The 72089-nt window shown below is 39.3% G+C and overlaps 2 protein-coding genes across 5 annotated transcripts; one reads left to right on the top strand and one right to left on the bottom strand.

The window, feature by feature from the left end:
- The first annotated feature begins 216 nt into the window (after positions 1–216).
- WASF3 (WASP family member 3) lies at positions 217–33009 on the top strand. 4 transcript variants are annotated; one of them, XM_058186032.1, is made up of 9 exons: positions 217–353; positions 14277–14419; positions 14902–15036; positions 15754–15907; positions 16753–16870; positions 19594–19769; positions 22061–22327; positions 24125–24492; positions 28961–33009. In XM_058186032.1, the coding sequence occupies exons 2-9, from the start codon at positions 14287–14289 to the stop codon at positions 29116–29118; spliced, it is 1509 nt and encodes a 502-aa protein (XP_058042015.1). In that variant the 5' UTR covers positions 217–353; positions 14277–14286; the 3' UTR covers positions 29119–33009. The 4 variants fall into 4 exon arrangements, with proteins under 4 accessions (XP_058042015.1, XP_058042018.1, XP_058042017.1 ...); XM_058186035.1 differs by lacking the exon at positions 19594–19769 and adding an exon at positions 21237–21403; XM_058186034.1 differs by lacking the exon at positions 217–353 and adding an exon at positions 442–531.
- A 21811-nt stretch (positions 33010–54820) lies between these two features.
- Positions 54821–55828, bottom strand: GPR12 (G protein-coupled receptor 12). The gene has a single exon (XM_058186019.1). It carries the CDS (start codon positions 55826–55828, stop codon positions 54821–54823), a length of 1008 nt encoding a protein of 335 aa, XP_058042002.1.
- Positions 55829–72089: the final 16261 nt, after the last annotated feature.

Genomic DNA, 72089 nt, shown 5'->3' on the forward strand with positions numbered 1-72089 from the left:
AAGCCAATCAGTTCTGAGGTTCGGACAGAGAGACCCTAATCTCCACCCAAGCTACTCCGGCCGTAGCGTTATTATTATTATTATTATTATTAATGAGGATGGTGATTTTTAATTTGCGGCCGCCTCCTTTTGGGCGGGGCTAAATTCTAGTACACTCGGGAGCCCGAGAGAGTGCTTGCGGGGGGAGGGGGGGGGGTCAGAGGAAGGGATTGCCTGGCTGGCGAGCCCAGCCGAGCGGCTTTCTACTACCCTAATCCTCGCCAAGGACAGGCCGGCTGCAAGCGCGGCTAGCGGGTGCGCGCGATTGTGCATGCGCGCGCTGGACCGACCAAGCAGATGGAATGTGGTGTGAGGTAAGTCCGGGGGTCGGCGGTGTGGGGGAGGGGAGAGAGAGAGAGAGAGAGAGAGAGAAGGAAGGGGGGGGGAAGAGGGAAGAAAGCCCCGAAACCCATTTTGGGAACAAATGTCCAGTCCTCTTCGCTAAAAACAGCGCTATTCCGGAGAGAGAGAGAGAGAGAGGCGAGATGTATGGTAAGGGGCTTTTAATTCGAAGCGGCGAGTGTCTATGCTCCCCCTTCCCGTCCCCCACAGTAATCTCCTTTCTATGAGTTTGGAATTGCGGAGAGTTGAGGCAGACGTGTGTGTGTGTGTGTGTGTGTGTCCTGTTATTTGGTCCCCTCCCTCTCAGAAAGGAAGCGGCGCGGGGGGGGGCGGTGTTTCCTCGGTTCCTATATCCCCCCCCCCACTTCCACTCCCAGCCTTTCGCGAATTGAAACCCGGAGGGATCAATCAAAAGCGCTCGTCGGAGCCCCTTCTCGCGGGCGCAGAGTGAGGCGCTGGCGTCATCGATCTTTTTTTTTTTTTCCTCCGACCGGGGGGGGGGGAAAGGGGGGGCTTGGCTCTTGCCGATCTTGTGATCCCCCGCTTCGGAAAAGGGCGCGTCGCAACTCGTGGAAAAGAGAGTTGCGCTGTGACTCTCCGCGCTTTTCAGACAAAAAGTGCGGCGATGGGACAGCGGGTGGAGGGGAGAGGAGGAACGAGACGGGGAGGCTCCGCCCCCGCGACTAAAGTGGCCTCGGCTTTCCCATGCATTGAAGACTACACTCCCCCCCCCCGCCGCTCCACCCCGAGGGCTTTATGTGACCCGGTCTGCGTGCTGCCTTCCCAGTTCTGCAACTAGGTTGCCGAGGGGGAGGAATTGGCATTTTCTTTATGCAGCCCCAAACCCCATCCTGGAGTTCTTTGCTACAAAACGTTTGCTTTAAACCGGGCAAATAACGGTCGGCTAAACTTCTCCGGCTTTTGTAAATCTCTAGTACTCGGAAGGAGGTAAATCAACGCTTGCTTTTTCAATACGTTTGAGGGGCCCTAAAAAGCAGGGCAGCATTTGACTGGGTGGGTAAGATTAAGTTTTCAAGGGAAGGTAAATTGTATCGGGAAAAGTTTGAGCCTGAATTCTCGAAACTAGTCTTCTCTACCGACCCTAAGCGGTAAACAAAACTACACATACTGTGGATTTTGGTTTCTCTTTAGGTTAGCACCTTGTAATGCTTATTTAATGGATGAAGTGATGGTATCTTTAGTAGGTAGGTTTAACTTGTGTATTGGAATGGGAAAAGTAGCTGCCCGGTGCTAAAATAAATTATAGTAAAGTAACAGAGTTGTCAATGCCTGGAATGCACTACCTGACTGTAGTTTCTTCCCCAAATCCCCGAAACTTTAACCTTACACTGTCTACTGTAGACCTCACCCCATCCCTAAGAGGTCTGTAAGCGCCAACCCGTCCCTCTCCTAATGTTTTCTTTTATTCGTATCCTTTACATGTATTTATAATTATGTTTACACTTGTATCTGTCATAAAATACAGCTTGACAAATAAATAAAAATAAATAAAATAAATTTCATTTTAAAATGTTAGACATAAATTAGGAATGGCTACTGATGAAAAATTAAGTGAGGGGGGGAAGAATATTAGTACAACAGTAATCATTCCTAAATTGCCTAGTAATAGATATTTTACTTTAACAGAACTCTAGTTATTCCAGAACAATGGTACAGTGTCAGCACTTTTAAGTGCTTTTTATATCAGTTATGATTATGAGACTGGACAGACAGTGCATTTTTTCTACCGTTATTACTGAAAACAGAATGTTTTATTTTGATTAACCTTTCTGGTTTAATTTAGACATGCCTAATAAGAATTAGGGAACCTTAACCATAAGTTGTGGTATGGTGTCAGAACCAATAAACTCTGTTTTGTATGAGTTGGCAGGTCACAACTGGAAAGCATAAAGTTGTTTGTAACTCCTTGTTTGTGAAAATTAATTTCAGGTGATGCCCAAATTAACAAGTCAGAATAATAATTACTGTTTTTCATCCAAAGAATTGTAGAAAAGTAGAGAAATATACAGAAAAAGCCATGAATGCAACTGCTGAGTGGCTAGAAAATGAAAAACAAATTGTTTTCACCTTAGTTTGGATTCTGAGCAATGAGCCGCTCAACACATAGTTATGGAATTCGAAGTGAGCTTGCCTGTTGTTCAGCATTGAATCACTAGAATTTCATCAGTTATTTCTATTGGCTACCTCACAGATGTCAGTATTCTAGGGAGAGACACACTCACTCATTCACTCACATATGCACACACTCCTTGATGTTGTTCCTGGAATCTGTTGGAGCCACTCTCCAGCTTAGTCACAGCCCCGAGTGCTCCTACCATCCCTGGGGACTACTTTAGCTTTTACTTTCCACATCATCTCTAGTTCCTCCTTTAGGCCGTGGTACTTCTCCAGCTTTTCATATTCCCTCTTTCTGATGTTGTTGTCATTTGGTATCACTACATCTAGGCATTGCTAAAAGACAACAGGGTGGTGTGGTGGTTTACATTATAAGTGTATATCTACCTGTCTTTGTGTGTACACACATACACACACCTAAAGTAGCTGCCTGTTTCTACAGTTAAAATACAACTAATGGCATAAATACACCTTTGAGACTTTGAGCAGTCCCAGTGTAGATTGTCCATGTCTTCTTTAGTTAGAATTCTGATGACATACTTTTCAATTAACATATAATAAAAAATGCAGAACGGATAGGCTTGCTGATTAGAATCAGAAGCATAAATCATACTTGAAAATGACATTAATAGCTGACCTCACAGAATGATGGATAATGCAGTTCATTAGTGCTATGGATGGATGAGTACATTTTCCAAGGCACTATTACAGATATGTCAACAATATCTTTGTTATAGGGAAATTTTTCAATCAATTGTATTGTGATTTCAAAGAAAAATAGATTCAGGTATGGTAATGAGCATATCAGGAAGGTTCAAGACATCCAGGAAGTGTTACATAGTATTTTCACCTGAATATGATAGAAATTCTTTCTTCTGCGATAGACAGACAGATATTAATATTTTATTTAACTCATAAACATTAATTTAATAGTTAAATTTACATACCGGTAGTTAAACTGAACTATGAAAATCCAGAGCTTTAAAAGAAAATCTGCCTTTTTTTCCACATGGCTTTTACGGCATTAGAAGAATATTTATTTATCACATTTATAGACCATCAATCTCTAAGATTTCTTAGTAGTTTACATGGTAAAAAACACACTAAAATGTCAAACCAAAGAAAACAGAATAAAATTAATAAAACCAAAATTTTTACATCAACCTTTTCTTCACTTCTTTAAATACCTTTCCTGGTCACAGGGCTAACTAGAACCATCTGTTAAGGAAAGAATGGAACCACTGTCACACAGTGCTCCAACTCTTGCAGAGTGTCCAGAAGGATACCCAAATTAATGATACTAAAGAGGCCTCAGAAGTCTAAAACTTCTGGATGGACAAAGGTCAATGCCACTTCTATTCCCTCTCCAGACCTGAACACAATGTGATAGGATCCAGCTAATCCATTTCCTCTAAAGCGCTTGTAGTTGTCTGTATCCCAACAATCAAAAGCAATGGTAGGAGACTAGCCAGTAGTTTTCCAGTACCTCTAGATCAGCGGTTCTCAACCTGTGGGTCGCGACCCCATTGGGGATCGAATGATGATTTGCCAGGGGTCGCCTAAGACCATCGGAAATATGGGAAGTATACTTGCGAGTCGAAGAATCGCGCTCCAATGGTTGACTCCACAAGCCAGCTGCAGGCTCTTCAAATCGCTAGCCGAATTCAGCTTCAGGCGCGATGAATTAAAAAAGAGAGAAATCTTTGCTCTGATGTCTCCCTCTCAAGCCAGCTGCAATCACTCCCAATTGCTAGCCTAATCTGGCTTCAGGCGCGATAAACTTAATAGGGGAGGAATCTCCGCTTTAATGCCTCCGTCCTCAAGGCAATCGCAAGCAGTTCAGATCGCTAGCCAATACGGCTTCAGGCGCGATAAATTCAAAACGAAAATAATTTTACAGTTGGGGTCGCCACATCGTGGGGAATTGTATTAAAGGGGTCGCAGCATTATAAAGGTTGAGAACCACTGCTCTAGATCCAGAGAGAGGCCCCCTTAATGAGGAGGTTGTGAGTACCAAAACTTCCTTTGAGATGTCTGCCACATCCAATCCCATAGTGAGTAATTGATCGTCCTGACTGGGCAGGACTCTTAGTGTGTTTTTCTCTAATAGAAAATTGACCATTTGAAACATGACCACCTGAACAAGTCACCAATACGAGAAACAACTAGTGTTTTCCTCTTATTGCCACAGATTAAGCCTGAACATGGGCCCATACTTATGTTCAGATTACCTTACTGATCCACTGACACTCTAAATATTGTTTCCATTGCTTTATTTCCTAAAGATTCTAGATATCCAGGGTGTCAAACTTGATTTCATTGAGGGTCACATCAGGGTTGTGTTTGACCTCAGGGGGTCAGGCTGGGTGTGGTCAGCTCGACATCACTCATTGCACGCCCCCCAGGCTCCATTTTCACTGGCAGAGATACCGCGGGCCAGTCCTTCCCCTGTTTCCAGGGCGGCCCTGTGGGCTAGGTTTAAGCACCCTGTGGGCTGAATATGGCCTGCGGGCCTTGAATTTGACACCCCTGGCTTATAGAGATGAGCCACTCAGGGGGATGGTTTTGTCACGGGCCCAAATTGTTTCATGGTACCAGCAGCAAGCTAGGCCTTCAGTATATTCACCCACCTATTTGTCAGCAAACTCCCCAGATTATATCAAACCTAAACTAGCTAATGATCTCACCCAGCAGCTCTATGTGTTCTATCTAATCCAAAATATCAAATATTTGTAATTTCATATTATTCAAAGCATTTTGTTTTTATATTTAGCTGAAGCGGGTACTAGGTTGGGCAAAACCATGAAGACGTTTTGTGAAAAAAATGTTCATTTTGTGCATGTGTATTTGTATACTGTTGATATCAGATAAATGAAATTACACCGGTGCCTTCTCTTCATTTGGAGGAAGCTTCTATTCAGAGCTACTTGGGTTAGTGTTTGGTCTTTTACGTAACTAATTTGAAAGTACTTGGACAAATTGTTCACACTGCTGAATAGCCTTTGTGCATATTTGGCTACACATTAGCTTCACAATTTCTCTTAATCATGGGATGCATACAGATAAGCCTTTTTAATATTGCTTTCTGTATGTGTTTCATTATCTGTTCCGTTAATATGAATCACACATATCCCAAGTCTGTCATCAATAGAAGAAAAGGCAACCCAAAGCAAATGTCAATGGAGATTCTCAGTCATCCAGGTCATGATTGTCCTGAAGGTGCTTTTTCAAGAGGCAACTTCACTTTCTGAAAAAAAAGCACCTTTGTGAATCCAAAGTAACTTATTTAATTTTCATAAATTGCCTTCATATTGAACTTATTCACAGAATTATACTACTTTAGTTCTAAAAACATCCTTCCTTAACTCTGGTGTTTTTTCATCATAAAAGAATGAGATCTTTACTGTACATTTATAGTCTGCTGACACAAATGTTCTAATGCTTCCTCAGTCACAACTTATAAATTATCTTAACTTTTGACACTTTAATGCATTTTGTTATTCCCAAATTGACACATTTTAATTCTGCATTATTGATTGTACAGTGTAGTGGTAATTACAGAAGTGAGGCACTTATGAGGAATATGTTGTATAACGTAGTTGTTAACTATTGTTGGTTTCTGCTTAATTGTTTCTCTTTAGTATTAGGAAGCATTGTATTCACAAAAAAAGCTTTCGAGTTTTATTTGTTTATTAAATTTGTTTTTCGCCCATCTTGCCACATGATCCTTGCTTAAAGAAAAAGAACAGAAACAAATTAAAAATTCAAAAATCCAAAAATCCTGTGCTATGCTCAACTCCCCAAATTTGTTAATTTGGTCCTTTAGTCTCAGCCAAAAACAATCCTAAAGACTGTATTTGACAAACCCTCTCTTTGTATGTATGTACTGTACCTGGTAAATTCATACACATGCATGCCCACTCCCTCCAAAGCAGAGGTCTTCAACCTTGGCAGCTTTAAGATTTGTGGACTTCAACTCTCAGAATTCTCCAGCCAGCTATGCTGGCTGGAGAATTCTGGGAGTTGAAGTCCACAAGTCTTAAAGCTGCCAAGGTTGAAGACCTCTGCTCCAAAGGGTAAGAATGACAAAAAATGAATGTGTGTTAATTGAATTAATGATTGAAATAATTATAAATATACCATTTATATATGGGTCTGGATGGGGAGGAAGAGACTCAGACTCAATCCCACCAAGACCGAGTGGCTGTGGATGCCGGCGGCCTGGTACAGTCAGCTAATTCCATCACTGACCATTGGGGGCGAACTATTGTCCCCCACGGAAAGGGCTCGTAATCTGGGCGTCCTCCTGGATGCACGGCTATCTTTAGAAGATCATATGATGGCTGTCACCAGGGGAGCCTTTCATCAGGTTCGCCTGATACGCCAGTTACGCCCCTTTCTGGATTGGGCTTCCTTATGCACGGTCGCTCATGCCCTTGTTACATCCCGCCTGGACTACTGTAATGCTCTCTACATGGGGCTCCCCTTGAAGTGTACCCGGAGACTCCAACTGGTCCAAAATGCGGCTGCGCGGGTGATAGAGGGAGCACCTTTTGGCTCCCATGTAACACCCTTCCTGCATAATCTGCACTGGCTCCCAGTGGTCTTCCGGGTTCACTTCAAGGTACTTGTCATCACCTTTAAAACGCTCCATGGCCTAGGGCCGGGATATTTACGGGACCGCCTACTGCCACCATTAGCCTCTCACCGACCAGTGCGCTCTCACAGAGAGGGCCTCCTCCGGATACCGTCAGCTAAACAATGTCGGCTGGCGGCCTCTAGGGGAGGGCCTTCTGTGGGGCCCCACCCCCCTGGAACGAGCTCCCTCTGGGGCTTCGTCAACTCCCCGATCTCAAGTCCTTCCGCCGCGAGCTGAAGACGTTGCTGTTTCGAAGAGCAGGACTAGCTTGAATGTAGTTTTAAATTGGGATTTTTAAAAAAGGGGTTTAAATGAGGTTTTAAATTTGTATTTAAAAAATACAGCATCAATTGAATTTAACTATTCTTTTAGCTGTTTTTTATGTATTATATGTTTTCTGTTTTTTTTTTTTTTTTTACTGTGAACCGCCCTGAGTCCTTCGGGAGATGGGCGGTATACAAATAGAATAAATAATAATAAATAATAATAATTAATAAAAAATAAGTTACTCATTTACATATATCAGACATTGTCGCAAACCACATTGACAAAAGCATAATCACACATTCTTCTTTCTAGCATAAACATGAAGATGGTTGCATGAGGAAGGAAAGAAAAAGGCTGGGGAAAAACTGGATAAGGAAGAGATAGTAGCAATAGCACTTAAATTTATATATCACTTTACAGCACTTTCTGAGCACTTTACAATGTCAACATATTACTCCCAACAATCTGGATCCTCATTTTACTGACCTCGGAAAAATGGAAGGCTGAATCAAACTTGAGCCCGTCAGGATTGAACTTCAGATGTGGGCAGAATTAGCCTGCAATACTGCATTCTAACCATTGCACTACTTTAGGTAACTGGACAAGAATGGAAAAGGGCATATTCTAATTCCAAAACAATGGATAACTTTTCCCAGTAGTCTGATCCTTGAGGGAGAGGAGGAAGGCCAAGCTCTGGAGTATACCACTTTATGGAGTCCTTGGTGCCGTCTGAACTTGGTTGTTTGCTTGTAGACCAGATAACATCTTCAGGGAGTAGAGTTTGCTCTTTGTTTATATATAGTGGTTTGCCCCGTCATTGCTGATGGGGATGTTTTCGCCTTTGTAGTTCCTTGATTAGGCTGTCATTTACCACCTGATCATTTGAGTTGGCAGTATTTATTTATTGAGTCCTTTTTTGATGCTAATCCTGGTGTTAAAGTATGCCACTTTACAGTGTCCAAAGGCTTATCTCCCCATAACACTGGAAAGAAGTTGAACCAACCTTTTGGCTCCATGGATCAATGGTGGCGGGAAGAACGGATGATTTCGCCTGTGCCCCTGCTGCTCGTACAAATGGAACTTTGCACGCTTACCCACCACTTGCGTGGCCCAGTTCCCAATGGGCCGCAGTCCAGTACTGGCCAATGGACCTTCAATACTTAACTCTTTCTGGTAGCCATTAGGAAACCATAATTGATGATACCAAATGCCACTGAGAAAGTGTGTGCCATTTCTGATCAGTTACTATCACAGATCATCCACATGTGAGTGGTACAATTTCTATTCCATACACGAATCCTGATTGGAAGGGATCCAAATAATCAGTCTCAGTAAAGGAAGTCGGTGGTTAAAGCCCAATCACGTTTTCAACAACTCTGCCTAAAAATGGTTTGATAATTTTCTGACCCAGTTAAATATGATTCTTCCCTACTGATGAAAAATCAAGATATAGTTTTATAAACAACCACTTACAAGCTCTTTTCTTATCAGTAAAGAGACTCACCATTTTGCCAGGTCTAAGGAAAGCAGTAAGAAAATGAGCAAGACTCCTATGTAATTATTGTTGAGGATATATGTCAGGAAATATGTCAGTTAATGGAATTCATGTAACTTGAACCTTTACTTCTTAATAAATTAATAAATTCTTGCCAGTGAGATTCTGGAAGAACCACAGTTGAAAAAAGAATTTCAGACATGTTGGGTATGTATTCTCTATAAGCTTGCTACTTAACTTTCAGTAAACCAGAATATGCCTTGTTTCTCCTGGGAGCTGACAATATTGATTCTGTATCAGGATTTGCAGATTCAGTGCATTAGCAGTTAGGTTATCTTTATTTCACTTGATTGTGGTTATCTCTGCCTCCAAGTCCCATTATATTCTCCAGTGAAGCCATCTTCTGAAAAAAAAAATCCAGTCATGTAGCAAAGTGATTGTCTATGTGTGAGTTCTTTAAACTTTGTGGTTTGACCATCAGATGATAACCAGAGGCAATGTTAAGACTGGCAGAAGTTATATGGCCAAAATTGCTCCATAAACCAATGGTATATATTCTTCTCAACAACTGGTATTTATGAGTATATTCAGGGGTGGGCTTCAAAATTTTTAGCAAGGGGTTCTCTGCCCGGTTGCTGGGTGGGCATGACCATGGTGGGCGTGGCCTAATTGGCCTCCTACATTACAGCGGGGAGGGGAGATTTTTGCCCTCCCCGGGCTCCGGAGGCTTTCCTCGAGCTTCCGCAAGGGTGAAAACAGCCTCCCCAGGCTCTGGATACCCTCTGGTAGGCCTGTTTTTTGCCCTCCCCTAGCCTCCGCATACACCCTGCACTTACCTACATCCAAAATGGGCTGTGTGGGAACTCCTGGGAGGGGAGGGGTGGGGTAGGTGGGGGTTTGGGGGTTTCTCTGAACTGCACAGAATCTTACCTAGAGGCTTCCTGAACCCCTGCAAACCCACAGCAGCCTACCCCTGAGTATTAATATACCCCTGAGTATATTAAAGACCAAACCCCCTTATAGCAAAAGATAGCAGCTTGGACTCTTGAGACTATTATTGTACCTAAAATGAAATAATTTCCACTATTTCTAAAATAAACAAATATTAAAATACAGCAGCCAAATACTTAGCAGTAACTTTTCCGATTTTTCTGATTTTTATCCAATGAATTTGATCAATAAAATTAAATAAATGCCTTAGCAACTGTTGTTAAATTTAAAAAAGGAGATTATATTTCAGGAATACTGAAAATTTTAAGATTCCTCAAAAATCTGGACTGATAAATACTATGCCGACTGGAAAAATTTCAGTCTAGATCCGGGGTCCCCAACTTCAAATAATGCCCAGCATTTTGCAATATCCTTCCCCTGCCACGCCCACTAAGCCACACCCACAGAACCGGTAGTAAAACCATTTGAATTTCACCACTGGGGTGCAACCAAGTCCTTGGTCATAGCCCTAGCTATCTTCCCATATACCCAGATTTCTGGCCTTGGGAGAATTGAATTCAGAATATCAGTTGTGATGACTGATTCCAAGAGTTCTGTTTTTTACAGAACTCTTGGAATTATGAATTGGAGCCATGTTTCCCACTCATTTGCAAATGTTGGCTTTCAGAATTATTAGCGGGGGAATTGCCTGTTTTCGAAGGAGCTGATTAATCTGATTTTGGAGCCGTATGCCATCAGGCCCTACTTCTGATAGGAAGGAGACATACTGATAGCAGTCATTCATACAAGAAACAGCAGGGAGCATCCTCTCAAGAGTTTGTAATTGCGCTACATCTTTCATTGCTCATTATGGTACAAACTATTACAGTTGTGCTAATGAAGAAGTAGCAGAATTACTTGCCATATTATCAGTCCCTGGTGGGTAAGAAGTAATTTTGCTGCAAGGTCAATGCTGTGATTTATTTTTTTCCCCTCAGGTGGATAGTATTTTTTAGAACTCGATAAGTGGAGTTGAGGTATCACTCATCTCACTATTGAAAACCAACACTTGAAATCTTAAAAAGCAAAGGGGAAGAACAAATATGATCAAATGTAATCAACAAAACCTTGCTACATTTGGCAATTAAGATAATGCATAAAAACCCTTAGGGAAAAAAAATCTTGCTAGTTAAGGAATTAAGAGAGATATAGAAATTTGCTTTGCATATAGCTGAGTATCTGGGTAATTTAAATAAGCTATATGAAGATAAGCCAGTATTTGGGCTAATAAATTCTAACTCCACATTTATGGTTAATAAGTATTCACTACAGATGCCTCTTACTTTTGTTTCTTGTGGTCAGTGTTGTGCTGAAAGGAGAGGTTTTCTGAGGACAGCAGCTAGAAATCCTTAGTTGGACAGAATACAGTTAGTCCTTAACTTACAATCATTCATTTAGTGACCATTTGAAGTTAGAACGGCACTGAAAAAAATGACTTATGGCAGTTTTTCACACTACCCCATGGTCACATGATCAAAATTTTGATGCTTGGAAACTGGTTCATATTTATTTGAACAGCTGCAGAGTCTGGGAGTCATGTGGTGACTTTTTGCAATCTCTGATAACAAAGTCAATGGGAAAACCAAATTCATTTAAACTGTGTTACTAACAACAAGTAATGTTGTAAAATGTGGCAAAACTCATTTAACAACTGTCTTACTTAGCAACCGAAATCTTGGACTCAATTTTAGTTATAAATCATGGACTAACTGTATTCTCCATGGTGCTTGAAAGCAGGGAATTAAGTCATAAATTAAGGATTAGCTGTAATACGTCAGGAGGCAAGTTATCAGAATTATTTTTTTTATTGTGGAAATGTTCTGGAATAGTTATTTACTACTATATTCCAAAGATTGTGGTCACTACTGAACTGAATTTAGAATAGAGTATTATAGACGTATAGTATAGTTTGTATACATATATGTGTACGTATGTTATTTCTGGTACTGATTTCTGTAGCTAAGAATCAAAACATGACAATTACTACTACATATGCTACATAACCCTACCCTTCCTCCAGGCTCATTTTGAAACAGAGGTATTTGCATGTAAAAATCCTGTGAGACGTAACAATGCCACATAGGAATTTTCTGTTGGTGAGGTACGGGGATGATAAAATACCTTGGAGATATTAAGTTAGGAACAGAGGTATTTCAACCCGGTTCCCTCTTAACCTTCTTCGTTCAAAATTCCCAAGTGATTGCGCTCATGGGAGCTGTTTCTTGAAGAGTTTCAAGGTTAACATCTGACTTGTAGCATCCAAATCAAAACCAATGATAACATCAAGATGTTTTATCTTAGAGGGGATTATGTTGTTGAACCTATAATTATGCAACCATTTATATTAGCATTATTTATATTTATATCAGAAAATCCAAAGTTAAGAACCTTGAGATAAACATGCTGAGATTAAATTTTACTTGCTACAAAACAAAAAGTTTCTAAATGATGCAGAAATTTGTGGAAACACATTAAGAGCTACATATTTCTGAGAACATAAATTTATAGGACTGGAAGGAACCTTAGAGAACTTCTAGCCCAAAATTCTGCCCAGGGCAGGAATAGTCAGAGCAACCCAAACAAATGATTGTGCAGCCTTTATTTGAAATCTCCAGTAATGGAAAATCTTTCTTTCCAAGAAAGAGGTTGGCTGTTCCATTGCGTAGGAGCTCACAGAATCAGAAATTCCTCCTTACTTCAAATTTAGAGTTCTCTCTAAAGCTTCCACTATTGGTTCTTGTCCTGCTTTCAGGCAACATGGAGAATAAATCTACTGGTAGTCGTTGGTTAATGATCACTTGTTCAGAAACTGAAGTTACAGGGGCTGAATGAATGATGGTTATATGACCAATTCTCAAAGTCCTGACCATCCCAGAACTTTTGGTGAGCATGATTTGGGTGCTTGGCAACTGGTTCACACTGCTGACAGTTGCATCATCCTGAGGTCACATGATCATCATTTGAACCTTTCCTGCTGGCTTCCCATAAGGAAAATTAATGGGGAAGCAGGCAGGGAAGGTCGCAAGTAGCTCCTGTTAAGTCATTCCCATTCCCACTGCTTTTTTTCATGAGGAGCCCGGCTGCCAAGTACAAGATCCTAAGGAGTCATTTCCTGTTCAGCACCGAATATCATCATCTGCTTCTTGTCTTCTTGCTATTTACACTTTTTTCTTAATACAGATGTTGGAAAATTAGAAGCAGGTTGAGCCCCAGTTTTCTAACCCCCTTAAGTTGTTTGCTCACAATGTGGCCTGATCTAAAATGTTGAGCCAGAGATACATTAGGAAGTTTTAATGTTTTTGATGAACACATTTATTCAGCTCTCTTTTTAAAGGCTTCCTATAAAAATGTTTTGTTCCAAGATATCATATTGACTTGCAGATTTACAAATGATCAAAGAAAGAATACAGTTACTTCCTCTTCAATAATATATAGAAAGCTACATAGCAAATTTGATAAGATTTGTTTAATTAAATATACTTATAGGTTTCCTGCCGTGCAGTGCACAGTATTAAAAGTACACTTGAATACAATAAATCGTAATAGTAGTGATGAATCTGCCAGCAATATTTGGGATCTCAAGTGGTAAAGAAGAATAGAAATATTTTTAGGAGATGCCTGAACTAGAGCAAGGTCACTGTGATTATTTGGCGAGAGAAGGTGCCACAACAACAACAAAATGGGTGCCACAATAAAAAAAATGATTTTCCTGAATGATCTTCCTGAGGTAATTAACCAAAACATTCTCTATGAGACATGGTCCATTTCTCCCTCTACACCAGTGGTAGTCAACCTGGTCCCTACCGCCCACTAGTGGGCGTTCCAGCTTTCATGGTGGGCGGTAGGGGTTTTGTCCGATACTGAAACACTTTCCTTTTTTTTAATTTAATTGACTTTTTAAAAAATTTCATAGCATTATTTAAAAACATTTTCATTAGGTTTTCATAAAATTCCCCGTGACAATTTAAATTTCTGAAAATATACTATTTGTATCGCCCACGCATCAGTTTAGTTCACGTTATGTAAGTGAAACTAAATGGCACTATAATGTGACCACAAACAAAAGAGCCTTGTCCCAGAATAGCTCGTGCATCTCCCCCCACACCACCCAGCTGTAACAGACAAGCAGAGCTGGTAGCTGGCACCCCCCCCCAAACCCAAGCCACGATGCGCGAGAGGCATGCGCAGACGACGATACATGGCGCATTACTGTGGAACCGGTGGGCAGTTAGAAAATTTTACTACTAACAGAGATACAAAAGTGGGAAATAGGTATAAAAAGGTTGACTACCCCGCTCTACACTATACTAACTCTTGCTTTTATGTTGGAGGAGGATAAAAATTATGTTTTGTTCTTTCTTTTTACAGACATTGAAACATGCCGTTAATCAAAAGGAACATTGAACCTCGGCACTTATGCCAAGGAGCTTTACCTGAAGGAATTACTAGTGAATTGGAATGTGTAACCAATAGTACTCTTGCTGCTATCATACGTCAGCTAAGCAGCTTAAGTAAGTTCCCTGAGTTGTTTTTAATGCTATTCTTTATGTTTTCTTCCTATTTTATATGGAAAATTGAAGAACATGAGGCATCTTTTAGGGTTATCTTAAGTTTTGGGAGGGGAGCACACCAAGCACATGTGCTATGAAAGGGACAAAGGAAGTGAGATGGATTCTAATCTGCCTAAACTTCATGTATTGGGGTACTGTACCAAATAATTCCATTTTTTAAATATCTAGTTTTTTTACAGTAGATGAAGCTAGGAACACCAGGAAAAATATAAGGATTTTTGCATGGGTATATCTATTCTGGCTTCATAGCTGTTTGCTTAGAATAAAAAACAATATCTTGAAGAATTCTTATAATATTCTTTAAAAAATGACAGAATGCCACAGGGTTGTGTAAATTAGCATTATAAAGTATTTGTCAGTAAATAATAAATAAAAACATTTATTTCTAAGCTGGGGAACATGATCCTGTCTTTTCTCTATAGGCAAACATGCTGAAGACATATTTGGTGAGTTGTTTAATGAAGCCAACAACTTTTACATCAGGGCAAATTCTCTTCAAGATAGGATTGACCGTTTGTCTGTCAAGGTTACTCAACTGGATTCAACTGTGGAAGAAGGTAGGCAATTTCATACGAGTATTATGTCAAAAGTGATATTGACAAAAAGACATAGTTACCTATACAGCACTTATTACTTTTTATGGTGTAATTGATCTCTTAAAATACTATCTGCTTCAGAAAAAGACGCATGTTTGTATGTGGGATAGGAGCAGCAAATTCATCAATGTACTAAAGTCTCTTAATATTTTTTGACAAATAAATTGTCTCCCTGACTCTTTTTGCAATCTGCTTAATATGTTGCTTGAGGAGGATCTGTCCAAGTAGACTTAAGACCATTCCATGGCACAACCGATAAGCATCTCTCACCAGTCCTCATCTAAAAATATTCTATCTGATACACATGTCAAAATCAGTGAGACTAATAAAATTACTATATTGTCTTTTTCTTTTCTTTTTACAAGAATTGACAAAGAGAAAGAGAAAGATAATAACAATAGGAATATACATATAAAAGAATATGGAACGTAAACAATATAAGCAATAAATAAAGAATGATAAGCCACAGATCTGAATAACTTTGTATTTTAGTCTTAATTAGAACATATTGTGTTTGTTCACAATCTTGTCTCAGAAGTGCAGCACACAATTCATGTTGTACATACAAAATGAGATGTAGTCATTCCTTCTTTATTTGCTTTTGTTCAGTCATTTCATTTGCATGTTGTAAGTTATTCTCAGCCTCTTAGGTGGCTATTTCTCCTTTCTTTTTAACAGTTTCATTGCAAGATATTAATATGAAGAAAGCATTCAAAAGTTCTACAATACAGGATCAACAGGTTGTTTCAAAGAGCAGCATTCCCAATCCTATAGCTGATATATACAATCAGAGTGACAAACCACCTCCACTGAATATTCTTACATCATACAGGTATTGTAATTTGAAATGGATAAATGTGATACAGCCGGGTATGAAGTTTTCCTTCTTATTTTCATGTCTTGTATTTTTGCAGGAGAAAAAAGTTTCTCATACACTGTGCAAATACATGTAGTATGTCAATATTTGTACTGAATAATAAATGTCAACATAATGGAACTTCATATACTCAGATAAAGAAATACTCAAAATCTGCTTAAGTTTCCCTGATGAGTAACAGAGAACCTTTGGACTCTTATTAACCACATAGAGCAGGGGTCTCAAACTCAAGGCCCGCGGGGTGCTTAGATCTGGCCTGTGGAGCCACTCTGGAAACATTGAAGGGCCAGCCCACGGTACCTCTGCCAGCAAAAATGGAGCTCGAGGTGTGTGCGCACGTGTGACTCTCCCAAGCTCTGTTTTCACTGGCAGAGGGCTGGAGGAGGCTGTTGCGGCTGAAAATGGATGTTGAGCTGACCACGCCCACCCTGGCCATGGCTCCCCATCCCCCTGAGATCAAACACAACCTGATGCGGCCCTCAGTGAAATTGAGTTTGACAACCCTGATGTAGAGGGACCTTCTCCAGGATGATCTGTCCTCATCCTGGCCCTTCAGACCTCCCAAAGATGTGCCTTTTGCCATAGTTATGGAGTCTCTTCAACTTGCTAGAATTGTCATCTTCCATTTTTGCCAGCATTACGGACTTCTAAAAGGAGCTGGGTCTTCCACCTAGTCATTTGTACTTCAGGTGAAAAGCTGATTCATTTGTTCTATGACTGAACATTGTCAATAGTTCTATTGACTATTGGAGCATGGGCAGTGGCCATTTTAAAAGAAAGTTTGTTCTACTTTTTTACAGAGATGATAAAAAAGATGGATTAAAATTTTATACTGATCCTTCTTACTTCTTTGACCTCTGGAAAGAAAAAATGTTACAAGATACAGAGCATAAGAGAAAAGAGAAGAGACGACAGAAGGTAAATTGAAACAGTTTATATATATATAAATTTGCCAATCATGTTTTAGGATAAATAGCTTATATTGTATTTTAAGAAAGTTCCTGACGCAGGAATGGTTGTAAAAACCAAAGCTGTTCTGTATTTCAAACTATTCCTTTACCTTTCATCTCAAATGTGTGCTTTCTTACCTGTATTTTGAAAATCAAATGAAAATAAAATGAAAATCTGGAGATTTGGTAATGGAATGTTTAAAGAAACTCTCAGTTAGTTTTATAATATAACTACATTTTGGAAGATATTTTGAATTATTAACAAACATTTCATAAAATCCTTTAGTTCAGACATTTCTGTATCATGGAAATTGAAGAATCTTTTCATTATTTGAAGCTTCAACCAGAGATGGGATTCACTTACCTTCCCTACTGGTTCGCAAATGTGAGCATGCGCATAGCCTTCTGCACATGCGCAATAGTCGCATATTATATCCGGGCAGTGGGCGGTGCCTCCTACAGTCGTTGCTACCAGTTCGCACGATCTGGAGAGAACTGGCTGAATCCCACCACTGGCTTCAACTTTGAAAGATTAGCATAGTTCTGTTATAGCTGTGCATAAATAATGGACTAGATTGCGGAATGAAGTTTACTGCTTTGAAATGTGAATGCATATAAATGAGATCATGAAGGAATGTTGCCTGAATTCTCCATTTTCAGATCATAGTTGTAATAAAATTCAGGGATTTGATAGACATTTTTGAAATGAGTGTGTATATATGCTATGTGAGCAATCCCTGGAGCTCTGAAACTAATTAAGTGACTGAAGCTCCTAGGCAATGCATAGGAAGAACAGAATTAAAAGAGTAAGTTGGCTTCTCTCTCTCTCTCTCTCTCTCTCTCTCTCTCTTTCTTTCTCCCTCTCTCTCTCTTTCTCTCTGTCTCCCTCCCTCCCTCCCCCCCTCTTCTGTTCATAAGTATTCCACAAAAACCAGGTTAGTGGATCTAGAGGTTCTGCAGAAAAAGGAATATCACATTACAGTGATTGGGTGACATGGGGCTTACCTGTTGTCAATGTGGTGACACAAACAATAAGCACATAGTAAAGGAGATGTCATAAACTGTGAGAAACAGGGATTTGGTAGGACATTATGGAGACGTGGGTTGCAAAACAAATCTAACAGGTCTGCTATTAGCATTTTTATGGTATTCGTTTTGTGAACTATGAATGACTGAGAATTTCCCCCTCTTAACTACATTTATTGAAAATCCTTGATTTGCAACTGGTTGCTTAATGCCCATTCAAAATTACAGTGGACCCAGAATTGGTGCTTTGTGGTCCATAAGGCACTTTTGGCTATCATAAAATGTGTCTCATACACACACTCCTGCAGTCATGTGACAGAATTTTAGGTGCTTGGCAACTGACTCCCCTTTATGACTAGTTACATAATCCTGTGGTCACATGACTGCAATTTGCAATTTTTATTGCCAATTTCTGTCCAAAAAAAACCCATTTGAAAAAATGGTTTTGCATTTACAATTGTGAATTTGCTAAACAACTGTGATGATTCACTGAAAATGCGCCGCAGAAAATGTCATAAAATGGAGCCTGGTTACGTAGGGCCTTCAACTGAACCAATTTAGAATGAAAAATCCAGTCCCAATTTGGATTGTAAGTCAAGGACCCCCTTTATTAAGAACTAACAAATTTCTCTTGGAGTCAATTGTTTTATCACGATGATCCATATGATTAAGAACCTGTCCTCAGCCCCTCATGAATTCACCTGATTCCGTGTCTGTCTACCTACTATGACAGTAATAAGCAGAAAGTAAGGACTTATTGAAAAGAATCCCTACTCTGTAAATCTGAAAAGGTAGATCTCATCTGGTGACCATTCACAGTTGCCACAGTGATGAAAAAGTAACTTTATAAGTTCCCACATTTATGACCTTCACAGGTCTGTAAAGCAAATGAAAGCTGCAGGATGATTGTAAAGCATACTCTTGGTATTACTTAGTGACTGCTTTGCTTAACAATTCTAAATATGGTCTCTAAACATGGTCTCTAAACATGGACAGCCTATATTGTAAGAAGCTATTTGAAAGTTATAGGCATCCAAACTTTGAAAACACTCATTTGATTTGGCTTACACCACCCAAATCCCTAAACTATTGAACAAATATCTAATCAGTTAACGTGAGAAATGCTTGAAATAAACAAAACCAAACTGCCCTGGCTCAGTCTTAGGAAAAGTGGAAATCAGCTTGCTTCAGAATAAACACATGCTTCATTTGAGGAACAAAATTAAAAGTTGAATAAGCTTAATTTGCAGCTGGAAGACAACCCAACAAAAGGCTATTTGTAGGCACATTTCTACTGACTCACAGCATGTAATGAGAAAATATTTTCAAGTTACTTAATGTGATGTATTGAAAAACTATTGATTCTATTTATTTAGTTAGTTACATTGCTTTGACTAGATCATATAGAGGAAGTTTTGCAAACTATAACATTAAAATCCTTTTATTGGAGGGGGAAAAAATGAATATGGGACTATCAGATGTCTATAGCCTATAAATGTTGAAACATAGCTGAAAGTTTTTATAAATAATCAATGGAATCTAATATATGCTTTGATTATGCTTGGCTCACCTGCACATCTTATTTTCATATTCTTAACAGCATTAAACTTGCTCTTTCCTTGTTTCTCTCTTTTGCATGCTTCATCGCTTTTTATATTATATCAGGATCAAAAACGTATAGATGGCACAACTCGTGAGGTGAAAAAGGTTAGAAAAGCAAGGAACAGGCGCCAAGAGTGGAATATGATGGCGTATGACAAAGAACTTAGACCAGACAACAGGTTGTCTCAGAATATTTACCCTGGAACATCTTCTGAAGGGTCTCTGTCCCCTGAAACTAGGTCTGTTGATAATAAGATTTATATATTCAGAGGTGCTTAGTATCCTTCATCAGTTGCAGATTTATAACTTCCACTTGTACAGGTAGACCTCGACTTACAACAGTTCAATTGCTGATCGTTCAAACTTATAACGGCACTGAAAAAAGTGACTAATGACCATTTTTCACACTTATGATGGTTGTAGCATCCCTATGGTCACCTGATTTATATTTGGATGCTTGACAACTAGTTTATATTTATGATGGTTGCAGTGTCCCGGGGTTAGGTGACTATTTTTCGCGACCTTCTGACAAGCAAAGTCAATGGGAAAGCCAGATTCACTTAACCGCGTTACTAATTTAACAACTGCTGTGATTCACATAACAAATGTGGCAAGTAAAGTCATAAAATGGGACAAAATTCATTTAACTATTTTTTTTCACTTAGCAACATAAATTCTGGCCTCAATTGTGGTCGTAAGTCGAGGACTACCTGTATAAGAGAGGTATATCTTTCTTTTTCAGTTTGGATAATTTTGGCAATTGGGTGTCTGTGTTTTCCTGAATTAGATTAAACGTGAAGACTTATTTTTAAAAGATTTTTTGCAGCCTATTGCAGCAAAAAGAAACAGAAAACTGGGACAGGAAATGGCCCTTTTTGTGTCAGGCACTGTGTGCTTAAAGCCAAGGTGTTAAAAAAAAACTCAGGAGATATCAAATCTCTTTATCTGTTGCCTTTGAGCTAAGCCAGAGGTCTTCTATCTTCAAGTACAGTGTTTAAATTAGATTGGTCAGGCATTATTTCATTTTTGTTCTGCTACTTAGTTTGAAGAAAGGAACAAATATAACAAATAGTGCAGCCCACAAATTTCACTGTTCCATTAACATCTGTTGTGGCTTGCTTATGTCATGTTGTATTCATTTTAAAACTTGGGCATATAAAGGCAGAGGTTTTTGTAACTATTGCATAATCAAGTTTTAAAACAAATGTGTTTTTTTTTGTATTTCCAGAATTTCTAGCCAACATGTTGTTTTGTTTGCATTAAGAAGAGATTTTTTTTTCAGTCTATAATACGTTGTGAGATATTCTGATAACAAGTTCTGATTTCTCCATCTGAATGAGTCTCATTTTTCTACCTTTTTTAAAAATAATCCTACTGATTCTGTTATCTTAGCCAATTCACATCTTTTAAGCCTTTTTGGTCCAATGTCTTTTTCTGCCTGTCTTTATTTATTTGTTACTTGACAAAATAAAAACTTTGCCTTGCTTTGTTGTAAACAGATTGTTATAAGAAACAGTTCCATTAAAGGAAGCACACCTAGGTTCAAAACAGCTTTTTTAAAAAAATCTTGCATGGAAATCAAATGTAACATTGTTCTATGTAACATATGCCCGTCTAATGTAACTCTGGGCATATGAAATTCTCACGTTGCCATCCTGTATGTAATCCTTTTTGTTATGATTTATATTGTGCCCATTATGATTCAGAGAGAGAGGCACAAGCTGAATCCAAGCCGCCATCATCAAGTTAATGTGAGAAAAGTAAGGACCAGGAAAGAAGAGTGGGAGAGAAAGAAAATGGGCATTGAGTTCATAAGTGACATACAGAAACAAGAGCAGGCAGGAGGCACAAAAGAGTCCCAGATGCCCAAAGGGTTTGTCTTTTTTGTTTTATTGAAAGCGCGTTGTTAACTCCCTGGCTTTCCATCTGAATAAGATGATGAGCATCTGTTTCACCTTTTTTTTTTTAACCATATGACAATATGGCATAATTTGTTTTACTAATTTAGCTTGTCTGCAGCATAGGGATGCAAGGACAATGTTGCTTGGTCTTAACTGCTAAGTACTAAAAGGTTTGCTGTTTTCCAAGCTTTGTGACCAGCTAACAGTTCTCTCTCTCTCATCAGATAAAGTTACTTTTATGCAAAAAAAAAAAAAAATACTAAGAAAAAATTCCATATTAAAAAAAATGTTAAAATTTTGGATTGGGTTTGATTCTGATAAAATGCAATAATCTGCCTGGATCTATAGTTTTACTTTCATCTTTTGATTTTTCTTGGTAATGTTGCTTGTTCTTTGATCTATGTTGGAATACATATGTCCTATAATTTGAAAATTAGAGAAAAGTTGTTTTTGTGGATGTGGCTTACGTTTAATATTGCATTAACATTTAACATTGCATTAACATTTAATGTTGCATTAATCTCATCTACTAACAAACTGTAAAATGTTAAATAGATAATCTTTTACATTGAATGAGCTTAACTATATTTGGTTAATTTTGTTCCCCTTATTCTTGTTTCTAATTTCAGATTCCATGCTTCGGATGTTACCAGTTATTCATATCCTGCTACACCAAATCATTCACTCCATCATCAGCTTTGCTATGTGCCTTCATGTGGAACAGGAGATGGATCTCAGTTTATGTTGGCAAAACAGGGCCTTGAACATGAATATAGGTTATCTTCTACCACAGTGCAACATGTTACTTTGAATAGGCCTCAAGAACCACCTCCGCCCCCACCCCAAATCTTAGATGGTGCTCTGGGCGCTGTTGCATTGATACCAGCAGATTATGGGTAAATAGCTGGTTTTGTCCTCATATTAGACCAGGGTTCAAACCTTTCTGGCTTTGCAGACCGGTGGAGGGGAGGAAGAGAGAGGGGTGGTTCTGCACAAGCAGTGGCCAAATGCCCGTGCCGTGCATGCACAGCTCCATTTGTGCAAGCAGTGGGCACACGTGCCTGCTACTCACACAAATGGAGTGCATGTGCTTACCCAGTGCTTGCACAAGTGGGATATGTGTGCGCATCCTCACACCATGCTTTGGGAAGCCCGGTTCTGAAAAACTCATGGCTCAGTAGTAGGCCACTGCCCAGGAGTTGGGGACCACTGTGTTATACAACAATCAGCAAACATAAATATATGTTAAACATATGATTGCAACTAGATGATTAAGTAGAAAGTTTTCTCTGTTAAGTTTGGAAGGAATAGAACAGGAAGACAATGAATCGGATGGTTAAATGGGATCAAATATATTACTACAATAGTTTTGGAATTGCTGTGTTTAATACCTGGCTCTCCATGGCAAGCATCTATCCAATCATAAGTGGCTGACTTGATGGAACCTAACTATTTAAAACATTTTTCTCCTGCTCTTCAAGAGTGCCATAGAAACAGCTTCTGGATGATGAAGAGCAAACAAGATAGTCTCAGACAGGGAGAAGCTTTGCTCATGGTGAATAGCAATAGCACTTAGACTTATATATCACTTCACTGTGCTTTGCAGCCCTCTCTAAATGGTTTACATGTTGCCCTCAACAATCTTGGTCCTTATTTTACCACTTCGGAAGGATGGAAAGCTGAGTCAACCTTGAGCCTGTGAGAATCGAACTGCCGAACTTCTGGCAGCTGGCAGTCAGCAGAAGTAACCTGCAGTACTGCATTCTAACCACTGCGCCGCCACCATGGTGCTATGTTCAAAATATCAGTGTGTGGATTGTATGCTGAACTGCATGTAAAGCATACTCAGAGATTCATATTCTTAAATAACCTAAGCAAAATAGGAAAGTTAATATTTCCTGGTGATACTGTTAAGCTGTTGAGATAAAGATTAATATGGGCAAAAATAGTGGAAAATAGTGTGTAATTTGTTCTAAATCATTTGTGCCTTAGAAATTGTAGAGAATATTTGTAGATTGGGTTGCAGATTCAGGCAGAGATTTGTCCTCCGAATTTACGGCTTGGCCCCCGACGTTTCATTACCAAACTTGGTAACATCTGTAACAGGGTTTGGAGCAGTGGTGAAATTCAAAATTTTTTACTACTGGTTCTGTGGCGTGGCTTGGTGGGCATGGCAGGGGAAGGATACTGCAAAATTCCCATTCTCCCCACTCCTGGGAGAAGGATATTGCAAAATCTCCATTCCCACCCCACTCTAGGACCAGCCAGAGGTAGTATTTGCCGGTTCTCCAAACTACTCAAAATTTCCACTACCGGTTCTCCAAACTACTCAAAAATTTCCGCTACTGGTTCTCCAGAACCTGTCAGAATCTGCTGTATTTCACCCCTGGATTAGGTTGAAATGCCTTGTTCGTTTATAGTTTGGTAATGAAACATTTGGGAGCCAAGCAGCAAGCTTGGATGATAAACCTCTGCCTGAATCATTTATGCCTTCCTGATTAAATTAGAGCCAACTTGGAAAATATTGGTGCTGTAAATAAATGTTCTAGTATATACTGCACAAAAAAGGTAATGAGAAAGTAACCTAATATTTTTAAAGTTCAAATCAAATAGAACATTAATTGATTGATTGTCACCTTGCGTACTTAACTGATACTTCAACTAACAAGTATTTTGTTCTGTTTTATGTATAGGATGATTGCAGCTCAGATGGTGGATTATTACAATTCTTCAGGAGGCCCAGCCCCTGCATCACCGCTTATGATTCCTTCTGCACAGACAGCTTTTGTTAGTCCTCTCCAAATCCCTGTGCTACCTACTCATTCTGGACTAATGACTGGTACACTGTATTCTGGTACCCTTCATCTTCCTCCTTCTGGGCCTATTGTTACAGCTCCTGCTCCTCCTGGCCCACCTCCTCTTCCTCCAGGCCCTCCTGCAGGATCTTTTCTCTCATCGTCTCCTTTGCACACTCCTGCAGTAGCTGAAGTTAAAATGCAGGAGTCTATCCAGTCACCCATCAGTGGTGCTCGAAGTGATCTTCTTGCTGCTATTCGGATGGGTAAGTCTTCCAAAACCTGACCTGTGATTTTAAATATCACTGGCTTTGGGTTTTCTTTTTTTTTGTTTAAAGAAGTTTTATTTTAACATTCTTATCCAATAACATATCCAATAACATATTTAATGTACCATCATATACAATTAATCGGATCTGCCCGGTCACCACCCCTTTCCTTTTACTCTCCTTCTCTACCTTCTTCTACTTTCCACAACCATCCTCCCCCTCTCTTATCTACATCCTCTCCTCCTTCCTCCCTACTCCTTTCTTCTCCCTCTTCTATCCCTCTTCCTTCCTTTCCTCTTCCTCCTCTTCTCTTTCCAACTCCTTCTCTCTTCTACTTCCTTCTTTCCCATCATTCTGAAGTGGTAGCCAAGCAGCTCCAATCTTACATTAATTATACATCTTCAATCATCTTTGTACATTAACTATCAATCCATTTTCTACCCTTATCCCCCCTCCCCCTCCCTTCCCCTTCCTCCCCCCACCCCCCGGGACTTCCGAGAACCGAATACAGGGTATAAAACTAACAACAAAAATTAAAATATAGCACAAATCATAATCCATAATCACTCCTTAAAACCTCCACTCCCCTTCCAGAGACAAAGAAGATACTTTTCTTCCAATCCATTATATATCAGACCATTCCACTCCTAGAGTTCTCAGAAATTTCCGATTGAGTTAGTGTTTGTTCTTGAATAAAGTACATAGTTTTTAATATCCAACCTTCATCAATCAATATCAAAACAACGTTCCATCTTCCAATATTCACCAAGGGTTCTTCTAAAATGTCTTTCTTCCTTAAGCAGTCTCTCAAGAATAGTTCATATTTCCAACTTAATTTCTTTAATTTTTCTGTCCAACCTTCAAGGGTAAACAATAGTCCATCTTTTCACATCTTTAACATTTATATACAACAAATAATATTACAAATATCCAATATATCAATTGTAATAATTAAAATCTTCACTTTACCTTACTTATATCAAATAACATTATTAAAATTACACCTATAACTTATCCAAAATATATCTATTATAACAATTATTGATCATCAATTGTGTTGTAAATGTTGTACCTTGATTAACGTATCTTTTCTTTTATGTACACTGAGAGCATATGCACCAAGACAAATTCCTTGTGTGTCCAATCACACTTGGCCAATAAAATTCTATTCTATTCTATTCTATTACATTCTAATTAACCATATAACAACATTACATCCATCTCTTAAATATAATATTTAATCCAAATTCCTAAATTTTACTATCTATCCTCCAAAGTTAAACAATATTCCATCTTCCTATTCCTTTATACCTTAAATATATCAAATAGTACCCCTAAAATTACACATTTATATCCACAATAAATCATTTACAAAAATTAACCATAATCATATATAATAAAGTTAAACATTCTCCCTCCCCTTCTTCTGTCTTACATTTTCCACCATCTATTCACCATTCAACTTAACATCTATTAATAAAGAATTCCCAATCTTTAATACATTAGTATAAAAATCTCGTGCTTTACAAATTGTATTGAGAAAATACTTTCTTCCTTTATAATTCACTGTTAAACCAGCTGGAACCTCCCATCTAAAATATATCTGATGTTTCTTAAACTCATCCACCAAAAAGGCAAATTCTTTTCTCTTTCTTAACATTTTAGGAGGAATTTCCTTCATCATTATTATATCTTGTCCTAATATTTGAAATTTATTTTTATAAAATGCTTGCAAAATTCCATACCTAATCTTCTTATTTGTAAAATAAATAACCACATCTCTCGGTAAACACTTCTGCCTTGCCCACCAAGAATTAACACGATAAATTTTTTCAATATTAACTTCAAAATCTTCTGGTTCCACTCCCTCTATCTGAGCAAAGGCCTGAATAAAAATCTCTTTCAAATTTTCTTCCTTACACTCTTTTAATCCTCTCACCCTTATAGCATATTCCATTAATTTATATTGTAATATAACCCTTTCTTCATCTGCCTTATCAACCTTAACCTGAATATCATCTATTTTATTTTCTAAATTCAGATTAATTTGAACTTCATCTATTTTCCTTTGCAAATCTAAATTAATTTGGTTAAATTCATCCAGTCTTTCTTCTGTCTGTGTACTAGATAACAATAATTGGGTAATTGATTCCTTTAATTTTTTCATCTCCCTCCTCTGCTCTTCCACCAAATCTTTAAAATCCAGTATTTCTTTCTCCATTTCATTAAATTTTTGATCTATTTCTGAAAGATGAGCCTCCATAAGCTCCTGTAAAAAATTCCTTAGACTTTCTTTAATATCCTCTCTCAATTTCCGTACCTGAAGTGAAGAAATTTCCAATATTTTAGAAGTTGGTTAAATCTCTTTGCTTAAAGGCCATTTTTAAACTAAATAATATCAAGAAGAAGAAAAAAAAGGAATAAAAAGAAAAAAAATTCAATAAACTTTTCTTCTTAAACACTGTAAGAAAAAGATAATAAAAAAAAGAAGAGATTTAAAAAAAAAAGAATTCCATTTAAAAAAAAAATCTTGTTATATTCTTCTTAAAGGTTCCACGCCAGCAATTGTAATCAGCATTTCCTTAGCTTTCGCTTATCTTAGCTTTCACTTTCAAGACACAAAACGCCATCTTTCATCATCTCCACTCTTGAATACAAATACCTTCTCTGTCAGGGAGTTAAAATCATCTTACAATCAAATGCCAGCCCTCCTGTTTTCGGGTCTTTCCGTGTTGGCAATCTATCAATAATCCTTTTCAGTCACGGAGATGGACGCTGCGTTTTGTTCTGCATTTGCAGAAGCGTTCTGGATTCTGGAGCTTTTTTCGAGCTATAGAAGGAGCGTTCCCAACAAACCACCAGAAATCATTCTGGGGCTTTCCTTGGGGGCTCTACTTCAGCCCAAATGCTCATCTCCCCCTCTTTGCCCGAGGGCAGAGATTTACGAGCTGTTGACAGCAGATTAACGCTGTCTAAACAGCTCTACAGAATCACACAGAACTGGCGGACTGAGATCGCCCGCCATTAACGAAGCGGAGCCATCGGCTTTGGGTTTTCAGTGCTTGCATGATGTAAGATCTCTGTTCCACATGTGTTCTAGGCTGAAAGCTGTTACCTCGGCTTTCTTGTTTTCGGTTGCATTTATAGTTTTCTTTTGATGAACAATCATCAGCCACAGAGGTACGCTGCAGTTGTTCTTGAACTGCTTTTAAATGCCCAATCTTTCTCAACATGGTATCTTCCATATGTATTAAATTTGTCCCTCGTGGACCATACCATTTGGACAGCCTGACTGGTTAACGATGAATGTTTAGGTCAACATATTATGTAGGAACAGCTTAGGAGGCTCATTTGAAGCAGGGGGGAAATTTGCTTCTTCCACCCTTGCAGCTCTTTCCTAGCACCAACTCTTTTGTTACACCCACTGATCAGCAGGTCAGTTTTTCTGTTCTACTGCCATCTTGCAAAAAGGCAGTGATGTTAACTTACTTCTTAGCAAGGAAAGAGGGAGATGCGATGCTTTGTTTTCTCTCCCAGTGAGGAGAAAAAGTGGTTCCGTCATCCTATACATAAATAAGGTCCCTGACATTTAGGAGTGCCCAGGGAGACAGGGAGGCACAAAATAAATGGTAGGTATAAGAGAAGGAAGTTGTTGGATGTATGCACATCCATGGATACTATAACCTTTCTTGGATAGACCATCTTCTGAGCATGTAATTATGCATTTAACTACATCTGAAAGTATCAAAAACTATATGAACAACATAGATTTTTATGTAAATAGATACCATGTTTTCCGGAAAATAAGTCCCTGTTTTATATTTTTGAACCCTGAAATAAGCGGTTGGCCTTATTTTCGGGGAGGTCTTATTATTTTGGGGCATGTGGAGTAAGACGGGACTCCTTGCTGACTTACCTGCTTTCCAGCTCTGTCTCCCTAACCCTAACCAGAAGAAATGGCAGGAAACACGGCTGTGCATGCATTTAAATATTTTCAAGAAGGACTTATTTTAGTGCATGCACTCAAAAGCCCGATTGGGCATATTATCAGAGGAGGTCTTATTTTTGGGGAAATACAATATTAGGAAGTATTTTAAGTCCTATGTTATTACTATTGTTACCTTGAATAGATAATTATCCTATCCACATAGAATAATATTCCGATGAATGATGAGTTGTTTATACCACACATGCTTATAGGAAAAATACTTTCTAAAAATATGGACATTGTCCTTGTTGAAGCTTTTATTATACTAAATAAGTCATTGGATATAAGCAAGTTATCAATGGGAATATTTGACTACGGTTTTTTAAAAATATTTTTCATGTTTGGAAAGATACTGTGTAAATTATTACTAATTATGTTAATTCTGGTACATATTCCTGAACGCTTCAGTCCTGTGTATTTGTAAGCTTTTTAAGGGAAAAATGAGCACAAAAAATCATGTTTCTTTGCTTACCTTAGGAATCCAGTTGAAAAAAGTACAAGAGCAGCGTGAACAGGAGGCCAAGCGTGAACCGGTTGGAAATGATGTGGCCACAATTCTTTCTCGACGGATTGCAGTGGAATACAGTGATTCGGATGATGAGTCAGAATGTGATGAAAATGACTGGTCAGACTGAAAATGGGTGTGCGGCACCAAAGTATTCTAGTAAACTGACCTAGAAAATCATTTATAGCCTACCCTGGCAGTACTGGTATACAATAGAACAAGTAGGCTTATTTGGTGATGATCAGATTGATCTAATTTAGTTACTTTAGTTCAGTGTTTCTCAACTTTGTGAATTTAAGATGTCTGGACTTCAATGCCCAGAATTCCCCAGATAGTGTGCTAGCTGGGGTATTCTGGGAATTGAAGTCCTGACATCTTAAAGGTTGCCAAGGTTAAGAAACACTGTTTTAGATCACAGTGTTTCTGCAGATGAAAAAACAAACTTTTATTTTCAGTTTTTGCTGCATTAATTGCAGAAAAGCAGTTTTCCTTTACCATAAATATGTATAATTATTTTTACTATTTGAATATTATAAGCAATTTCTTTACTATGGCAAAGCAATATCTTTAAGTAACAAAATGTCATTGATTCTTCCACTTTGACTCACCTTCATTAACATGCAAAAATTGCAAGCAGCTAGTTACTTCTTCTTTATTAAAACAAACCTCAACAACTATGTTACTTCCAGAATCTTTTGAATGAATTTCTGTTCGCCATAATTATGTTTCCAAATACTCTGGATTTGGATCTATTCAAATAGCATATATGGAGAAGTATAGGTTGACATCAGCATAAAAACTGCGGCCATGCAAAACCAACGGAAGGATGATACAGAATGAATCTGAATGATTTTGCACAATACTGTGGAATGCCAAATGCCTTCCCTCCTTGCTAATTTTATTCAGCTTTCATAATCTGTTTTTTAAATTCACCCAGTTTATGCTGAGCACATTGACCTTATGGTTCAGTGAATAATGTAATTGAATTTATAGATATATTTATGAATAGTTGGGCTCCAAAAATAAAATTGATTAACTATCCAGGCTCCTCTTGCCCCCTTATTATGTGTTAATGGCCTCATTTATGATTGGTTTCCTCATCCAAATACATCCTTAATTATTGAAATGTATGTTCCAAATTGATTAATATAATTTTCTTACTTTTCATGTATTATTTAAAGGGCTGCATATATTACATATAAGGTAGACTCATAATGCCTTTGGCCAGCCTATAAAAGTGAACTGGAGTCAGCATTTTAAAAATGGCAGTTTCTATTTACATTTTATGTCTACCTTAATTTACTTTATACTTTTCAATTACTTTGAAATTATTCAGGGTGAAAACAGAATGGGATTTACCTTTTATGTCTATGGCAGGACTAGAATTCACAATTTTACTGTTGCTTTCAAATTTCTGATTCTATGAAACAGCGTTATCATTGTTTGAGGGAATGGGAGTTAGCAGTGCCCAGAAAATGCCCTTTCCTCATTGGGTGCCACTTTCCCTATGGTTTTATTATAGTGGGCAGAACAAAGGGATGTCCGCCCCCTAAAACTTGCAAGATAGAACAGGCTGCAAAACTTCTTTGTAATAGGTAAACCTCCACTAATTTTCAGTTACTAAATCTCAGGCTTGAACATGTAACAATCCAGAGTTAGGGGACTGAACATCAAAAGAATGACTGGTCTATCTTGGTCTATTTTTTAGTATTGTTAAAACACTAAATTTATGGCCTCGTGGAGAAGAGCAAGTTGACTTGGTATTCATCATCAAAACCTGGCTGACTCCTGAAAGGGGAGTTTCCCTCTTGGAGATATGCCCAGCTGAATTTAGGGTTTTGCATCAGTCAAGACCCCAGGGTAGATGAGGTGGAATGGCAATAATCCTCTGAGAATATCTTTTGGCCTTTAGGGGCCCTGCTCCACAAGCAGGGACCCTGTCTTGAAACTGGGATCATAGGATGGAATCATGGGATTGTTGCTCCTGTACCAATCTTCCTGCTGCATAATAACCTCCATGCCTGTGCTGTTGGAGGCCATCTCAATGGCACAGTATTGTGTTGGTTTAACTCCCTTCTCCAAGGTTGACCTCAATCTATATTGCTAGGGAGTGGGAAATCCAGCTCACTTCTCATCCTTTGTGGGGTTGCTCAGGGCTTGGCACTCTGTTGTATACCAGTTGTGTCCTTTCCTGGATTTACGAAGCCCTGCGCTCCGCCTTTTGTTACTGCAATGTGCTCTACATAGAGATACCCATATATTTGGAAGCTTCAGCAGGCACAAAATTGAGCAGCACAAACAGTTTTAGGGGCCGTACAGGAGCTCATGTAACAACTCTGTTGCACAAGCTGCACTGGTTGCTGGTTTGCTTGCAGATTTATTTATTTATTTATTTAAGAAAACTTTATTTAAGGAATGTACTTGGCATTTCTGTTTCTGTTTGCACCTCCTTCTCCCCCCAAAAATATTTCTTTAAACAGGACATGTTACGACATTGATGTTTTCAACATTGTGTGCTTGGTAGATCTCATTAGTGAGATACAATTCACTTTTCATTTTACCCATTGTTTTGTCAGTAAGTTCAGAAACAACTTGACCAAATACAGATAGTTCCTCACTTACCAATTGCTCATTCAGTGGCTGTTAAAAATTACAGTTATGCTCAAAAAAGGAGAACTACAACTGGTCCTCAAAATTCTGGCTGTCACAACATCATAGCGATTATGTGATTGCAATTTGGGTTCATGGCAATTTTATAGTAGTCGCAGCATCCCACAGTCACATGGGTTGCTATTTGTGATCTTTACAGCTGTCTTCTGACAAGCAAAGTCAGTATGGAAGCTGGCAAGAAGTTGCAAGTTGTAGTCATGTGACATTGCATTTAACAACTATGGGTGATTTGCTTATGACTTCAGCTGGAACTGTTATCGTGCATTGGGCACAATCACGTTATTTTCATTTTTATTTATTAATTACAGTTATGCAGCTGCCTACCTCACAAGAAGCAACTCGATTTTTCACTTTGTGATCATATCTCTTAGTGGCAGAATTGCTCCTGTCCTTTTTGAACTGTGAGAACTACCTGTAAATTTGGTATCATAAATAGATAATAATAAAATGTATTATTAAATTTTATTTAATAATAAAAACAAGCATTTTAAAGTACTAAAAATAGTACCTTAATACTTCAACTAATTCTCATTAAAGCTCTGAACCTCTCCATATTGAATAGAATAAGAATACAGTCACTTTTTTAAAAAAAAATAATTTAGATCTTTAATGAAGATTTAAGTTTGAAATATGGAAATAATCAGTTCTTTTCCTTGCATGTGGAAATAAACTATACAAAAAGGATGTGAACATCATCGATCTTGAAGATGGTCTTATCTGGTAGTGAATTCTTTGGTTTCCCAGAATTCCAAACTCCTGAATTCTGGAAAGTAGAAGTATTGTGTTCTCATCTATGAATATAATTAACATGTTTTCTGCTTTTACATAATATGCTGAATCCTGAGACATAATTTTGGTTTGCTAGTGATGACTATTGCTTCCTATTATTTGGCACTCTGATATTTAGAATAAGGATGGATTTATCACCTATGCATTTATTGGATCTTGATGTAACTGATACAATACATCATATGTATTCTGTCCATTACAATGTTAGTAATGAACAGGCGAAAACATGTTCTTTTGGTTGAAGAAATGTAGGGATGCAAGATAAGCCTGGAACTGTTTTTCTTTTGTTATTGTCAAGTAATGAAATTGTTACAAAAAATGATTCTGGTACTAAAGTTTCTTCTATTATAGATTTATTACAGTATATTTTAGAAGCAAAATAGTTGTATTTTGAATTATTTCTAAATTGTTGAGTAATTCTTTCTAAACTATTTCTAAACTACTAAGTTATTTGTAGTTAAAAATACTACATATTTAGGTGATTTACTTGTTTGCTTTCTAAACTGAAAAACTTTTTTAACCTCTTTTCAATATTTGATCAATAAAATGTAAATTAACATGAGTGATCTAAGTTTACAATTTAGATATTTTGTCTTCTTTGTATATCTGTCTTAGGTTATATAAAAGTATTAACTTAATAAAGCTTAGATTTAATCTTTTCTTTTTAAATTTTAGGAGATACTTAAAATTTTATTTGATTTCACCTAATAGAATTATGGTGTAGGAGCTGTTACGTAGTAATTAATTTCTTGTTAACATTGGTTAATGTTGCTCTTCATTTTTTTTAGATAGAAATCCTAAACTGTAATATTCATTATTTTAACCATCTAATTATGCACTTCAAGATGCATAAATCCAAAGCCCAAAATACAACCATACTAAAACATTCTATTACAATATTTCAGTGGGAGTTAGACACATGCCTCATTCTCCTGAAGAAATAAATGAATCATGTCTATTTATTTAAATTGAACTTTATTCCGACCTAGGCAAGAATGTTCCAATTGGGGAATTGCAATACATGCAATACAAAAAAAAAATGATCATAAGTTAACGTATTGTAAGACCTGAATCATTCCCCCCTCAAAAATGCATACTTATTAATTAATGTAATAGCACTTAGACTTCTGTACCGCTTCACAGTGCTTTACAACCCTCTCTAAGTGGTTTACAGAGTCAACATGTTGTTGCCCCCAACAATCTGGATCCTCGTTTTACTGATCTCAGAAAAATGAATGGCTAAATCAACCTTGAGCCAGTAAGGATCGAACTCCTGGCAGTGGGCAGAGTTAGCTTGAAATACTACATTCTAACCACTGTGCCACCATGGCTCATAATGGAAGCTAAGCATTCTTCGCTAATCTTAGTTTTGTGATCAAGTAGTGCTTGCTTTGCTTGGTCATATTTTGATTTTGGTTAGTACTACTACAGAGACTGTTTGGTCTAGTGGTTAAAGGCATGGAATGTTAATTCAGTCTTCAACCAAAGGCACAAAGCCTAATGGGTGACAATGAGCCAGTGGCTCCCTCCTAGCCCTGGGAAGAAGGAGTAAGAGCAGCAAAGTACTCCTGAAAATAATGCCAAGAAACTGCAAGATCTGTTTATAATATGGTTGCTAGGTGTCAAAACTGACACAAAGGCATAAAGAAAACATTAAACGTTATTCAACTATCCAAAATACTGGCTTGAGGACTCCAGTATTTTAAAAGGGCTAAATAATTTACATTGTTACCCACTTTCCTATGGGAAGGTATTGACCTCTGGTGGCCAGATGTTACAATTATCACTTAGAAGTGTTTAAAATTTCAAATTTCTCAGACACTGGAGTCCATTCATAACACTGGGTGAGCATCCAAAGACTACACAGAACAGAAAGATGATGCAGAATGACATGAAAACATGATGGAGATTAGTGCTTGCAACAGTTCAAAGACTTTTTAAATATTTTGAACAACTATTTTTGTCTAGCTTATTCAAGTAATTGGTCACAGGTTATTATAGGAGCCCCAATTATTGAACCATTCAGTCTCTCACTAATGATGCATGTAAAGAAAAGGTTTAAACACTGTTTATGTCACAGTGGAATTGTGTCTGTCTGTCTGTATGTATGTATGTATGTATCCTTCCCTGCCTCCCTTCTCACCTTTATGGGTGATATGTGTCTTTTTCAAGCTCAGGTCCTCTGCCAGAAGCAGGGAGTTTGAAGGTTTGGTGCAGTATCTTAGCTGTTCCTAGCACTGCATTCTTCTGAACAAAGAGCTCTGGTGTTATTCCTTGGATCTGTTGAAACCACTCTACCAGCTTAGGAGTCATAGCCTTAAGTGCTCCCACCACTACTAAGACTATTTTGGCCTCTACTTTCCACATCCTTTCTAGTTCCTCCTTCAGGCCCTGGTACTTCTCCAACTTCTCATACTCCTTCCTGGTATCACTTGGCATTACTACATCTATCATCACTGCTGTCTTCTGGTCCTTGTCTACTACTTCAATGCCTGCTTGATTGACCAGTACCTGCCTATCTATCTGGGTCTGGAAGTCCCACAGATTCTCAGCCCTGTTATTCTCCATGACCTTCTCTGGAATCTCCCATCTGGACTTGAGAGGGTCTAGCTCATATTCTGTGTAGGTGTTCCTGTACACAATGCCAATTACCTGGTTATGCCAATCAGTGTACGTGTGTGTATGTACACAGAAGCACAGAGCTTTAATATGTTAATAAATTTGGATTGCCCCATGATTTTCCTCCAGGGTTGAAATGCTGCTGGCTCTATCTGGCACGTGGAAGCCGGTAGCTCTGGCGGCAGGTAGTTCGAAGAGCCAGTAGTGCCGATGGCGGGAGGCTCTTCCCCTTTCCAACCAGGACATCATCATGTCCCAGTTTTGACCATCTGCGCATGCACAGAAGGCTTTGTGCATGTGCAGGCGATGGCATGCATACAGTCACGCACACATCAGCGAGCCAGTAGGAAAGGTGAGTACATTTCACCCCTGCTTTCCTCTTCCTGAAATAGGGGACAGCATTGCCATTGCCTGAGGCAAGAGAATATTATGCAGTTTTCATCTCTTGTGTTCTGCTGTGAAACACAAGTCTTTCTTTTCTGCTTGCCCACCTGCTGGCACTCAAAAAGAAAGTGCTTTTAGCCGAGAATGAAAGAAGTTGTTCTCTCATTTCAGCCAGCTGGTGTGGAAAAGGATGTATCTGCTTTGCAAATTCATTTAAAAATGTGCTTTGAGGTTTCCTTTTATGCTTTTTATGAACTTCTAATTAGATGTGATCTTGGTTTTTCCTGATTTTACCTTACAGTTCCTAAATCTCCTAAACATTGGTTGTGCTGGATGGAGCTAATGGAGTCACACCAAACATCTGAAGATGATCAGGTTGGGGAAGGTTTGAATCATCAAGAGGCTGGACTAGAAGACCTCTAAGGTCCTGCCTAACTCTATGATCCTGTGAAGTAGAGAGAAGTCCAGTGCCTAGCTCAAAAATGTGCTTTCAAGCACAAAATATACTGAGTTTCCCCGAAAATAAGACCCTGTCTTATATTTTTTTGAACCCCAAAATAAGCACTTGGCCTTATTTTTGGGGAGGTCCTATTATTTGGGGGCACATGGAGCACGACAGGGCTCCTCTTGTCACCTTACTTGATTTCCAGTTCTGTTCCAGTTCTGTCTCCCTAACCCTAACCAGAAGAAATGACGGATGTGTTTAAATATTTAAACTTAAATATTTGGTCCGTGAGTGCCTCAGGCTGTAAGATAGCCTGTTATTAAAACACAGCTGCTTGCAATTACTGCAGGCTCGAGTCCCACCAGGCCCAAGGTTGACTCAGCCTTCCATCCTTTATAAGGTAGGTAAAATGAGGACCCAGATTGTTGGGGGCAATAACTTGACTTTGTAAATATACAAATAGAATGAGACTATTGCCTTACACACTGTAAGCCGCCCTGAGTCTTCGGAGAAGGGCAAGATATAAATGTAAATAAATAAAAATAAATAAAAAAACTGCGCATGCGTTTAAATATTTGTGGAGTGGGCTTATTTTCAGGGGGGGGTTATTTTAGAGCATACACTCAAAAGCCCAATAGGGCTTATTATCGGGAGATGTCTTATTTTCAGGGAAACAGTTCATTTCTGTGCAGTGCTTGAAAAAAGTATGTATTCCCTCTATTAATATGCTTTCTGAATACTTCAGTTGCTTATCTAAAATGGAAAAAAAGAATTTATCCCCAAAAGGCACATTGCTAGACAAGAGGAAGAACTTTCCTACATAAATCTGTTCTTATTCAGACTTATTCATGGTCTTCTGAGAAGCAAAAGGGCAACATAATGGCTCTGGATTTTGGGTTCTTTGGTCCATGGACAATTGCCATACCTGGTTTTGGATGGGAAGGCACTGTCCCAGATAGACCCAGTGCATCATCTGGGACTCATAATTTCTGCTCAAAGGGTAGGAAGCAGCATGGTCAGGACAGCCTTTGCCACAAACTCTGGTTTGTGTGCCACTTACTCTGTTTCCTGGAGCAACAATCCCTGGTCGCAACTCACTGATTTTCCAGTCACTTCCTGTCTTGACTATTGCAGCACACTGTGCATGGGGCTGCCCCTGAAAACTATCTCAAAACGTCAATTGATTCAAAAAGTGGCCTGCATGGTTTGTGACTGCAGCTTTATTTCAAAGTCTTAACTTTGAAATCAGGTCGTATGTAGCTTTTTTGGGGAAGGGGGTCCATCTTGCTAAGCAACCAATTCATAAAGTCAATGACAACATGTAAGGCCTCCCATATGCCCAGCCTTTCAGCCAAGGTGTAGATTATATATTAAATTGTTTATGGAAGACCTTGAAGAGTGATCTTATTAAAATACAAATCAAATTGGAGCTTCAATATTTAAACTGTTCAGGGCAACATAATCCCCTATAACATGGTCCGTTAAAGTGGGAAACTAATAAAACAATACCGTGTTTCCCTGAAAATAAGACCCTGTCTTATATTTTTTAAACCCCAAAATAAGCACTTGGCCTTATTTTCGGGGAGGTCTTTTTTTTTTTTTTTGGGCCACATGGAACAAGATGGGGCTCCTCTTGCTGCCTTACCTGATTTCCAGCTCTGTCTCCCTAACCCTAACCAGAGGAAATGCACATTTAAATGTTTTTGGGGAGGGCTTATTTTGGAGGGGGCTATTTTCAGGGGGGCTTATTTTCACGCATGCACTCAAAAGCCGGGTTGGGCTTATTATCCGTGGAGGTCTTATTTCCAGGGAAGCACTGTAGTTAATTGATAAAATTTCCATCTGTTATTTTCATTAGGCCACATTGCTTCGATCAAACATATACTGTCCAGATACATAACCACAAGAACCTGATACGTACGAAGCCAACAGCAGCTTCAGAACTGGCAGCTGTGATTTCACATTTTTGTGTATATAATAATAATGGTCTATATTTCAGGAGGGCAAAATGCAAAGATATATGTGACAGTTCTTTGGAGAAAAAGGAATTTCTTTGATACTGCAACACAACAGCTTTATTCCCAGAAGACAAGAAAATAGGTTACATGCAACCGTGAACACATTTGCTAAACTATAGGAGCATTATGTTCAATATACAGTAGCAGTTTTGCATGTGGATAGATTCTCACTCCCTGCTGGAGTGCCCCCATTTAGTCATAGTTATGGGTGGAGTTTTTTTCTGTTTATTAATAAGTGTGCAATTAAAGGCTTATATGCCATCAATGGGATTCATTGCATCTATTCTTGCTGGAAATTTCAGTACGAACTCTCTATTTTCTTCTCCAGCTGTCTTTTTATAGCAGTTTGCTTTGATACAGGGGTAGAGGTATAGAGATGGTTCTTGCTGAAATAAAACACTTCCATCATGTAAGCACAGCCTTCCAAGAACCTGTCACAATACAAAACACAGTTAAAACGGAACATCCACCCACAGAATTCATTTGAACTTCACCATGATTCACAACTAAAAGAATAGATATTATTTTTTTAGGAGGCTTATCGAAGGCAGTTGTATTTGCTAACATTAAAGACGAAGAGCCATAATGGAAGAACATAGATATAAAAGAATTTTTAAGACTATAAGGAACTTACCAAAAAAAAAATAGATGTGGGTAGCAGTACTGAAACTAGGGGAGGAAACTACTGTTTATAGCCCTTTAACTTTTAAAAAATCAAGCCTCTGTCCACTCTGCAATTTAAATAGGTGTGGGAAGGCTATTCTTTGTATTCCTGTTGATGTCATGAGCACCACATAATGCTGTTCCTTCTGCTTTTTTCCCAGTGTGGAAGCACTAATGTGTTTAGCCAGGCATGGGGTAGTTTCTTTAGGGATGGTGATGATGGGGGAGACAGATTGTAATTTCTCAAGAAACAAGATAGTTAGATTTGAGTGCATAATTCCCCCTCCCCTGATAAATACTATATCAAGGAAAAGGATTTTCCTCCCCAACTGCTACTTTAAATGAACATTTTTATTTTTCATGCTGTAACCAGATATATGTTTATCAATTACTATGCAAATGAAATTACATAGGTCTGTTAATTTAGAAAACATCTGATCATTCAACCAAACATTACTATATTTGGGTTTGTTGCCATGATGAAAATAGGAAACAACTCAACATATTTGTTCAGCAAGTTCTTCTAACGTACTACTATATCTCGAGAGTGATCCTTTTGTAGTTGAGAGAAAAGAGGCCTGAATGAATTCATACTGGAATCCTATCAAGACTGAGCATAAAGGTAGAGGTAAAAGTTCCCCGAGCACATAGGAGCTAGTTGTTCTCGACTCTAGGGGGCGGTGCTCATCTCTGTTTCAAAGCCAAAGAGCCAGCGCTGTCTGAAGATGTCTCCGTAGTCATGTAGCCAGCATGACTCAACGCCAAAGGTGCATGGAACGCTGTTACCTTCCCACCAAAGGTGGTGCCTATTTTTCTACTTGCATTTTTTACATGCTTTCAAACTGCTAGGTTGACAAGTAACGGGAGCTCACCCTGTTATGCAGCACTAGTGATTCGAACCGCTGAACTGCTGACCTTTCAATCGACAAGCTTAGCATCTTGGCCACTGAGCTACTGCATCCCTTAAATGCATGGGATAATAAAGGAAGCCTTTATTATACCATGCATGGCCTTTTTTTGCAGATTTTTTAAAAGAATCAATTGCTTTTTTCAAACAGCAAAACTTAGTAAAAGCATTTGTTAGAGATTATAGGGTGGCCTCACAGGTATCCATAGGGTCTGCTCAAAGAAGTCAAGACAGAGCCCATGGTAATACAAATGAATTTCCACTTATTTTTATGTGCATTTATTGCATCAGAGTGATTGCCATTATGATTTTTTTTAACCACACTCTGAGGACACTTTTGAATGGGATCCTTCCTTTTTTTGGTCCTCTGCATAATAACCAAACTAGAACTGGAAAAGTTTAAGAATTAGGCCATGGTATCCAGTCCTCTGTTGAGTGCAGGTATTTAAACTGAAGCACATAGTAGTTACCAAACCATCTATCCCATATTCTTCAGCCAGCTCTGAAAAATTCTGGGAGTTGAAGTCCACAAGTCTTAAAGCTGCCAAGTGTGTGAAGACCTCTGATTAGGGGTGAAATCTAAAATTTTTTCCTACTGGTTCTATGGGCGCGGCTTAATTGGTGGGCATGGCTTGATGGTCACATGACTGAATGGGCATGCCAATAATAATAAATAATAAAAATAATAAAGTATACAAAACTTGGGAGCGCACCAGTCTACTTTCTTTAAAAATAGAGCCACTGGTCTACCAATTGCCTTTTTTTTGGGGGGGAGGCACTGGTCTGCCTTTAAAGAGGCACCAGTCTACCAATTGCCTTTCTTTGGGAGGCACCGGTCTACCTTCTTTAAAAATAGAGGCACCAGTCTACTAGCCACCTACAGCGCTGATCAGCTGTAGTGCGGCCCTTTGAAGCGCTGCGGCAGTCATTTAAGGCCGTTTGGAGCTATATCACCACTGAGAGCTTCAGGGACAGAGAAGAAGAACAGCGAGGCATGGGCAGTGGGGGAGGGCAGGGATTTTTGCTACGGGTTCTCCGAATTACCCGCCCCCATCGCTACCGGATCATGCGATCCGGTCCGAACCAGGAGCATTTTACCCCTGCCTCTGATTCTATCCAGTCTTTTCTTGACTATAAAGGAGTCCAGTAATTAGACCTTCTTTAGAACTCTTCTTGTCACTAGGAAACTTTCCCTCAAATTCAATTGGAATGTGACATATTTTAACTTAACGACTATTACTCATGCCAGGGTGGTAAGCGTTGTGCTTTTCTTTTCATATTTCTTCCTCAGTCTTTTTTTCCTGTAAGACCCAGTTCTTTCCACTTCTCCTTTTGCCCTTCTTTCTGAACAGGTAGTCCTTGATTCAACAACCACAATTGGGACCAGGATTTTCATTGTTAAGCAAGGCAGGTATTAAGTGAGTCGTGTGTGATTTTACAACCTGTTTTGCCACGATTGTTAATGAGAATCCGTGGAGTTTTTAAATGGCTCTTGTGTTTGTTTAGCAAATCTGGCTTCCACCAGTGATTCAAAAATTGTGATCATAGGTCCCCTGGGGTGCTGCAATTTCGCTCCTGTGACCATGGGGAATGCTGCAACATTTGTAAGTGTGAGGACCAATTGTAAGTCAGTTTTTTTCAATGATGTAACTTTTGATAAATGAAGGGTTGTAAGTTGAGGGCTACCTGTACTTAATTGTCCATGTTACCTTTCTTTGCAGCTGTTCCACTTGATTTAAGCCCTACTTTTAAGGGTGTCACCAAAACTTGGACAAATAATTCAAGCTGTGGTCTGACTGTTGTGGAAGAGGGCAGCTATTACTTTTCTCAGTTTGGAATCTAGCCTAGGAAGAGTTTGAGATATTTTCCTGATGTTGATGAGACTATCTGAGTTGGATCGTCCTCTGTAAGAGTGGGCCTCTCTGTTCCAGGAGGGGGAAGAGACATGAAAAATTCTATGGTTGGTGGGACTCCATGCTGAGGTCCATAGAGTTACTGAGCCTCCATCCTTTTTGAACTGCCTAGGATAGCCTCCTCCAGTGGTGGGCTGTTGCCAGTTCGGATCGGTTCAAGCGAACCGGTAGTTCCGAGGATCAGCTGGCCCTGCTTCAAATTGCTGTATTTTGAATACTGCATACAAGCACGTTAGGCACATGTATGCACAAAATGCACTTGCGTGCATGAAGTGTGCTGTCACAGAACCGGTTGTTCAACCGGTTGCTGCCCACCACTGGCCTCCTCCAGCTTACTACCAATTATTGAATATGGGCAGTGCAGTTTTACATCATACTGAAGCAGGAAACGTGAACATTTTTTGTTTCAGCCTTAAAATTAGTACAGGTTTTAAAAATAAAGAAACCCACCCATCCACCCCACCCCCAATTTTTTCTCCTTTCACAAAAAAAAGGACTTTGTGACTTTGGCTATTTCTGTGACAAGCTCCTCCCATTCTGCAATGCTGCTCTGTTTACTGGAACCTTTAACTCAGAGGTCTTCAAACTTGGCAGCTTTAAGACTTGTGGACTTCAACTCCCAGAATTCTCCAGCCAGCTATTCTGCCAAGTTTGGGGACCAATGCTTAACTCCACAATTTGTTGTGCCCTCCCCCAGCCACCAAAAGCAATCACCCTCCCCAATCTATTTTAGTACAATAGCATGAATTGCTGTATGTTCCAAATGTTTGCTCTATATATTTTAATGGCAGTAACGGTTTTTCTGACAGGAAAAAAAACTATACAACATCATGATCATTTAACCTGAGTGGGAAGCAATGAAGCATTTACAGTAATGTGTGCGACAAAAACAGCAGTGGCAATTACACACAAAGGCTTAGCAAACTGAGCTTTGGTAGATTATGTTTATATCTCCAGCACAGCTCACAGGAAAGTGATCTGGCAGCAAAACATGAAGATTGTAGAAATAAGCAAAGGGCCCTTACGACTTCTAGAAAAATTGTTTAGAGAAGTAGATTTCTAAATTGCTTGATGTTCTGAAAGATCTCCTGCTTCTGCATTTCTTTATTACTGTGTTGCTGATCATCTAATTATCCAATAAACCTGATCTGCCCTTTGCTCAATCCTGGAGCAAGGCTTGGACACTAATATTCCCAAATCAAACCAGTTTCAAGAGTACCGAGCTAGGAGAAAAAGAACACAGATATTTTTGTTTTGATCTGCTTCCTGTCCATGCATTACAGAAAAGCATAGCCAAATCCTGTTAGCTTACCTCTTCTTTTCCAAGTGAAATCATTACAGACGTCTTTTCAGCTGGATATGGTATATGTGGGTCAACAATGTTCTTTTTTTTTTAAGAGTTCTCTTTGCGGCGCAAAGAAATATTTTATGTAAAACCATGTTAATATTTGAAGAATCTCAGCATTGCACATAATGCTCTGTTTTGCCATTGGAGGCTTTTGCTGACACACACATCACCTCGAAATCTAGCTCACTGAATGTCAACTAGTATGACTCACAAAAAGTGGGATTCAGCAGAACATCACAATCAGTGTTTTACATATCAAGGAAGTAGTATTTTCACTGTTTAGTTAAAACTGCCAGGTGAAGTTACTCTCATTCTTAGTGTTGTGTCCTTACACCAAGAGCCTGTTCTGATCTTATCCAAGTCTTCTCTAGCCTGATGTTTCCAGATGTCTTGCATTATCACCTTATCACTAATTGGCATTTTCAATTGGTACCCTCTAGGTGGGTTTCAAACTTTTTTACTACCTGTTCTGTCGGCATGGCATGGCTTGGTGGGTGTGGCTTGGTGGGCGTGGCAGGGAACAGATGCTGTAAAATCTCCATTCCCTCCCGACTCCAGGGGAAGGTTACTGCAAAATCCCCATTTCCTCATGATCATCTGGGACCGGGAGGCAGAGAATAGATGGGGGTGGGGCCAGTCAGAATTTTTACTACCGGTTCTCCGAACTACTCAAAAAATATTTTTTTTTATTTGCATTTATATCCCGCCCTTCTCCGAAGACTCAGGGCGGCTTACACTGTGTTAAGCAATAGTCTTCATCCATTTCTTTATTATATACAAAGTCAACTTATTGCCCCCAACAATCTGGGTCCTCATTTTACCTACCTTATAAAGGATGGAAGGCTGAGTCAGCCTTGGGCCTGGTGGGACTAGAACCTGCAGTAATTGCAAACAGCTGCTGTTAATAACAGACTGCATTAGCAGTCTGAGCCACAGAGGCCCCTAAATTTCCACTACCGGCTCTCCAGAACTGGTCAGAACCTGCTGGAACCTACCTCTGCCTCTCTTGTACATCAATGCAGCTGCAGAAAACAAAGTAAAGCAGAGTTCGTGCATGGGAACTACTAGATTTGCGTTTGTAACATTCGTCTAGGTGTAGTTCCTAATGGCAGTTGTTCTCAGTCTTAACAGCAACCCAGATCCTCCTCGAAGGGAATGACATTGATTGAAATTGGTTTTGGATTTTCAATGTTTAAAGCAGGAAGAGACACAAGAATATCACTCTCGGGAAGTTTTAAAACTATATATTTGATATCCACCATACTCATATGGTTCTTTTAATGAGAAAGATCAGTTTGCCACGAGGCTGGTTCTGAAATCCATCGGGCAAAAATGAAATCGACTGATTTATCATTGCGTTTCCCAGAAAATGATACCTCCCCTGATAATAAGCCCAACCAGGCTTTTGAGTGCATGCACTAAAATAAGCCCTCCCTGAAAATAAGCCCTCCCCAAAAATATTTAAATGCAAGCGCTGCGTGCATTTAAATGGAGGCAGAGCTGGAAATCAGCTAAGATGGTAAGAGGAGCCCTGTCTTGCTCCACGTGCCCCAAAATAATAAGACCTCCCCAAAAATAAGGCCAAGCGCTTATTTCGGGGTTAAAAAAATATAAGACAGGGTCTTATTTTCAGGGAAACGTGTAAGTAAAACAGTTCATAAGCAGTTAAAGGGCATGCTCCTAGAACAGGTTTGGTGCTGCAAGGGAAGCAAAACTTATATTGGTATCAAGGAGAAGAATGCTCAGAATACTTAGACCATAATTGCAGTAAGCCCTGTAGAATGCAATATAAGTGTGTAATTTGATTATGACATCATTGCAGGTAGTCCTTGACTTATGTTCACCACTGAGCCCGACATTTCTGTTGCTAAGCAAGATAGTTGTTCAGTGGGTTTTGCCCTATTTTATGACCTTTCTTGCCACAGATGTTAAGTGAATCGCTGCAGTTGTTAAGTGAGTAACACGGTTGTAAAGTGAATCCAGCTTCCCCATTGACTTTGCTTGTCAAAAAGTTGCAAAGGGACGTCACATGACCCCGGGACATGGCAACCGCCATAAAAATGAATCAATTGCCAAGTGTCTGAATTTTGACCACATGACCAGGAGAATGCTGCAACAGTCATAAGTGTGAAAAATGGTCATAAGTCACTTTTTCCAGTTGTGTCTGCGCCCCCCGAGCCGGGCCCCCTGCCAGAAAGTGACTTGGAAAGTGAGGGGTAAGGACCATCAGGACTTATCTCTGGAGCACTGGCTTCCCTGGCTCAGCTCCAGGAGCCAGAGGCAGGCCAGGTGGAGGAGATAACGAGGCCTCCATCCCCTGACTCTTTCCTCCCCAGGCCACGCCTCCAGACCCGGCTGATGGCAATCAGGCCTGGCTGGACCCTAGGTTTCGTAGGCAGGAGAGGAGGGAACAACAGAAGCAGGGGTGGGGCAGGCCTAGGAAGTGCTGAACCATGGAGCCACACCCCACAGGATATAAAAGTAGCAAGGACTGCTATACCACTTTGTGGCAAGCAAATCAACTGCTTAGAGGGAGAATTAGAGCTGAAGTCCTGTTTGTTCCTGGTTTCCTGGCTGACTCATTGGCATCAAGAGAGATAACAGAGACACTTGGCAGACGCTCGCTAGTTTGCTGCCAGAGCTGATAGTTGCCAGCTAATTAAGTCATCGCTTGTGTCTCCCGGACTGCGGAGGGGGACAGATCACCAGTGCCGTTTTAACTTCAAATGGTCACCAAATGAACTGTTCTAACTTGAGGACTACCTGTAATGGGGAGGCAGTACAAATCAGCTAGTCTCCTTGCTTTAATGGAAAATGAGGCATTATATGTTCAAGGACGTCTTCATTATCTCTAACTTTGAATAAAGGTTTACTTTGGCTCTGACCCTGGTTATGATGGAGCCCTTGATGATTTCCCAGCTTAGCTATTTGCTTGCAAAAGAGATCAGACAGCCATTTGTCTGAATGGGTCTTTTGCTTCAGAAGGGAGTTGGATTGGAAGACCTCCAAGGTCCCTTCCAATTCTGTTATTCTGTTATTTCATTACCACAGTAGGTAACATCATCAATGTCCACATAGGCACTGATAATGTTACTTAATTGAATAATGAAACATCTGCAAGCAACCAAATTTACAGAGCACCGAGTACTCCACAGATGAAAACTAAGCTTCATATATTTTCTTCTATTGGAATTGGTTATGATTTTAAATAACTGAAACTTCTGGGTGCTATTATTTTACATAGGAGAAAAGTTGGGTTTAAGGCAGGGGTGAAATGCTCCTGGATCGGACCGGATCATGCAATCCAGTACCAATTGTGAGCGGTGGTTCGGTGATCTGGTAGCGATGGTGGAGCAAAGCTCTGCCCACCCGCCTGGGTGTCATTACTTCCTGGTTTTAACCAGGAAGTAATGTGTTTTTTACCTTCTGCACATGCGCAGAAAGTTTTGCACATCTGCAGATCTGTACGCGCCTATGACACGCACGGGTGGCGTGTGCACCTCTAAACTAGTAAGGAAGGTAAGTAGATTTCACCCATGGTTTAAAGGTAGTCCTCCATATATTTATTTTATTATTATAGGTCACCCATCTTGTGGTTCGAGGTGATTTGGAGTGACTTATGACTACAATTGAAATGAGAATTTCTGTTGCTAAGCAAGGCAGCTGTTAAGTGAGTCCATCCCAATTTTACTGCTTCTTTTGCCATAGTTGCTAAGCAAATCACTGCAGTTGTTAAAATGAATCATGTGATTATTAAGCAAATCCAACTTCCCCCAAAATCACTTTACTTGTTGGAAGCCATGGCAATTGCATGACCAAGGGATGCTTCAACAGTTGCAAATATATGCTGGTTGCCAAGTCCCCAAATTTTCATCACATGACCCTAGGGATGTTATATTTGTAAGGGCAGGACCAATCATAAGCAAGGTGCTATTCAGCAGGTTCTGGAGAACTGGTAGCGGAGTAGTTCAGAGAATTGGCAAATACCATCTCTGGTATCTGGCCCCAGAGTGGCGTGGGAATGGGGATTTTGCCGTGTCCTTCCCCTGGAGTGGGGTGGGAATGGAGATTTTGCAGTATCCTTCCCCTGCCACACCCACCAAGCCACGCCCACAGAACCAGAGGTAAAAAAATTTGAATTCCACCACTGGTCAAGTCATTTTTTCAGTAGCACTGTAACTTTGAACATTCACAAAATAAGGGGTTGTAACTTGAGGACTACCTGCACCTAAGCTTGATTAAAAACCTCCTGTAAAATAGGTGTCCAACTTCCAAGATTTTCTATTTCCTCCGGTGCACATGGTCCATTTGGTAATCTTTCTTAACATTTGTCTTAAATTGGTTTTTCCCACCATTTTAATCCCTCATGTTGAATCCTATGTCTGGAAGCAGCAGAACTTAAATCTGTTCCATCATCCTTGTGACAGCCTTTCAAATAATTGAAGATAGCATCAGCAGTTCTAACTGGAAAATGCAATGTTGAATAGAACAGACAGAACAGAACAGAACAGAATAAACAGAGTTGAAAGGAACCTTGGAGGTCTTCTAGTCCAACCCCCTGCTTAGGCAGGAAACCCTACACCATTTCAGACAAATAGTTACCCAATCTCTTCTTAAAAACTTGTTGGAGCATTTACAACTTCTGGAGGCAAGTTGTTCCACTGATTAATTGTTCTAACTATCAGGAAATTTCTTCTTAGTTCTAGGTTGCTTCTCTCCTTGATTAGTTTCCATCCATTGCAACCATAAGTGTTATAACCCATTTATTTTAGGATAAAATACAACATGAGAACCTACAATACATACATATGTCTAATTCAACAAGTATTTGCAATGTGCTTTTATGCATATTCTTACCTTCTGGGCTGGTACAGCTTTCTTCAAACAATTTCTGGAAGACTTCCTGAATTCTGGAAGACTTCAAGATGTCTCTGCAAGATGTTCTCTGTTTACAATGCCTAGCTTACTTACTGGGTTTTAGATGCCAGTCAAAGTATCTTTTTTCAGAATCCTTTGGATTACCTAGTTAGGTCCCACTCACTCCAGGTGGCTCTGTTGCTTAGATATTCTTATATTTTATGATGTAATATTGATCTGACAGCAGCTTCTTGGAGTGTGTGTGACCCACTGAACCCCTTTCAATATGGAATACTCCATCTGGCTACCTTGTCAACTGCTCCCTCGTCGCCTTTCAGACCCATTTCTTATCCCTTTTTTCACAGGATCCCACAGATCTTTTTGGAAAGAAATGAAATTGAGAAATTTTGCAAAACAAAAGCACTTCTCTTTCCATAGATGGAGACTCTTCTCATGGTTAAAAAGTATTCCATTTTTTAAATTATGATTTTGGCATCTTGCTATTTTACTTGGAAACCAATCGGAAGTTAGCTATACAATACATATTTCAAGAATTAAATTGGTTACAATTAAAAATATATCATTGGATTAAGTTTGTTCAGCTACTTTCCTTTTAACATATTAAAGGCACACAATCTATTCAATCAATTCATTTTAGGTGTGCCATATTCCTTCCATATTCCAAACAGTAGTATGTGGGGTGGGTGGGAAGAGAGATCTTTTATACTTTAAAATTAAGATATGAGTCATGGCTTTGAACATCTGGGAATGCATAGTGCTCAAAGGCTTAGTCACTCACAGCAGGATGAAAGATTCAATTGGTAAGAAAGGGGAGTTGCCAATGCCAAGCATGCAAGGGTTCTATCTTAGAAATGAGTACATATAAAACATATAACATTCATTTAGAACCAGTTCACACAGCTGGGCAAGAGTACATATGTGATGGCATATGTGAAATATTCCTATGTAGCATATTCAGTGTAATTTAATGTAAAGTGAAAATACAACTATTCTTTTTGCCAGGTTCCATTTTGACTTCCATTTGGGGTGATTGGGGAGAATACAGATATTCCCATTAAAGTTCCATTGTCTTGCTTAGGTGTAAAACTGACATTCTGAAAAGGCATATGTACCCATTAAAACTGGTCCACATATAACAGTTAAGAATAAAGACATTCAAAATACCTTGTGCAATAGTGGTAATTATGTTTTTAGTTTACTCAATGACTTAGACCGACCATTATTTGTGCAGGTATTCTGTAAACATTCTTTTCTAAATTTCAGTATGGCAGCATTTGCATCAGCAAAATAAAACTTACGAACTGCCAGCTTTGCTCTCATAGGAGGAATGGCCTAGCCATGCTATTGCTGTGCAATTACATTAGCAGGAGAGACAGAAAGATTGTATACATAAAAACGAACTACAGGTCATGATACTGGTGAGTAAACTGCCCAAGCCCAGTCAAAAATGCTGCCGCAGTGCCTGAACAGGTTTCCTTTCAAATTATGTGCAAGAGTGGATTATTAGGAGGGATGAAACCATAGGCAAGCAGAGTTAATTTCCCCTCTTCCAGTTTGCAACTCTAAATTTGGAACGCCAAAGCTCCATTGGCAAATGGAGTACCTTTCCAATGTGGATCAACCAATTGAGTTATTTAAGTCAAGTTACGAATTAAATGCGTGACTCCAATCCAGCAGTTTGGGAGTCTAAGGAAATGATACATTCCCTACTTATACATTATAGAAGCTGAAATCAAGTTCTCTCCGTTTGAAATGTATCGATATACTTTCTTCTTGTTGGCAAGTATTTTTCTCATGCAATTTTAAATCCACTCTACCCAGTCATTAGGTTTGCAGTAAATCATAAAGTGTTTTTTGGTTTTAGCTTAATCAATTGAGTTAACCCAGCCAATTATGGTTTATTTAATAAACCAGGGCTAACAAACCATGATAGCACTTAGACTTACTATAGTGCTTCATATTGTCTTACAGCCCTTTCTTAGCTCTAAGGTTTTCAGAGTCAGCATATTGCCTGCAGCAATCTGGGTCCTCGTTTTAACGACCTCGGAAGGATGGAAGGCTGAATCAACCTTGAGCTGGTGAGAAGTATGAACTGACTGATGTATGAATTTAACCAAAGAGTTCTTGATAAACTGAGTTTTCTTTTAATGTGTGTTCATCCATATTAGAATTTACAGTTAATTAAGTCAGTCTTGCAATTCAATCATAAGAAACCATTACCACTAAGTAAATAAATACCCAGAAAAAATATTGATAAATCTCTCTCTCTCTCTCTTTCACACACACACACAGAGAGAGTATCATGATGGTGGTATATGAATGAGCATCAAGCTCGCATACTCTTTTTCTGTCCTTGATTATGTTTTCTGTGATTATGATGAAGTGTGTAAATCAGGCTCATTCATTTGGTAACCAATAGACTTTACCACACAAGTAGGAAACTATGACACTTTCAGGTTTTACAGCACTACAACTCCTCATGTTTGGTCCTAGAGCTGCAGGGAACTACATATTCTGTACTGTACTATCTTTGGGTTGTACAGTACGGAATAAGGCTAATAATACCTACAAAATTATAGGTCCCTCATCTGTCCTTGATTACTACTTTATCTGGACCAAACTACAGTTTGAAGAAAAGGAATATGGGAAAGAGTAACATATTTCCTCGTTTACTATAGCTTTTGGTCCTGATTTAGCATTATGCGATAGTTATTCATGTCTTATAGTTTTTGCTATTCATTTCCTTGGCAAGGCATAGATAATTCAGTACATCCAATTCTTGGACACATAAGGAAGAGAAAGACAAAAGTTTTTTCTACAACATTTTAACAGAGTGTTTCCTTCTCTTTACCAGGGTAATACAAACTCAAATCAATTGACTTTTTAATTTAGTAAACAAGCTAACATATAGTTGTCATACATCATAAATTTGGTACATTTTGTATAAAAATCAAGAGCATTCCTTCTAGATTGCATTATGCCAAATGTCTTTGTTCCTAGAGTAAATCCAGAAACGATCAGAACTTCCATATAGTACAAATGTACACTCAGAAACACATTACAATTTTGAGATGTAGATTCTTGGTCTAGTTATCTGTGAGTCTGGAGTAAATGACAAGCTCAGTACATTCACTTGGATAAGTCCTTACAATGTTCAAGTTGAAAAAAAGCAAAAAAAACTAGAGTTTAATTTGGCATAAAATCTAGGTTATTGCAGTACAAATCGTTATGGGCACTTTCCCAGCCTGTTGCCCTCCAGATATGTTACTGGCCATACTGCTTGGGCTTTGTGAAAATTGAAATCCCAACATATCTTGTGGGCACCATGCTGGGAAAAATTGCCATATGGTCTCAAAACGAGGCCTTTTCACACCTATGAGAATTGGTTCTGTGTAGACCTTGTAAACTGTTTAAACACCATAGAAACGTGCCACAAAAGACATGTTCATCAGCATAACCACATCAAAAGACAAAGATTAAGAATCAATTCCAACATGTTTCTTTGAGAAGGAGCACTCCTGGTCCTCCTCAACCTTCAGTTGAAGATAGGAGAGAATTTGCCCTGTGAAAAGCAGTGCTGTACACAAGAGAGTGCGCTCCAGGCAGGACACAAATTAGATACAAGGCTTTTCACCTAAAAAATGGAAAAATAGTTCCTGCTGCACTAGAAGAATGTCCTATCACAATTTCACTTGACTGAATCAGCCCTTGAGTTAATAAAATTCAGTGTCAGCAATATAGCATCTTCTTCCATCTATAATATTATACCGGTATTTTTTTTAAATATAACTTTCATTATTTCTTCTATTACAATTAAAATTTAAACAATTTATACAGAAAGATACCACTGCAACAATATAGCATATCTTTTAACATTCAGAAGATGTGTAAACTCATATAAATGCATAGCAATCATATTCTTGGACAGACATCATTCTTGGATTGACATTTGGGGGTCTAGGGACATTTCTACTGCCCTCCCTCACTTCACAGACTTTTGCTCCAATTAATTCCTGAATCTTGAGTCAGCCCTTTTCTTTTGCTGCATGAAAGCAGTGCCACCTTTTCCCTGACAGAGCTTATATGTTTTGAGCAGCTTCCCCACAGGCCAAAATTCAACAGATGGTGCTTTGTATAGCATGGAGACATAGAGATGTAGGAAGCTGCCCCTTGCTGATGTGGCAGGAAGCAAAGATTGAGTTCAAAGGCATAATCCTTCCAGTAGCACAACAGGCATTACTGGTGGATCATACTTCTCCTTCTCCTCCCCGTTCCCCAAAATTTGTGGCAGACTTGGGATATGTGCAAAAGGCTGCAGGTAAGAGAAATAGGGTTGGATTTGGTCCATGAGAATCTCAATTAGGAAAAAAAAGCCAATTAATTCAAACTGGAAAGATGCTCAGTTCTTTTTCACACACTGTTCCAGATTGGTTTCTCTGTTCTGCTTAGTGAAATATATAAGCAAAGAGCCTATAGCTGGGAAGTCTCCCTGATGCAGACATCAGAAATTGGCCATCCCTGGCTCAGACGGCAAATACATGCGTTTATCTTCCATCAAAATAAGTCACATTTACTTTAGTGAGTGTGCATGACAATGGCTTTGAAATGCTATATTTTATAGAATGCAATTTTTAAATCTTTTTTTTTTCCTGCTCGGTGCCCCAAAAGGTTCTCTTCTACAGAAATCAACCATGTTGCCTTGCATCACTGAACCCTCTGTCATGACAATATGCTCCATCCATCACAAAAAAGCTAATATCCTGAAAGGAAATGGAATAATATGCATTCAGCATTGTGCTTTGATATGAAGGATATGTAGCTATTAAACTAGACAACATGTTTTATGCACATTTCATTATGTGGGATGGGGGGTTGGCGGTCACATGTGCTCCCACTTGAAAATGTCAAGCTTAGAGGTTGGAGCCAGAACAAAGAAAATGTCATGAAACACACACACACACACAATTCAGCGCATATTTTACAGAGCAATTACATATTGATGATGGAGATAAAATGCTGAAATTAAGTAGCTTATGTCATTAAATTGTTCTTGGAGCCTTAAAAATGAATGTTTAGAAAAATAACCAGCTGCCCCTATATAAAAAATCTGTTTGCATGCCCTTGTTTATTTAACAGTGAATAAGATAGTTTAAGTAATAGGTTTGTCAAGTTAAACATTCAGAAGTAATGGTTTGTCACCATATATGTGGGCAATACCACCTGAAAATTTGAATCTGTCTGGAATTCTGAATATTTGGACCTCAAGCTCTGCATAACAGTCATATTTATTGCAAAATGAGTTGTTCAGGATTTATAATCATAAGCATCAACCTATTCCAGGGTTATTAGATTTTCACTGAATTTACAGCCTAGTTTTATATTAATAAAGTTATGACTTAATGCATTTTAAAAAAATAAAGAGGGAAAAGTATGTTTCTTTTAGCCAAAAAAATGAAACAACATAATTTATTCTTAGTTGTGTAAACAATTTGGAAAGAGGCTATTCTTTTGTTTTGTTTTATTTTTTTGCTTGTTAAATTATGGGAATTGTTCTCTAGCATAATGTATGTTATAGTTGTTGGAATTTATTTCCATAAACCCCAGGCAACATAAGCATCCAGATGGGGATGATGGAAATTGTTACCCAGAACTATCTGAAGGACCAGTTTCCCTACGGTAGATATAAAGGGACTACTGGTTTTTTGCTTTGTTTTAAGTCAGCTCCTTTGAGTGGCAGGATTAGGAGCAGTGGTGGGATTCAAATAATTTAACAACCGGTTCTCTGCCCTAATGATTTCTTCCAACAACCAGTTCATCAAACTGCTTAGAAAGTTAACAACCGGTTCTGCCGAAATGGTGAGAACTGGTTGAATCCCATCACTGATTAGGAGGCATTGATACAAATCAAATACAGGTTCACCCCTATAGCCATCCCAAGCCAGAGGTTTGCACTGAAAATATATCATTCCATATAGGCCTGGCTGCGATAAACTATACAGAATGAGGGTATCTGTTTCCATTCATCTGCAATTCAGATGGGAATATAGATCCTAGGATGAAGTCTTGGATTATTAGTGAAATATTCAGTAGCTGTCTCTTGCTCAAAATTACAGATTTTGTCTGCTCTTCTAATAAAGCCATATTAAATGTCAGAACTTCCAAGAAACCCAGGATCCAATCAAATTCGTAACAGGATGAATGTCAAGAAGGAAGTTGTTTGTTCTTGCCTTTTCTTTTTTCAATTTTTTTTTGTCTCCTCTGCAGCCATTTGGGATGGAAATTATTTAGGTTAGTTGGTTTAATTATTCCTCCCAGGTTGTAATACAATGGAGGCTGGAAAAGGTTTTGGAAGCTACAGATCCTAAACCTGTCTTATTTCACCTTTGCTTCTGCCTTGCTTCCTAATTTTGAAGTTATGATGTTAAAAAGGGAAAGACTAACATATATGTTTGGACTGCATTGGTTGGAGAGGAAACTCTTTAACCAAATCAATAGTGATGCTTTAGGAACTACAGCACTGCAGATTGAAACATCACTTGTGTGCTATAATATGGATCTTAACATGTCTTTACAATGCATCAGACACATATTTACTCAATTTAACGACTGTGCTGTTGAAATCCATGGAAGTCTTTTAAGTAAGATACATAATTTGGAGTGTGTGTGGGATCATGCATGCTGCTGGATCTCAACACTGTTCACTGTTCAGAACGCGCTCTTACAGTGGCCAACCAATTGCCACCTGAAAATCCAAGAGCAGGACAAAGTCTCTTGCCATCTGCTAGTGCGTTCCATAGAATCTGATATAATAGGCCTTCTGCCTCTATTCCCCTTCATCTGATACACCCAGCTCTTATGCCAGTGGGATTCCATTCATTCATTCATTCAAACAAACAGAGAAAGCAAATCTACCAATCCACTTCTTACGATCCACAGAGCTCACTCCTCTTTGGATCCTGGAAGAAACTAAAGGACAGAATCTAAGCAACACTTAAGCTTTGCTAGAAAAAAAAATATTGCAACTTCCAGGATTGTTCCTGGACTTACACAACATGGTTTATTTTGGTCAACAGGCTTTTTTAAAAAAAAGTAAATATTCCCCACAGACTGACTGTGAATCTGTTATGTACAATGTATTGAGAGCAGCAGGGTTCACACATCACAATGCTAAATAAACGACGGTCCTCTGCTCTCTTAATCAAACATCACTGGGTGATCTGGCCCTCGCAGAAATGTTTGAAGGTATGCAGCCACAGCAGATGAGCCAAAGTGCCTTCTGTATTTCTTGATTTCGGAAAGCGTATATAACGGGGTTGATGATGGAATTGTATGTGGCTGGAAGCAAGGTGGCGTAGGTGTAGATAGAGGGATATGTATAGTCAGCTATTAAGGAATAGAGTGTGAAAGGCATCCAGCAAGCAGCAAAGGTTCCCAGGATAATGGCTAAAGTCGATACTCCTTTTCGGGTGGTCACATAGTGGGAAGTTGCTAGGAAGTGATGCTGCAAGGCAATCTGGTGAGCATGGCGCATCACAATTTTGCAGATCTGAATGTACAGCTGTAACATGAGAGCGAACATAAGCAAGAATGAGACCGAGAGGATGGCCGCATTATTTTTAGTGAGGGGCCTGATAACGCTGCAGGTGGACTCGTCTTTGAGGCAGTTCCATCCCATGACTGGCAGCACTCCCACACAGATTGAAGCACCCCAGAGGAGAATAAGCATAATGTAGGTAAAAGTCACCGTCCTCTCAGAATTGTAAGTCAAAGCATAATAAAGGGAGAGGTACCGGTCCACAGTGATAGCCAGTAGACTGCAGATAGAAGCAGAAAAAGAGGCAACGATCAAACCAACTGTGACCAGCTTGGTAGAGTCCGACTGGAGAAGATAAGCAAAAAGAAAATTGACGATCAATCCAATTCCTGCTAAAAGATCTGCCAAGGCCAAGCTGCCTATCAGGAGGAACATTGGGGCACGAAGACTGGGATTATGGAAGATGATAAGGACCACAACCGCATTTTCACAGGAGATCAGTGTTCCTGAAGTACATAAGACAATATCCCAAGGGTTTACTATAAATCCCGGTTCGGGGTCACTGGAAGGAATAAGAGAGGTGACTGCAGCTGAGATGTTCTCTGGTGGTGGGCTGGTTTCTAAGGGATCCTGAGGCAGCCACGATAAATTAACCGTCGGGTCTTCGTTCATATTTAAACCCGTCCTCTTCAAGGAAAAGACATTTTTTTTAAAAAAATAACACACATAGAGAAATTCAGCTCTGTGAGCAGCAATATTAAGGAGCATGCAATAGACTTTAGATTTCTAAATAAACCAGCAGATGCTTCTTCCATCAATATGACTGCAAAAAAGGAGGATGAGAACAGACAGCAGGTTTAAAGCTGCTGCCCATGGGGGGTGGGGAAAAAAAAACAAAGGAAAGAAATAACACCGTATGCCTTCATATGAAATAAGAAGGGAAATGCAGAGGACGGAATATAAGGTCCTTCTTTCCTCAAGAATAAAATGCCACAAATCAGCTGGAACTGTTGGAAAGAAGATCCTAAAAGAACAACCTTAGGCACAGAAGCACCCAAAATTAAAGGCTCCTCATCCACCATTTCTGAGCCAAGACGATGAATGAAATGACAAACCAGACACCGGCAATAAAGGTTTAGGAACGGTTTTTCCCCCCCTTGATTAACCGAGGGGTAAAAAACAAAACAAAACCCACTGAGGCTCTCCCAATACTGTGGCAGCACCCACAACTCCATCCCAGCCCTTTCTTAAAGAGGGAGGGAGGGAGGGAGGAGGTGCAGAAAACCCTCCGTGCAACTCCTTTAATGTCGGTATGGATGGAGTTGGGGGTCGGGGGAGCGGAGAAGTTAAGGAGGGAAAATGTCATGCAGGGTGATGAGGCGGTTGGGGTGGGGGCGGTTATCTGCATAACCTCCCCCTCCCCACCGGTCAGAACATGAGGAAATAAATGGATGGACGGACACAGAGAGAAACGACCACAACAGCTAGCACAACGGGACGAGACCCATGAACGTTGGTCACCTTGGCTTCTCCTCTAGAGGAGGAGGAGGAGAGGAGGAGGAGGAGTCCCCGCTTCCTTTTTTTATGCAGCAAGCTTTGCTGCTGCGGCTGCTGCTGCTGCTTCTGCGGCGGTCGCCTCCCGCAAGCCCATTGTTCGCCCAGGGCAAGCACCGCACCGGGGCAAGCCGTCGCGGGGCCAGCTCCAGGCTGGCGCGAGAGAAGCGCAGGTGGAGAAAAAAACCCCTCCGCTCCGTCCGTGCACGCGGCGCCTCGTGCAGCCGAAGGGTGTCGCCAGCGCGCGCGCAACGAAGGAGCGCAGGAGAGGCTGAGGAAAGAAGGGAAGGAGGCGCGCCTCTCGCCTCGCCTCGCCCCGCCCCGCCTCGCGGGCTGCCGCCGCGCTTTGCCAACCGCGTAAACTGGGCTGAACAAGGTAGGCTACAGCGCGGTGGGCGCTCGCAGGGCGGCCGCGCAAAAGAGAGAAGCGTGGGGAAGGAAGGAAGGAGGGAGGGAGGGGGTGTGGAAACACCCCGCAGAAGTCACGAACGGCGTGAAAGCGGATGGCATTGGAGGAGAGTGGAAGCGGGTGGGTGGGAGAGGGCGAGGGAGACACCTGCTGCTTCGCACTGCGCAAGCGTTGCCGCGGCTGGGAGAGTTGCAACGGGAGCCTCGTCAAAGCCCCTCCGACTGAGGGGGGGGGGCTCCTCGTGGCCTCCCAAAAGCAGGCAGAAAGCCGGCGCTTCCTCTCTCCTCTACCTTAACTTGTGGGGGTTAGGAATGGCAGCAACGGCCTCCCGGACTTCGACGTTTTTGGAGTTGGGGTGAATTAGGTGAACCCAATCGGCTTCATAAAAAAGGATGCTGCTGTGTAGAGTAAAGTTTGGCAATTAAAGGTGTACAGATTGATGTTCTAAATCAGGGGTCTCCAACCTTGGCAACTTTAAGCCTGGAGGACTTCAACTCCCAGAGCTTTGCTGGCTGGGGAATTCTGGGAGTTGAAGTCCTCCAGGCTTAAAGTTGCCAAGGTTGGAGACCCCTGTTCTAAATTAGTCCCTTGTTTTACGCTCACCTATAGCCACCCCACCGACTGTGTAAATAAGGATACAGCCCTCCTGCAAGCTGCTTAAATGGTCTACTGTTTGCTGGATATCTGGCCCAACATAATAAAGCATATCCACCCAGCGTAGAGGTTTACCTGAGTTAAGCGTTGTTTTCCCAGTGCACATTGCATCTAGGCGGTATGCAACAAATAATCCCTAGCTCCAATGCTATCATAGGACCAGACTTTCTTTTGGGGGTTAGTCTTGATCAAAGAGATGCTCCTTCCAAAACACAAGGGAAGGCAGTTGTCTTAAGGAACAGATGCTGAAGTGGGGGGAAGAGACAGAGCTAAAGATCTCGTGCTGATGGTCCTATAGCTTCCAAGCCAGGGGAGAAGAATATTCTCATCACAAGAGGCTGAAGATCAGTTAATCTGTTCAGCTTTTGTACATGGAGAAAGGATCGTCTTGTTCCTTGCTACAGATGTCAAAACCTTTGCTTCAATCATGATAGTAGTCTAAGTGGGTACTAGGTCTCTGGCTCTTACAATCTCAGATAGGAATCCCTCAAAAAACCAATGGCTCCTGGTTTTATCTTACTGTTTTGGTCAGGTCACTGCTTGGCAATTAATACAGTCAATTAATCAGTGGAAATTCTGCAAGAAAAAGTTGGGAAAGCTGGACAGGTTTTAATTAGAAAAGTGGCAGTCAACAGATGGTGGAGCCACCCTCAAATATATTACACTGATTACATTTTTTTTTCCTTTGTTCAGTCGGGTCTGATTCTCACAGACTGCTCGGACAAGTCCCTGAAGCTTTCTTGGCAAGGATTTACAGAAGTGGTTTGCCATTGCCTCCTTCCTAGGGCTGAGTGACAGTGGCTGTCCCGAGGTTACCTGGCTGGCTTTTTTGCTGAAGATGCAACCAGAATCCCACTTTCCCAATTTCTAGACTGATGCCTTAATCGCTAAACCAAACTGGTTCTCTTATACTGATCATCTGTATTATCAATGGCTGCAGATGTCAGGCTCTAAGCCAATGGCTTCCAATTACAAGAAACTGGTTAGTTCAGAAATCACACAGAACCTCCTGATGTCCAAGTTGTCGGCAAATTCTCTTTCATGGAGTTGTACTTTTCTGCATTGACGAAAGGTTGTTTAGATGTTCTTTGAGGACCCCTTCAACCCTGATCTTTCGGGAGCTGCAAACTGTGTATATAACCCAATCCTGCTTTATTGTGTCCAACATCGTGTTTGTCTTCCAGAACGAAAAGAAGGCAATTATGAAATGGTATTGAATAGTGTACTGGTTAAGATACTGGGCTACAGCTGGGGTGACCACAGTTCAAATTGACCCTCAGTTGGGGAAGTTTGTTGGCTAACTTTGAGTTAGACATGCTTTCTCAGCCCTTCCTACTACACAGAGGTCTGTGGGAAACAATTTAAGGAAGAAATGTTGTTCATGCTGACTTGAGCAGTTAAAAGAAAGGTGGACTATAAATGTAACAAACAAATGAACGTGTATACTGGTGACACGTGCACAACATAGTTTTGGAAGTGAGACAGAGTAGGTAACAAGGATTATTATTTGGGAAATGCTAATTATTTGGGAATTATTGAAATCTGGTCTCTTTCTCTCTGTTTCAGCGGTATCCGCTACTTACTACCAGAGAAACCAATATAAATTCCCTTTCTTTAAAAGCCATAAATGCATTTGTTTAATCTAAGAGTTCTGATAACATTTTCCTGAGATGTGGTTGTCACTGTAACATCTCTGTGAAATCCTTCAGAATTTCTAAAATGGTTTATTTATTGCTTGAGGTGGCTGGTGCAGTGGCTGGGGAGGTGGGGGTGGTGTGGGGCGGAATGGAGGCAGTTCAATAATTTATCAGATCACACAGCAGCAGTGAGATCTATGGCTGGGATGCTGGTAGATGCCTCATCTGTTCCATGTGCTGCTCATATCGACTTATTTGGCTGATAGAAAAGTGCTCATCAGGGAAATCACAACAGCTATAAAATGTACCTGGGAATTTAGGAAAGGACTAAAAAGACTCATTGGTATGGCAAGGACTGAGTAAAAAAAAACCCCACATACATACACACACATAAACGGAACAAAGAAATAGAAAATGGCAGTCATAGGAAATCTTTGGTGGAATGACCAGTTTGCTTTCATTTAAAATCCACACACCCTCCCCACAATCTGTGTATGGATTTTGTGCCTTGCCGCACAGTGCAGCTAGGGGCATCTGCTCTTTGAAACCCCATTAGTCTGCTTTTTATGTTTTCCTCAGCATATTAATTAATGCGGGGCAGAGAATCACTTTTGCTTTTTGCCCCCTTATTAGTTCCCATTCAGTTTGATGAAAGTGTAGATGGATTTTTCCAAAACTGGAATGTTGTGTTCTGGCATCCACTGAGTCACGCAGTGATCAAGAGGTTCGGCTTGTATTTCACCATTCCATTGTCCCTCCATCGGCCTGCAATCATGACACTTCAGTGTGTCCCAGATGGACATTATCAAGTGAGAACTTTTCTCTCTGGACTTCCTCCAACTAAGTCCGAGATTATTTTTTCCCCCTGCAGAAATTCAGCAAAATTGTCTACTCAATTTCTCTGCAGAGAAATTTGAACTATGGATTTATGCCTAGCCCTTCTTCCTACACTAGAGCCTTATAGTCTTCATAGTTTTTGACTCTTAATTTGTGATAAGAATGTCTATTATGTATGCAGCATTCCAGGTATAATCAATAATATAATCTTATGCACACTGTGTAGTAAATCTAACTGTGTGTTACCCTAGTAAATAAATTTTGGATTACAGCAATTCTATGGTGAAAATAATTATTATGGCAATTGGTAGCATTTAAATTGTTATTAGTATATACAGCAACTCTTATTAACCCAATAGATTAATAAGTTTATGTATAAGGTTTCGTTGGTCATTTTTATCTATGTACAGTATGCCCTCAATTCATCCTTGAGTTGGCAGAGAGAGAGCTATATTGGCATGAAATTTGTCATGTCTGTTGCCGAGCTCTCCCCTGCTTCCTCTATTGCTTCTGCTCAGGTAGTGCTGACCTCTCTTCAAGGTAATGAGTGTCAAAGCCTATTTGACAAAAACATTGAGAGGCATTCAAGCTTTTGTTCTTCTTCTGGAATGCTTGCTGCTTTTCTTTCTTAACCTTGCCTAATTCAAAAAGGTTGCCATCAAGGTTGGTTGTTTTGATACAAAGCACAATTCTATATAGAATCAGCTTTCTTGAACCTCTGGTTTTGATTAGGAAAACATAGCTTAAAGTCCCCTGGTACTGGAGATAAAAAAAAAGTAGCTATATAAGAAGTGCTTTAGCCATCTCTTTTCCCCATTCCTTAGTAAATTTCTCCTTTGAGAAATGCAGTTATTTTGTAGGTCGGTATGGTACTCTGGAGATTACAGAGAACTGCTTTTATGAGTTCACAATTTACTGGGGCAAAGGGTCCCCTCTGCATTGTTTTCTTCATCACATTCAATTTCTGATAATATTTAAGAAGAGAGAATTTCATTACATAATTTATTATTATGAATGATTATATAATTATTTATAATTCTATATAAATAATTATATATAATTCTATATAAATAATTATATAAATAATATAAATAATTATATAACTGTTATAATTAAATAATTTAATTTATTTCATTACATAATTCATTACATAATTTATAATTTAGTGTATCTGAGATGGAGGTGGTGGAGATAGGTGACTGGTTAATAAATATTTCCTATTCTATTCTATTTCTATATTTCCATTTCTATTCTATTCTATTCTATTCTATTCTATTCTATTCTATTCTATTCTATTCTATTCTATTCTATTCTATTCTATTCTATTTGGGGACTGCTGCCCTACTGCATTATAAAGATTGAGAAAAAATATCCTTGAGAGTCAATTTGTGTACACACACACACACACTCACAAGCACACAAACTCACCCCCCCACACACAGATTAATCATTTTATAAAATTATGCTCCGTGTTCCACTTAGCATCAATCGTGCTCAAACTGCACAGAGCATATTTAGATAAATTCATTTTCTTCTTTGTCACCATCAGCCAGGTTTCTGCATTTGCCCCACAGTTATGAATATGGATGAGACCATTAATTAATGTCCACCTTTTGCACTAAGAAGTCATGAGCTGTCAAATAATTATAGTCAAGTGAAAGAAGACATATGGAGGATACACTCTTCTCATCATGGCATATTGCCTGTTGATTCAGAGAGCGTTTACACATGCTTTACTTTGACCCCAGGCCCAGTGCAAACCTCTGCAGACCAGCTGAGACAAAGATCATGTATCCACCACCAGGTATCCTTTGCTCATGGAAACCCAGAGGGTTTCCTTTGTTTGCTTTCTGAGTTTTCAGGTCATGAATTATGATAAAGATACCCAATGGAGTGACTATCGTTTCCCAAATGTTATTATGGACAGAAGATAATAGAGGTTTTGAAATAATTACTAGAGCTGGGGAAAAAAATTCCTGTCTAAAAGGATTCCAAATACCATTCATTTATTCATTCAGGATTATTTTGATTATGCACCATCAAGTTGTTCTCAACTTTTAATAACCACATAGATCGTTTTCCTTGATCATTCATGAATTAAAGTGCTCTTAATTTAGAAAAGTTGTTATTAATTTAGACACTGGGCATGTCATTTGTTTATTGGCACTGAGCCATATTATAATGAAAAATACTGACATTCAATCCCTTCAAGATATATTACTTGCTCACAATTATTTGCCCACAAGTAATATATTACTATTTATATAATGTTCTATATACTATACTATCTAATATATTAAGTATTACTGTATATTACTTGTGGTTTTCATACCTTTTAAATGTTATGTTCTTATGTTCACAGTTATACATAAACATTTAATAAGGATGCTTCTGGCACAAATAAAAAAATAATACTTGCCCACAAGGCTTTCTATCCCTCTGTACTTGACAAGCATGTTCCATGATTAGATCTCACTAGACTTTTTTTTGGATAGCCTTCCCACATCTTGTTTTCCACATTTGAATAGATATGAAAAAGTGTGGACAAGTGGAACTTGCAACGAAGTGTTGCAATAGGAAATGCTTCTATCAATTAGCATGTGTCTTCCAGGCTCCATCACTCAGTTTCCCTTCCCTTCTTTCCCTTCCCTTCCCTTCCCTTCCCTTCCCTTCCCTTCCCCCTTCGATTGAAGAGGTTGTTAAAAAAAAAACTTTTAAAGGATTCTGATGATCCTTGCTCAGCCACGTGATCATCAGGTTTTTTTTTTTACTTTTAAAAGCCTTTTTTTGGCTGAAGAAAAGATGCTTTTAAAAGTAAAAAAAAACCCAAAAAACCTCTGATGATAGGGGAACCGGTTCGGGGGCGTGGCCAGCCAGCCATTACTACTGGTTGTCCGAATGCCAGCAGATTTTTATTACCGGCTCTCCAGAATCGGAGCAAACCGGGAGCAACCCACCACTGCTGTGATGGCAAATTTATAACACGTGTGCCACAGGTGGAACGCAGAGCCATATCGGTGGGCATGCGAGTGTTGCCCTAGCTCAGCTCTGGCACGCATGTGTGTGCCAGCCAGCTGATTTTTGCGCCTTCCAGGCCCATCAGAAGTCAGGAAACAGGCTGTTTCTGGCCTTCGGAGGGTCTCCAGGACGGTGGGGAAGGCCATTTTTGCTCTCCCCAGGCTTCTAGAAAGGCTCTGGAGCCTGGGGAGAGTGAAAAATGGGCCTTCTGGTCCCACTGTGCCATCATGTGCCAAAAGCAGGGGAAGCGCGTGGGGGTGGGGCGCATTGAATTATGAGTGCAGTCATCCACACACGACCCCCTCCCCCGCTCCCCCTGCTTTTGGCACGCGACAACAAAAAGTTTAGCCATCACTGGACTAGGGCATGGTAGTCACCAGATGCAGGGAACATTGCAATATTAGTTTGAAGGGAATTATTTTCTCATGGTAACATAGCACCTCAGATTGGGAATAAAGGCGAGAGAAAGAAGAGGTGAAAGGCTCAGTAGAAAATAAAGACAAATAATAGTTTGTGAGTAGCTACTCGTTGATAAAGAAAGCAACAGAAGATTGAACTTGAAGAGACCATTCTTCTTGAAGTTTAATCCTTATTCAATTATTTTGGAGAAAAATTAATAAGACATGTCCTAAGGGCTCTAGCAAAGCCCTGACCATCATCATCTTGTCTGATACTTCCTTCAGATGTCACTGATAACAGTGCTGTGATTGGTGACTAGTTTTAATAGATGACTAGACTGCGAGTTTGTCCATCTCTCAAAACCATCTGGGCTTTCTTTTCCGCTTTGCCTAAATAAACCTGTACAGGTAGTCCTCAACTTATGACCACAACTGAGCCCAAAATTATGTTGCTAAGTGAGAAATTTGTTAAGTGAGTTTTGCCCCATTTTACGACTTTTCTTGTCATGTTTGTTAAGTGAATCACTGCAGTTGTCATATTAGTAACATGGTTGTTAAGTGAATCTAGTTTTCCCCATTGACTTTGTTTGTCCGAAGGTTGCAAAAGGGGATCATATGACCCCAGGACACTGCAACTGTCATAAATGTGAGTCAATTGCCAAGGATCCGCATGTAAATCGCATGACCATGGGGATGTTGCAATAAGTGTGAAAAATGGTCGTAAGTCACATTTTTCAGTGCTGTTGTAACTTCGAATGGTCACTAAGCAAACTGTTGTAAGTTGAGGACTACCTTTAGGATATGCCCGGATAAGTGGGGGGCTTGTCTAGGCAAAGTAGAAACAAATTTTGGCAGTGCTCGTATTTTACCTGCGAAAGCTTTAAATAAAAACATCTTAAAACGTTTTTGTGATCCCATTTTAATTTGCTATGGGAAGCCCTCTACCATAGAAGCCATGACTTCCAGTTTGAGAAACCCTACCTAGTGTATCATTGTCAAACACTTTCATGAAGTACGGTATGCACTTGACTGTCATTCTTATTCATTATTTTTTGCCCTTGTAAATTTAAATTATAGCTCCACATTAAACAAGATATTTCTAATTGCTTAATATATCAGTTTTATTAGTGTGTTTATATATTTACGCTGACAGAGAGGAGGGGGGTAGAAAGCTAAGCTGTCTCCTCCACGGCTTCACTTTTGAAGGGCAGCTCTTCCTGACTTGGCAACAGGAGACCACCTGGCACTTGAACCTTGATGGGAACGAAGTAGGAAGTGATTGAGCAGGACTAAAAATTGCTGGAGTAAATCTTAAGTCCACTTTTGCAGGTCCTAAAGCTTCTGGCTTGGCTACAGGGTTTTGATGGCTTGCCTGCCCTGATAAAGTTTTTATCATTTCAGATAAGAAACACAATCAACCTACCCCGCCCCTCCCAGGAGTCTTCATGCGGCCCATTTTGGATGCAGGTAAGTTCAGGGCACGTGCAGAGGCTCGGGGAGGGTGAAAAACGGCCCTCCCAGAGACTCAGGGAAAACCTCCGGAGCCTGGGGAGGCCAAAAACACCCCCCCCCATGGTGCAGGAGGCCGACTAAGCCACGCCCACCATGGCCATGCTCACCCAGGAACCAGGCAGAGAACCCCTTGCTAAAATTTTTGAAGCCCACCCCTGGTCTAGCCCTCAAATAGGTTTATCAGCGAAGATCAGCAAAGAAATGAAGGGAGGAAGGATGGGAAGGAAGGAGAAAGGTAGAAAGTAAGGAAAGAGAAGGAAGGAAGGAAGGGAAGGAGGAAAGAAAGAAAGAAAGAAAGAAAGAGAAAGAAAGAAAGGAAAGGAAAGGAAAGGAAAGGAAAAGAAAAAGATATGGCAAGAATAGGATGAAAGCCTAAAAATATTCTCAGGCTTCTCATTCTGCAGCTGGTAAGGATTAGAGGATGTTGGGGCAGTCCAGAATTGCAACAGGATTGCACTATCCATTTGTCTTAACGCTATTCTATGTCATGTAGCAATTAAGTCATCTTGAGCTATACAGTATTTGATTGGTGAATGTATTTGGGATTTGAGCATCCTTTCTGAGTTGTTGCTTTTGGAATCCTCCTCCTTCCCTTCCCCACAAAACAGGTGCCACAGTGAGCTTGGACAGTCACAAAATACTCACGTACAAGAAAGCAAAGCTTTGCCACCTCTTTGCGCCTCTGTGCAATCCCTTTTACCAGCCACCTGCCTTTTTTCTCTCTTCTAGACAAAAGAGCACAAATCCCCAAAATGTACAAGAGTGCAAATATACACTATCTGCTGCCTCCCACTTATCAGGAACAGAGATATTCACTGAGAAGTGTGAAAAGAACCAGGATGGTTGTGATGATTGCGCAATTGAAGCCTGCCCTGGTTTAACATGCAGACGACATGAGACAATCTAAAAGAGATGGGAACTTTGATTGTATGATTGTGGCTACCAATTTTTTTGACACCCACTCCCTGCCCCTGACAGATTCTACTGGGGAGGAGAGAGGGGAGTAGCCCTCTTGTAAATAAAGTTGATAGCAGAAGCTTATGCTTTTGATTTGTAACATACAAACAGAGGTGGGTTTCAGCAGGTTTTGACCAGTTCTGGAGAACCGGTAGCGGAAATTTTGAGTAGTTCAGAGAACCGGTAAATACCATCTCTGACTGGCCCCGCTCCATCTATTCTCTGCCTCCCGAGTCCCAGCTGATTGGGAGGAAATGGAGATTTTGCAGTAACCTTCCCCTGGAGTGGGGAGGGAATGGATATTTTACAGTATCCTTCCCTTGCCACACCCACCAAGCCACGCCCACAGAACCCGTTGTAAAAAAAATTGAATCCCACCACTGCATACAAACTTTCCATTTCTTTCTAATTAAGAAAATCTCTAAATAACAATAAAGGGACAAGAGACTGGACTGTATAATATTTATATACAGTACTGAAGAATCTGACTAGAAATGAATCAATATCAGCTACAATCAGTAACTCGTTTCACTTGGCAGTTTTGCTTTCTGTGGCTTTATCAAGAGGCTGCATTTCTCAAGAGGCAGTATTGAAATAATATGAAACAACATGCCATATATTTTCAGAGATTCCTACAATGTTGTAATAAGAACCAAATCACTTTTTTCAGAGCTTCAATGCAATTTAGATTGATCCGAATCTCAGCAGTAGGCTTCAATAATACATACTTTTTTTTAACCATAACCCTCCCCCAGCTATGATGATGAGCTAGCACTATATTCTTGCCCTATTATGGTTTTAAATTTAGATTTAAAGAGCCAATGGTGGTCTTCTGCCCTGTGAATGACGATTAATTATATGGCTCGGCCATACCTAATTTCCTGGGATATCCAAAGTGCCTTGCTTCATCAACATAACTCACCAAATGTCAATATCCCAAGGGCTATTGTGATGATAAACAGTCTGCATTTAAAATAAACTTAGCCACTGGAATCTATTGCAGGCTGAATTATTTTCCCAGAAAGGGCTTTGGCTAAGAATATTTTTGCATGCTCAAGTGCTTTTAGTCCTTTCTTGTACAATCACCTTGACTCATTTGTGGCATTTGATGGAATCTTCTAGAAATTCTTCAATCTAGACAAATTGGTTAGTCTCCTGCTTTTACCTCCTCTTCTTTGTCTTTATTACAAAAAAAAAAACACCTATTAAGGGAAGAATGAGAATTTTGTTTACCGAATACTATATTTTAATGCTTTTTGCCAATCTGCAGGTTTTAATTTAACCAAATCCCAGGCCAAATGGTTAGAAAAGAGAGTCAGGAAAAGAAAGATGGGGGTGGAGGAGATGGAGAAATGTAGCCTCTACTGTATAGGATTATGTCCCCTACCCAGCCAATATATTTATTATTATATATTGATAGCACTAGATGGAGTCCATCAGGAAGCATTCTGCGTGGGAACACTCTTGCATTCCAAGAGTAAACATCAGGGATTTTGCATATAATATAATATAATAGAATAGAATTTTTTATTGGCCAAGTGTGATTGGACACACAAGGAATTTGTCCTGGTGCATATGCTCTCAGTGTACATAAAAGAAAAACATAAAAAATAAAACATAAAAAACATAAAAAAACATAAAAAAACCAAAAAACATAAAAGAAAACATAAAAAAACATAAAAGAAAAGAAAGTGTACATAAGAAGAAAGAAATACAGAACAGGAAATGTAATGTTAAAAAGAGATGAACATACTGCTTCACAGCCCTCTCTTAAGTGGTTTACAGAGTCAGCATATTGCTCCCAATAATCTGGGTCCTCATTTTACTGACCTTGGAAGGATGGAAGACTGAGTCAAGCTTGAGCCAGTGAGAGTTGAACTGCCAAATTGCAGTCAGCCAGCAGTCAGCAGAAGTAGCCTGCAGTACTGTATTCTAACCACTGTGCCACCACAGCTCTTATAAATCAGGAGGAAATCATTCATTCATTCATACATTTTTTCAGACAAAATACAGAAATGGTTTATCCTTGTCTTCTGGATATTTTTCACAGTCTGGTCTTTCTAGTCTAACCTACACATTGGGATGATCTTGTAGTCTCCACATATTAAAGAGGTTTAACCATCATCCTTTTGAGATCAGCTAAAGCTGATTAGTAGTACTATCTAGTTATATATCCATTTCTTTTATTTCAGGACAATGTCAAATCAAAGGATCTTTGGACTTTGAAGATGCCCATCTTCTGTTGCCCATTTGGACAATATACAGGTAGACCTCGACTTAAACAACAATTCATTTAGTGACCATTCAAAGTTACAACGGCACTAAAAAAAGTGACTTATGACCATTTTTCACAGTTACAACCTTTGTACCATCCCTATGGTCAGGTGATCAAAATTCAGATGCTTGGCAACTGTTTCATAATTATGATGGCTGCTGTGTCCCAAGGTCATGGGATCACCTTTTGCGACCTTCTGACAAGCAAAGTCAATGGGGAACCCAGATTCACTTAACAAACGGATTACTAATTTACCAGCTGCAGTGATTCACTTAACAACTGTGGCAAGAAAAATCGTAAAATGTGGCAAAACTCAATTAACAAATGTCTCACTTAGCAAACAGAAATTTTGGGCTCAATTGTGGTCAGTTGAGGATTACCTGTACAAGGAATGCACAAGTCACTTGATCATAATCTTCTGCCCAGTGATGAGACGTCCTGTTGCTGTTTAAGCAGTAATAGTCCTTTTTACATTTGCCACTCTAGATATAATTTTGCATTCATATTGGTGTCCTTTTTATCCATGATGTATTAAAAGATTTACAGTTCATAAACCTGAATGACTTCCAGCCCATAGCAGTCAAGGAACCCTGACCATTTGTTTGCCATGGAGCATAAAAATTCTGGTAAGAATTTGTGTATTATGTCTTATATCTTGTCTTTCCTACCAGTAGCTTATGGCACTCTCTACAGATACACTCTCATTTTACCCTTACAATCATTTTGTAAGAGAGATTAATCAATTATTTATTACATTTATTAATTATTTATTATCATTATATCCTGCCTTTCTCCAGGAATCCAAGAGGTTGTTTACACCACTCCTCCAATTTGTTTCCTGAGCAATAATCTAGTGTGGCAGGTTGGACTGAGGGATAACAATTGACCCAAAATTACTGAAGGAATTTGACTGGCTGGGGTGAATTTGAACCTGGATTTCCATGTGTCTAGTCCAGCATATCTATCATGGCAGTCAAATTGGCTTAGGTAGAAACTGACCTTGGAGCTCTACCAACTCCCCTGAACTTAGTGGCCAAGGGGGAATTACTCATTGTCTGCTCAGTAAACCTGAAACTTTTAATACTCTACTGACTTTGCTCAAATTTCATTTCTAAGCAGTCCTTTGGGGGTAAACTGGGAAATATTAAATCCATTTTACAATCATCACTTTTATTAAATATACCTTATTTAAAAACAACAGCACATGTTGGTAAAGGCTGGTTAAGGTTGGTCTAATTTCACAACCTATTTCTCCTAGTGCAATTGACTTTCGAGATTAAATATACATAAAATTGTAAAGACCTCGGTGCTCTCTGAGCTTGGTTGTTTGCTTGCAGATGTTTCATTACCTGGCTAAGTAACATCATCAGTTCTTATTCAGTTACAAACTCCAAATTCACTAGCACTGATGATGTTACCTAGTCAGGTAATGAAACATTTTCAAGCAAACACCTAAGCTCAGAGAACACCAAGGACTCACATTTCAACCCTAATCTAGATATATTCTCTTTAACTGGATAACAAAAACTGCTTCCCATTTTTAGGTTTCAAGATTAGATTTTCTTTTTTTTTCCCCAAAAGTTTTTATTTTCATTTTCTATCATCATATTTAATGTACAGTCATTTATCCATCACCTTTTAACTTTCATTTGTTACCTATTCGGGCCTGCTCATTTACCACTTCCTTCCTTAACTTAACCTTCCCTTCTCCTCTACCCTTCTCTACCTTCTTCTACTTACCCATCCTCCCTCTCCTTCCCTTTTCTTTTTTTTTTATTTTATTAAAAAAGTTTTACAAAATTTTTCCCCCCCTTTCCCCCCCTCCTCCCCCCTCCCTTCGCAACCCCCCTCCCCCCCCGACTTCCCGGAACGAGCACAAGGTATAGTTAAAATAAAACAAACATATGCTAAAAATTTTCGTCCCAACTTAATTATACCCTACAATCATCAATTCCTAACTTCCCCAAAAGCAATCAAAATAATACATCATAATCATTCAAAACAGTCTGATAACTCTTAGTCTGATATCTACGTTGAATATAGTCAATCCATTTTTCCATTCCTTTAAGTATCTTTCTTGCGTATTGTCTTTCAAAAGGCTGATATCTTCGCCATCTCAGCCAAATTGGCAACTTTCAATATCCATTCTTGTATTGTTGGTACTTCTTTTTCTTCCAATATTGTCCTATTAGTAATCTTGCTGCAGTTATTAGATTTAAAATCAATTTAGTCTCAATTACTGTACAATCCGTAATAATTCCCAACAAGAAAAATTGCGGCAGGAACTTTATCTTCTTTTCAGAACATTTTGTAAAATCCACCAAATTTTTATCCAAAAGGCCTTTATGTCCTTACAAGTCCACCAAATGTGAAAATATGTAGCGTCATCACAATTACATCTCCAACATTTTGCTTGCATTTCTGGATACATACACGATAATTTTTAGGATCTAGATGCCATCTATAAAACATTTTATAAAAATTTTCCTCAGATTCTGTGCCTCGTGAATTTAACATTTCTAACCCAAATTTTTCCCACGTTTCCAATAATATTGGCTCCTGAAAATTTTGTGCCCACTTTATCATACAGTCCTTTACCAAGTCCCTTTCAGAATCTATTTCAAGTAACACATTATACAATCTCTTTATATGCTCCTGAGACTGATTTCTAATTTGCTTTACCAAATTTCCCTCGTTCTGCTCTATACCAATTTTCTGATCTCCTTCCATCTAGCACGTAATTGCTCATATTGAAACCAAGTATAATTTTTCCTTCCTCTCTTAATACTTGCAGAGATTTTAACTGCAAATTACCTCTTTCAGTATACAAAAGATCTTTATATGTAATCATTTCCTGATTCTGTTCTATGTTTATATTTTCTACTGTATGTCTAGGACATGCCCATATAGGAACCTTATAATTTAGTTTATAAGAGTATTTTTCCAAACACGCAGAAGGGCATTTCTTAGCACATGATTTTTAAAGGCCTTATCCACTTTTTGTCATAAATTAAATATGCATGCCATCCATATAACAAATCATAACCTTCTATATTCAAAATTCTGTCCTCTGTTAAATTAAACCAATCACTTATTGCAGAGAGAGCAGCTGCTTCATAATATAATTTAAAATTAGGCATTTTAAACCTCCCTTTCCGAGAATCTTGAATTATTTTCATTTTAACCCTAGCTTTTTACCTTCCCATATAAATTTGTTAATTCCCTTCTGCCATTCCTCAAGATTCTTATCTTTCTTAATTATTGGTATCATCTGAAAGAGGAATAAAAATCTAGGTAAAACATTCATTTTAATAGCAGCAATTCTCCCCAGCAAAGATAATTGCAATTTTTCCAAACAATCAACTCCTTCTGAACTTTTTGCCATAAAACCTCATAGTTATTCTTATACAATTTCACATTTGATGACGTAATATAAACCCCTAAGTACTTAACCTTCTTTACAATTTCAAATCCTGTTACTTCCTCTAGTTTTTCTTTCTGTTGTCTGGCCATATTTTTATTATCTACTGTATGTCTAGGACTTGCCCATATAGGAACCTTATAATTTAGTTTATAAGAGTATTTTTCCAAACACGCAGAAGGGCATTTCTTAGCACATGATTTTTAAAGGCCTTATCCACTTTTTGTCATAAATTAAATATGCATGCCATCCATATAACAA

The sequence above is a fragment of the Ahaetulla prasina genome, chromosome 5 (genome assembly GCF_028640845.1).
Source record: "Ahaetulla prasina isolate Xishuangbanna chromosome 5, ASM2864084v1, whole genome shotgun sequence".
In the NCBI taxonomy this organism is placed as follows: Eukaryota; Metazoa; Chordata; class Lepidosauria; order Squamata; family Colubridae; genus Ahaetulla; species Ahaetulla prasina.

What these genes read in the sequence shown, in the direction of transcription:
- WASF3 (XM_058186032.1), top strand. Translation starts at nt 14,287, where the DNA reads ATGCCGTTAATCAAAAGGAACATTGAACCTCGGCACTTATGCCAAGGA. An exon ending in GGATTCAACTGTGGAAGAAG is followed by an intron (nt 15,037 to 15,753) that starts GTAGGCAATTTC and finishes TCTTTTTAACAG; the next exon opens with TTTCATTGCAAGATATTAAT. An exon ending in AAGAGAAGAGACGACAGAAG is followed by an intron (nt 16,871 to 19,593) that starts GTAAATTGAAAC and finishes ATATTATATCAG; the next exon opens with GATCAAAAACGTATAGATGG.
- GPR12 (XM_058186019.1), bottom strand. Translation starts at nt 55,828, where the DNA reads ATGAACGAAGACCCGACGGTTAATTTATCGTGGCTGCCTCAGGATCCC.